Source organism: Gymnoscopelus microlampas, assembly GCF_963454915.1.
Source record: "Gymnoscopelus microlampas genome assembly, chromosome: 10".
NCBI classification, from domain to species: domain Eukaryota; kingdom Metazoa; phylum Chordata; class Actinopteri; order Myctophiformes; family Myctophidae; genus Gymnoscopelus; species Gymnoscopelus microlampas.
This window is the reverse complement of record NC_139947.1, coordinates 25273693-25344777: the sequence shown is the minus strand read 5'-3', so window position 1 is coordinate 25344777 and position 71085 is coordinate 25273693. Positions and strand designations below refer to the sequence as shown.

Genomic DNA, 71085 nt, shown 5'->3' with positions numbered 1-71085 from the left:
CATTTCCTGGCAGACACACTTTTACTGTCCCTTATTATAGGGGACAGTAAAATTATTATATTTGTACGCTGTTTCTTATCCTAATATTAGGAACGAAGATGAGTTAAAATGGAGACACTTGAATCCTAATATTGCTGTATCATGTCTAATCCCACATCAACAGCTTCATTTGTTATGCTCTGATTCTTCTTTTGAATAAGTTGTAAGGAGAAATTGTTATGCAGATCTCTTATGCATTCAATAACAGATCAACTCATTCTCAAGCAGTATACTTTTTTGTTTTACTTCATTCAGCACAGTACACCAGAGTCATGCTGTGTTTGTTGTCTATTGTGTTAGAAATGCAGCTTCCTTCCTTTCCATATTATGCATTGATGAAAAGAAAAACACAGCTTTTCTCTCTTCATAAACAATATGTAATAAATAAAAGCAATATGTTGTACAGTACAGTATTTTTCTCATTGATAGGCTGAACTTTTTCAAAGCTAAGTTGTTGTTGGTATATCCGTTCCTTTGTATACTGCATATATACTAATGCAGCATGTACACTATTTGCTGTTGTTGGGATTTTTAAATATTGAATATTGGGCTATTCATATACTGCATAGGTGTTAAATATTTGCAATTGAACCAGATTTTCAGCTTTCTTTTCTGGGCGTTTGTGCCACTCGTGTGATATGCCTATGATCTATTTTGGGAAACAAAAGCATCATTCTACGGTAGAGAATGATGATGATAACTGGGTATTTTACACATACATTACATACACAATATTAATAGTAGACAAATGTATTAATACAAATACAATTGCATTAACGTTACAAGAAATAGTATCTTATATTGTAGACTTTACCCGTATTTTGTATCGTGAGAATATTTCAGCCAGAAGTCAACTACACTGTCCAGTTCTGCGCGAATCCGCTGTCGATACTCTTCCAGCTTGATCACAGCAGACATTTCTCCTTTTAAAGACATTTTGCAAATGTATAAATTAATTTACTTTTAATGTTTATAACGTTGCTCTTCTGCAATTGAAGTGGAGCACAGATCTTACCTGGCTTCAGTTCAAGTCAAATGATCTTACAACTACAGTCTTGAAAATCGTCATCCGACAACAACGCAGACTTGTCCTGAACAGAGTTATTATTGAACGACCACAGCAATATCAACGTGTTGTCTGAAAAACTTCTGTTGTGATCATATGACCAGTTATACAGGTTGATCATGTGCTAAGGGGTCGAGCCCATTGATCATGTGATCTTCCAAATGTAGCCTACTACAAAATAAAAGTCTTAGCTTTTTCCACCAGACAGCCATGCTTCACGCACGCACGCACGCACGCACACGCACACACACACGCACACACACACACGCACACACACACACACACACAGAGGACCCAAACTATGCAAAGAAAATGTCCCCCCACAGCATAACAGAGCCCATTTGCCCATATCACTTTTTCCCCATTTAATGATCAAATGTGCATTCATCTTTGTAGTGAGGGATTTGAGTACACAACTTGACATTTGTTCTGATTACATAACTATAACATCCCTTTCTATGTAACTGTTCAAGGATTGTTTTTGCTGATACCGTCTGATCACATCCTACATTGACATCCTCAGTCAACTGAAGAGAAGTTGCTCTTCTGTTTTTCCTAGTAAGTATTAATGCACGAGCATCAGTCATCAAAAGTGCACATTTGACCACAATGTTATCTAAACACTAGCCAGGTGAGCAGTCTTTGTGGCTGAAGCTCCTGCACTCTGTGTCCCAACAATGAACCCTCTTTCATAGTCACTTAGATTAGGTCAACTGCTCAGCATCTATATAAATGCCCCAGAGCATAATAGGATGATAATTGCTTAATCAGGCAGTACACCTGTGTGGAAGCATCGCATTCGTTATGTTTCTTCACTCATTTATTCAGGTTTTTCATTTGTAACCATGTATAATATTTAGAAGTACAGTAGGACTCATGCACACAGCACCTAAACAAAGGCACCCTTCTAATTTACTTTCTATAGTGACTCTTTTGTGGACATAGTTCACCATGGTCATTGGTCTCTTTAGAGTGCAGAGCAGGGATTTAGGCCTATGAGGAATGCAAGGAAGTGGTGTGTGTCTGTTGTTGTCAGTGAGTGAGTGAGTGGAGAGATTCATAAATGGACATGCTGATTTGCATGCCCAGGAGAGTAGTTGCAATCATTTCATTTTGTCATTACAGTACTATATTTACTGCCATTTCTTGTTATTGAATTGGTATGTATTGCTATTTCTTTGTTGGAATGTCAAAATCCAATAATTTTACTCTCTTATACAGTATACTTGTATAATGGGTTATAACAATAACACATCTTGATCTTGGTATATGAATGCATAAGGTTAGTTGTGTGCAGTTGTCATATTTTTTAATTAGCCTAGAGTGCTATTAAAAAAAAGATACGAAGTGGGGTAACATTAACATGAAAATAATTGAAAGATTTGGAATATAGAAAATATATGTTTGAATGACCACATACATGGCAGCAGATTAGAGCACAACTCAAACCACACAGAACAAATAAGTGTTGTTTTTTTGTTTTGTTTTTTGTTTGTTTTTTCCATAAACAGTCTTTAATATTTGAGAAATTGTCCCTTTTTGAAAACAAGTATCTATCTACTGCACTGCCACCAAAGTGTGGAATGCCCTGACACCATCCCTTTTAAAAAAATGGATCACTGGCTTCCTTCAAAAAAGGCCTGAGAATCCATCTTTCAGGAGACCAAAAGGGGAGGTAAACTCACATCTCTCCCATAGAACGGTGATGGCATTCACTGCTTACAGTTCTTTTTTTTCCTTTTTCCCTTTTTCTACTTTGTACATATAGTGTTTTATATTTGTTGATGATATTGTATTTTGGTGTTATTTTTATGCTATGTTGAGGAATTGAATACATAGGACCACAATGGAAACAAATCCCCAGGACTTTTTTGTATTATCCTTTTAGCTCAAATGTCTGACTGTACCTCGTGCTGCTTACATTACATCTAATAAAGTATTCAAACAATCAATCAATCAATCACTGCTTTAACCACTTTAACCCTAGCATCCCAATTTTGGGCATGTCTTATAGGCAAAAATATAAAATAAAATAAAAAAGATTGAAAAAGTTTCTAGCCGATCTACAAGCAAACATGTCGCAATGTGACACGTTGTGAGCTTGTAGATCGTCTATTTTCAAAATAATTTAGAAATGTTTTATGATTAACCACTTAGACCCCATATGGGTAACCGGAGTCCCTCAGGGCTCAATACTATAGTGTCTTTTCTGTTTTCTGTTATCGTGGGGAAAGCTTTCGCTGAAAATAGCCGATTAACAAGCTCAAAACTCGACGCGACGTGTTCGGCTATTTTCGGCAAAAGCTTTCCCCACAATACCAATGCTGGGTTGAGGTTAAAGTACCTCTGTGAATATAATCCTTATTCATGCTTTACTCTGGACACAACTATGTGTCCAGAAACACAAATTAAGTGTGGTGGGAGTTGAAAGAACACATTTCACTGAAGTTGGACGTAAGGCCATCTTTTCATCATTGTCATTCCTCAGCACACACTTTGAGTCAGTTTTGACGAGTGCGTCCATCAGTACATGCTCAGGAGTTAGAGGCCTTGCTTTGGAGTGCCGTGTGGATCTTTCTCAGGTTCTGTCGGACTCTGACAAGCTCCGACAAGTGGGCATCATCCCGTGTTTTATCTTCTTCCTGCTTCTCTTTCTGGCAAGACAGTAAACGAAAAAATTAATGATGTACTTAATCAAATAGAGCAGTGGTTATCTAACTTTTTCATGTCAAGGACTCTCATAACTCTGAGAGCGTACCATTACAGATCCATTTGGTTCCATTTGCACTCTTTCAGAGTTACAGACCTGTAAGGGTCCATTTAAAACCCATTAAGGAACCCTGAGGGTCCCTGGACCCCACTTTGAGAACTGAATTAGAGAGATACTGTGTAGATAGACCTTTATTAATCCAGAGGGAAATTCAGTTGTCATAGCAGCATGGATTAAACAATGATACAGGTAAGGGTAGAGAACTAGTACAGAATAAGTAGTAACACTAGTAACAAAAAAGGGAAACAATATAATACAAAAGACAGTGTAAAGATGACTTAAAATCCGACCTGAACTTCTGGTTCTGACAGGTGTGCATAGTGTATACAGTAGGCCACCAGTAGGTGGAAACAGAGGCATGGGTAACATGTGCATCCTATCACCAATAATAACGGCCTATGAATAGACTTCCTGGGGTCATTTTAACGTCTACTCTGGCTTTTGTGTGTTTTGTGTGAGTTTTTAAGTTGCTTGGTTCAATATTTAGATACTTGATATTCATTTTATCAGACTTCCTAATTCTATATAAATACATACACATACACATACACATACACATACACATACACATACACATACACATACACATACACATACACATACACATACACATACACATACACATACACACACGTGTATACATGTCAGACAGTTACCAGAACTTGGGATGTGTGTTTTCAATGAGTCTAATATGGTTAAAATGGAGTTTGAAGTTTGTGGTCGTGGACCCATCTTTAACATTTCCTATAAAACTTGTTTTTATAATTTTTTCAAAAGAATTTCCGAAACAAAGACATTGTGAAAATAGCAGGGGTTGGGTAACGAATGATCACTGGAAAGTTCTTCATCATTCAACCCTTAGTGGTCAGTGAGAGCAGGATGGAGGAAGACTACTGTTGTGGGCCTGGTCTTCATCAAGGCCCTGCCACCCAAGCTGCTCCAGCAGCAACCGCAAGTGACTGTGCACTCTGACATCTCAGGGTGATCACTGGACATTGCCTTACATGTGATACTGGATTCAGTTAAGCTCATGTCTCACCTCAAGCTGCTGCTGCTGGCGTCTGAGCAGCACCTGCCCCAGAACACCCCGGGTCTGCTGCTCCTCTTCCCTGTGGTTCTTCTCCCTCTTCTTCTTCTCCAGAACCTGGTGCAGCTCTGACCTGCTGCTCAGGCCCAGGCCCCTAGGCCTAAAGGAGGACAGACACAGAGAGATGGCATTAGACAGATACAGATAAGTAGCATTAGACAGATATAGATAGGTGGCATTAGACAGATGCAGATAGGTGCCATTAGGGCTCCTTTATCTGACACGTTGGTCGTGCAACAAATGGCTATTTATATTTTAGCCCAGAACCTTCCATAATCTGAAACTTTCCAGAACCTGTGAAGTTCTGTAATGTTATTTTTTTAATGTTTCCGTTATAACCACCCCTGATGGGAGAAAGACGTCATAAACAAAATGTCAATATACAAGCAATGCGAATGAATATCAAAAGAGAAGATTTTGTGATTTACATTGTTTGAATACGTAATATATGTATCATGTAACTAGTAACTATTTTATGGCAAGTACTATTATGTACTTGACTGACCATTAGTTTCCATTGTATGTTTTGTAATGGGATCATGTTGTCACAGAAGGCTGCATGACAGTATCAGTGGGGATAACTGATACTGTAGCATGATTAGGGGAGGCCAGATCCCAGATAACAGCTGAAAGAACCCAGGAAGCCATTTTAGATCCTAACAGGAAATGAGTGAGAGTCCCCTGAGGTTACCATGGAGAGTTAACTCACTAGTAGGCTACTACGCTAAAATCCTCAGTGTTAATTTAACACTGAGGGTGTTAATACAATTCACAAACCTAGATAAAAGAGTCTTTGACTGGTGCATAGGCAAAATGTACAGTGAACACCAACAATAACAAATATAATACAAGAAGTCTTCAAGAGGCCTAGCATTATGACTAGACTAGGCACTTGGCTAGTCCAGCCACAGTGTCTAACTTGTTGTACAACCGTGCATGGCACTAATAGAAAATATCCAGACAGGACTCAGTTAAGGAAAGTTGGGTGAAATAGGCTCTGTGCAAAACTGTAGTCCCAGTTTTCAGAAGGTAAGGTTTCAGATAGCTTTGTTTGATTGGCTCAGCAGATATGAACTGGAAACATAGTGAGAGTATTTCACAGGGAGTTCCCTTTTTATTGTTTTAATCCGAATAAAAACAAATAATTAATATTGTTAAAACATGTGAAGGTGTCATGTATTAATTCAAGTTCAAACCTGCTGCTGAGCCAATCAAAAGAAGCTATGGGGGAAGTAACTGGAACAGGAAACAGGTATGCTACCTTCTGAAAACTGGGAATACATTTAGTTAACACAGAGCCGATAGGAAGAGTAGGCAGTTTTACATTGAAACCAAACACACCACCAGTCGATTTCATTAATTAGGAAGTGATCAGTGAAATCAGGTGTTTGGTTGCAATGTAAACCTGCAAACCCTTGGCCCCTACAAAGCACATGACTGGACGCCATCCAGCTGTAGGGGTTTGAACCAAGCGATAAAGTAATTCTATTACTTCCGACTTCCAGCTCCAAATTAATTAGGTGGCAAGGGGTCATCTGCAGACACATGATACGTGGAGGGTGTGATTTAAAGGCACCACAAACATACCACCTCTATCTGTTAAAAGTTGCAAATGAGGTAGTAGCCTCGCATGGTTTGCCAGGCTGCTACGGTGACTGAGAGAGCCATGTTTCATTTTGCGTATTCACAGAATCCAGTGCTCTCACAGACAGTTATAGATCAGATCAGAATTTTTGTAAACAAACATGTAGAGCGGTATTTCTGGGTAGAATGTCTATGGCTATCTACACAATATAAAATAAAATGTTCAGAACAAGCTATGTCTTCTAGTTTGTCAACCTGTGGATATTTAGAACAACATTTTTTATTTCTAATAGTCAACAGCAATATCACAATTGTCCTGTTCTTCCAGAAATAAGGTTAAAGAATAATACTGATCCAATGCGATGCTACCGGCGTTATCTAACTAGAAATACATTTTTGGTTGTGGTGATGTCATGATGATTCTGTCTATAGAACTGTGTTAACTTGATGACATCATTGTGTAAAGTGATGATGGCATATGCAAAACAGGCCCTGTCACCTGTACAACGACAGCACAACCACATCTCCAATACTGTTAGAACTGGTAGATTTCTTTAATGTTTTGAATAGGGTTTAAGTGGTTAAATAAAACAAATTCCAGTTTATGTGTGTATTACAATTGACTTGTTTGCTTGTCCATCAAATATTGGTGGTCTAGGACTCTCTAAAATCGGGATTGAAATCGGACCCAAACATATGGCATCAGTCAGGCTCTAAATAACAATGTAAAGAGGCAGGAATGGACAAGCTCCTCTTTCCAACCTAATAATCCTCATCCACCCCAGGCTGGACACCTCAACTGCCTGGAAACTGGCACCTTACTGAACAGAATGGAGTGTTACTCTAGATGTCGAGGGTTGTTTAAAATCTGGATGCTGATAGTCTAAGAACACATTCTACAGTGACAATATAATACTCAGGGCTAAATCATATTTTACCTTATTTTCATATTGCCAGCGTTTGTTCAACTCATACATTGTGTAACTGATCCCATCCAACTCGCTGCTAGTATCGGTTGCTAGCTTACTTGGGTCAAATTCAGGTCATCGATGCATTAGGTGAGCAATATGGGATAGTATACAACTTAAGCTTTAGCCTGAGATCCCTGATCATCTAGATCAGTGATTCTCAACCTTTTAAATTTTAAGGGCCCCTAGTTTGATATGCATTAGTCTGCGGACCCCCATTTGAAACAATTGTTTGTTTTTTTAATCTCTGGGGCCCTACACTGTAAAATCCTCAGTGCTAATTCAGCTGTAAATAGAACCAAATGGACCCATAAGGGTCCATTTGGTTCCATTTGATAACGATGGAACGATAACCCACTGCTTTACACCTGTAAGACTATGATGTGACAAATAAAACCGATTCTCATTCTTGTACACTCTCAGAGTTACAGACCCGTAAGGGTCCATCTGACCCCCTGGTGGTTCCCAGGCCCAACATTTAGAACCAGTGGTCTTCGGCGACGTGTTGTGAGCTTGTAGCTATTTTCACTATAATCTTTGATTTTTTGGGGGGAAATGTTCAAAGTTTCAATACAGCAATGCACTGACATTAAAAATTGTAATTTGTACTTTTGAATACTAAAGTATTTACTTGAGTACTGTATATATACTTTGTCCACCACTGCCTGGGACATGCTACCATACAGTGATTTTAAGCTTTTGTTATGCTATCCGGACCAGCAAGTGGTGGGCTCAGGTCAGTTATTGTTGTTGCAAATATCACTTTACGCGCTGCACGCTCCTGGTGCCCTACAACTCTGGAGCACTACGGAGAGAGGGTGTACAATTGCACTCTATGAGAGCGCACATGCAGGAGAAAGAGAGAGACGCCATGTATTTTTGATGAAGCAAGCATTAGTGAAGAGAGAGGCTTGGGAGAAAGAAAAAGGCACAACATTGTTTTCCATTGATGGACAGAAAAGTTAGCACAAGTACTTTTTTTGTGAAATTTTGGGCCCTTCCAAATGTATTTCCATTTAAGACAGCTATTTAACTATTTGTTTGTTGTTGTCTCTGTAGTTTTCTGTAGTTTGTTTTTGTTGTATTTTCTTACAAAGTTCTTGATAGTTATTCAAAGGTAAAAATGGTAGGCACAATAAGCTAAGGCTTCAGCCTACACCTTTTTGGTCTATGTTTCTATGACAACTAATGAAGGCTTTGTATTGATATGCTTTTAATTGACCAAAATAAACTACTACTACTACTACTACTATTGCAAGATAGATTTGTTTGACATACATTCACTTTGGCCATACTTATTGGAAGGGCAGATTTACCATTTAAGCCCTGGTTTTATACGTTCTTATATGACAATTTGTGAAAATAGCCGATCTACAATTCCATGTGTCGCGGTGCGATGTGTTGTGAGCTTGTAGATCTGCTATTTTCACATTTTTTTGGAAAGAATTGAAACCTATAGACCAAAATAGGTATGCCAGGTTTAAAGTGGTTAATATGCATGTACTGTAATGTGATCATATCTAAAGCTATGTTATTCTTAACCACTTAAACCCTCTGTACTATTAGTAAACTAATACTTAGTTGACTGGGTCTGCTCTGTACTTGGTCTGCTCTTTTTCCCCCTCTACACCAAATCTCTTAAAAATTGCTGATCTACAAGCTTGTGACGTGTTAAACTTGTAAATCGGCTATTTTCAGCCCCAGAATATGGATGCTATAGGGTTCAAGTGATTAAAAATGAATGTTACTCTCGAAACATTGCTCCAGTCTAAGATGATTACTTCTTGTGGGCCAGTAGTAGTTCCTTGTGGAGCTCCTGATGGGTCCTGGACGCTTTCGGGTTGGCTTCAGCTGCCAAGTTTTCTGCTGATGCACTGCGCTTGATTTCAGCCTTGATCCCATTATCTATCAGAGAGAAATCGATAATGTTAAATGGTGCATTATTTTAGACCAAGTCAAATACCATATTACAATCGAATGGCTGCCTGGGGTGTCATATTATTGACACCCCAATGTCAATTGGGGTGTCAATGTCCTAATTGGGTGGAACCAATTAGGACATTTTTGTAATGTGGAGACTTTAGGGCATTCCTTCATAAGGGATTGATTTGGTTCTCAAAGCAGTGGTTAGTTAGTTCTGCTGTTTTTTTCCGGTATCCAAGTACATTCATTGAATATAGACGTATCAGTAGATCGTCTGGCTATATGAATCTACTGTAGTAAATACCCCAATCACTTAAGGGGACACAATAATAATAATAATTATTATTATTATTATTACTACTACTACTACTACTACTACTACTACTACAACTATTAATAAATATCACAGTTGAATTATCAATAGAATGTGAGGAATGAGCCCTCTCATATTGACCTGTGTTGTCCCTGACAGAACTGACCTCTGTGGTGATGATGGCTCGCTGAATGATGGGAGTTATATGTCCGGCTGAGGTTGGGGGTCCTGGCGGGGGGCATGGAGTATGCAGACGTGTGGTTACTGTTGCTCAGAGACATGGTGAGTTGGGGGCTGTATTCAGTGACCCTGACCAGGGAGCGAGAGGCGCTGGGGCGAGACAGTGGCTGGGACGGGACAGCAGAGGAGGAGGCAGCGCTCAGGACACACACAGGCTTGACGGAGGAGGACAACACCCGAGATATGGCCCGCAGCCACAGCTCCTGCTGCATGCTGGGTATCTCCTGTAAAGGTTGCGGGGGGTGTGGGGGGTGATGACAGGGCAGGTGTGGAGAGGAGAGACAGATTGAAATGAAAGAAGGGCCCTGGAGAGAGGGACACAGAGAGGTGGAAAGAGAGAGCAGATAGGGTATCCCTAAAGTGGAGATGTATAATTTATCCCTCTAGGTGTATTGGCGACTCAGATGCATCACGGTTAGGGAGAAGGAAAACAGTAGCATGCTGCTGATTGTGATTCACCAACAATACTGATGTCTCACTGAAATGGAGACGGACAGCGGGACAAATGGGAGACATTTAAGTAGAAATCTCAAACATTCTGTCACATAAATGAAACTACGGTAGGACAGACAGTGGTTCTCAAACTTTTTCCCGCCAAGGACTCCCAAGTTAATATGTATCCCCCATCTGACAAGATTTTGTGGCAGGGATCCCCTTCAAGATCTGTTATTAAAATGTTGAAAAAATATTCATTTTTTTTTTCTTTTTTCAAAACAATTTAGAAATAGCTATATTAACTAATTTTGCTGGGGACCCCCTGGACCCCCTGGGGGGGCCTAGACCCCACTTTGAGAACCACTGCTGTAGGAGATGAAAACATTCTTTATAATGTAGACACAGAACACGTCATGCTTCAAATAACACAATGTCTTTCCTGGTTGCACTCTTCTATACCAAATGAGCATCAATTTAATCACATAATTAGGTGCTATGGACAAATGTGTTGGCCTATATGAATGGAGATCCCTGATGTATTAACACAAGCAAGGTAGTAAACAAGATAAAATGTAGCAAAATACAAGCTAAAAAGCTGAGGTTATCAACATTCAAAAGGCCACACAAAATCGCACATGATAACACTGCTGCTTCTAATCCTCTGCACAAAAGAATCCAAACAATTACTCCAGAGAGAAGAAATTGGTCATAGATACACCACACTCATTTGTAACATTCACATCCTTCTTAAAGTAATGCTAAAGCCTGTAGAGAATTAAGCAAATGTTTCCGCTGTACCTGTGCTGTGCCAGTCCTTCATGTGTAAGCCCTGGTCTGAGAACATTAACCATCACCCGGGCTCTGACAGACAGTGATACTATTGAGTGGACTGTAGTGTCACCTGAGAGCCTTCACTTCAGTTCAGCTTGATACTTTCATTTACGCACAAGCTCCACACTGCACTTCCGTTTCGAATCCAGAGAGGGGTGCTGTTTGTTAAATATCTAGCCATCAGGGCCAACTCGTGACAGTAAAAAAAAAGTCCATCTGAGGAAGAAATGTGATGACTAGATACATACTAGCAGTGGTGTAAAGTAACTAAGTACATTTTTACTCAAGTACTGCACTTAAGTACAATTTTTAGGTGTTTTCACTTTGAGTGTTTCCAATTTTCAGTACTTTTACTTCTACTCCACTACATATAATAATATAGTACTTTTACTCCACTAGAATTATTTGACAACTTTAGTTACTAGTTACTTTGTAGATTTAGATTTTTATTACAAAACATACATTAACGACTAAAGCCTTATATTATATACATTTTTGCCATTTGAAAATAGCCGATCTACAAGCTCACAACTTTTGTGAGCTTGTAGATCCACTATTTTCAAAAGATATTTATACATTTTAAAACTTGTGAAATGGGGACATTAGGCATAATAAGTACTTTCTACTTTTGGTACTTTAAGTACATTTTCATACCAATACTTTGTACTTTGTACATTTTGAATTCCAGACTTTTACTTAAAGCACACAATGTCAACTGATTATTAACCATTACTTAATTCAATAATTACTCAATGCACAGACTATATTTCAGACAATTACTAGAGCTGATTGGTCAAGAACAGTGGTTCTCAGACTCAAACCAGTTAGTTGGAACCTAAATGTTTTCTGCACCTTGTCAGCAGGCTGCACAGGGTTCATGATACAAATTGAAACAAGCCATCCAAATCTCAAATTAAAACAGTTTATTTGTCACAAGAATAATCATACATTTTAGTAAGAAAAACAAAAATAAGGTGTATTGTAGAGTAACCACAATTGTTTTAATCAGCCAACAAGACATTACAGTGAAACACATTAAAACAGACTTGGATAGTTAGCTCACAGCAGGAGTATATGAAGGAGAAACAAAGGATCAGTCAGAACATAAGAGAATAAAAAAAATACACAGTGGAAACTCAACCAAAACTTCAAACTAGTACAGATTTTGTTCTGTCACTCATTTTTAAAGATCCATTCTCATACTGGATCCCGTCTTTCCATGTAGCAGTGAATTGAGAAATAACAAAAATAATCCATGTTCCCGATGGAGTCTGAAGCATTTAGGTCAATAAAGATGCCCATAGGAATGTGTTGCAGAAATGCAATAACCTATACTGTACCCTGAGCTTGACTGTAGAATCAGAACTGAACATCTATATTGTATTCCATGGCAAACGCTAGCATTTATTTTCACTGTTAGCATTATTTGTTACTTTACAAGGGAATGCCAGAGTGAACAATAACATGGGTACAGCAAAAACATTTGGCACAATTTCCTCATGGAATGAGAGACACTGACAGAATAAATCAGTGGGATAACAAGAGAAACTGAGGAATGATAAGGAGGTAGGGACAACACTGCATATGTCTGCAGGTATAATTTTCTTTTTTTCTTTTTTTAAGTCTGAAGCAATCACGGTTTTGTTCCCTCTTCCCCTTTTGTTTTAGCTTGATACAATGTTAACACAGACAAGCTCAGTAAAATGCAAGTTTCCACACAAGACAACATGGAAAGACGTTACAATGTTCCGACACATTTGATAAAAATCAGAGCACATTCGAACATAGAATTACTCCCCACACCGCAAAAGGAAAACAATAGCTACTGTATTATGAACAACTGACAACCAGTGAGTGTATTGTTTTCTTTCTAAATTGTGAACAACAGCCATAACAATGCAGAATATTTCACAGAATCCCTGACCATACAAAACTAAAAGCATTTTTAAAATTTATAATTATGAAAAAATATTATATTCTTTATTCACAACTTTTCAGTTGCACTGTGCTGTGATGTGCTGCCAAGTACCAGTTGACAATATGTTAATAACACTATACTGGAAGCTCACAAACTATTTCATAGATTAGTATCTAGGTTTCCCTCATGATACACCCCCACCTTGCTTGCTTAAAAGCCACCACACTAAGTAGGTTGTTAAAAAAAAGAAACTTCCACCAAGAAAGGAAATGATATGTTAATATAATCACAATCTGCCCTTGCCTGTAATTCAGCCTTTTTTAGTTAGCAGGTTTATCAGGTTTAGATTCTTATGTTTCAAACAGTGGAAGCTAATTAAAGTTAAATTGGAGCATTTGCATTAAGATTAAAACTATCTCTTGATTAAGACATACAAATGACCAAATGAGTGCAAATAGCGTATACTTTATCTCTAAGTTTCTAAGCAAAAATGTAGCCGAATACTGACAGTAAGCACCATATACATTACATCTTGCGACGATGAGCTATAGGCAAGACCATAATATATCTGCACCTCAAAGAACTGGTTTGTGCTCATGTTGAGAATCTAATTTTGTATCATGCTTAATAAAATTATTTGTATTCCAAGTGATGGCGCTTTTGTGTTGCACATAATAAGCCTAGCAAATGCGTATACTGACAGGACACACAAGGCTCGAGCCGCTAAAACCGAGAGTCAGTGCGAAATCCCAAAACCCTGTTGCACATAATATTTGAGTGCTCTGGTGTATTGGTTTGGGACTACTGTCCGTCATCATTCTCATTCAAAAACAAACAAGTTGATTCCCCAAATCATGCAGCTGCCAACAATTATATACATAATTTTGGAACACTACCTTCTCAAATCTTTCCATACATATATCTTACGGTTACATGATACCACGATAGAAAGCACTAAACAAAACTCCATTGGCTCAGCAGCCGATTGGCCCAGACATCACGACATTGTGGATCCAGATTGCCATTTTGGGGGAAATTCACATTGATTATTGGTAATAATCTTAACATATAGCAGCAATATAAAATCAGAGTAGCACAGTTTTGTTAGACAGCAGAATGTTCTCGCCATCAGCGGTGGACATTTGGAGACATCTAGTGACCTAGTTGTATGTAGCATCACAGCTGTTTCAGCTCTGGTGTTGCTTGTCAGTAGTTGAACGAGTAGGCCTGGGTGGACTCTCAGGCTAGGGGACCATTTGAAGGATATTTAAAGATTGTCTGAACTTTACAGTGCCCATGCAAAACACATTCTGAATAATGACCACCACCACGCATGCAGAACCATCACCAACGGAAACCCTGCTTAACTCCTATCCCTCCCCACCCGAAACTAAAAAACATAGTCTAAAATTAAACCCTGTCTTAGAATATGATCTTATATGGAAAGCATGCACTCATTTATTTTTGTATTCATTTTTTATCCGACAGGGACGAGTGAAAGGTAAAACAGCCCTGACAAGCTAGTTACACTGCAGCCAGGGAGGGCACAGTGAATCTTTCAGATTTGAGGAAGTGTTTATCTACAGTATACATTCTACAGAACATGACATCATGTAGAGTGCAATTTTGCCAATAATCAAAGCCAAACACAATGAGCTGGACACAGGACCGCTTTGGAACAAACAGTTACAACGTAATCTCACAATTCATGGAAAATGACAGAGTATAATGGTTAGCACACTGAAACTGTGTCACGATTACAACATGCCACAGTAGACACGAGCAGTCAACCTGTCATTGGCATAGGAGTAGTGGTCAGAATGTGTACAGCTCATTGCATCATCGACTAGAGACATGTATGTAACCCTTTAGGTCAGTAAAGAACTGCCTCACCTAAACTGATTTTCAAAACGGAGAACCCAGACACACACACACACGCACACACACACACACATTGATAAAATGACACACAGTCAGACAGACAAAGAACCCAGGCAGGGCAGAGAGGACCCAGGGAGAAGCGGGGATGCATAAAGGCTTCATGGGACACAGCCCTGGTCGTTACTTGAAGGCCGACTGTAGCTCCTTGAAAGCTGCTTGCCTCTGCTTCCTATCCTCTGCCTGCTTCTTCTTGGCCTCTTGCTCCTCGCGGATCTCCGACTCAAATTTGTTCGACTCATTGATGGCCTGAACCTGCGAGATAGCAGAGGAGAGAACACTTAACAACTTTTCATTGACATTTTGTGATGACACTATAGACTACCTGGTACAAACCCCATTAAACTGAGGAAAGCGCATCCGCACACTTAGATCTGTGCGTTTAATGCAAAGATAAGCCTTTAGTGATCCCAGAAGAGGATGTAAGGTATGTAAGGATTGTACATAGAACAACATATACAATCTATTACACTTAATTCATAACAAAACACTCCAATTCGGTATTTAATGTTCCTAAAGAATGAAGTAGTCTCCCACATGACCTCCTCTATGAAGAGAAATCTGCTCTACACCCAGGAAACTAATGGAAGAAATGGTGTTTGAGTGATCCATAGGCTTAATTTATACTCCATCGTTCCACAGTGATTCTTGTCGGCAAGAGTCATTGTTGTACTACGAAGTATAAATTAAACCGTTTTTACACTTAAATATGCACCGACACCCTGAGGTTATCATTCTAGACAATAACTGGTGGGGCTGTACGCAATGCAAAGAACGTGATATTGCCAGCTCCCTAGGACAAAATCATTGTCCAATGTGTGAATGGGCCAGGTCATTGTCTGGTGAATTTTAAGCATTGTGGGTTCTTTTTCCTTTTGGAGCAAAGGATAGCTGTGCCAACAGCAATGATCTGATACTTTAATTACCACACCATTGCAATTGTATGTTTAACCCATAGAATACTGAAACTTGCTTGGGTAGGCTAGGTAATGCAACACTGTGAACTTTATTTTGTTACGTTATAGTTGTGTTTTAATGCATTTGAAAGCACGGATTGATTTGAAATAGTCCCTGTAGAAAAGACTTTTAAAAATTAATTGTCTATGACATTTTCAAGGCAAGAGAAATATCAGTCAGGGGAGAGTTTTAAGGCGAGTTTATCACAAGGAAATTTGAATTAAACAAGATTAAACTATGCTATGCTTTGGAAAATTGTCAGCAGTATTGCAAAGCATAATGGAACCGGTATCCATTGGGCTTAACATGAATTGCAATTATGGTTATGGTCCTTTAAATTACAGTAAGATGCACTTACTTTGGCTTCAAAGAATGTTTTGGCTCCCTTCACGCCCTCGGTGGAGACATCGATCTCAGAGAGCCGGGCCAAGGCACAGAGGCCACTGTCCTCCGCCAGCTCTCCTGCCGCGGCCTTCTTGAAGATCAGCAGGAACTAGACGAAAAGATAACAGATGGTGGAAAAATGTAAAAAGGGAACAGGACTCAGGAGTACACAGAAAAAAGGGTCGGCTGGCTTTATTTGCTTAAAGTCAAAGATTTAAAATGGAACACTGAGATCCACTGAATGATTCATGGATGCATTAATGGTAAAAGCCACAATTAAATGTTTTTCAGTGTATTTGAGGTCACTGTGCATTTAGTCTGTCTCGTATAGCCCATCAGAGGTCTCTACCTACCGAAACCTCTGGGGACATCTAAATTAAATGTAGGGGCTAGAACAGCGCCAGCGGTGATACAAAGGCCCCTAACAAACCTACGCCTACTGCTTTGGAAACCATTCCTGATACTGTCCCAATATGAAGGACCACCCTAATGACTCTACTTTTTTTTTCAATCTCCAAATAGTTTCCACCCAGTTTAACCCCTACATTGAATTTAGATTCAAGATGTATTGGTAGGTGGAGATCCAGTTGTCTGGCTACACAATTTCAACTCAAACTTTATGGAGTACATACAAATCATCAACATCACACAACAAACATATTAGCCTGGGCATAAAGTTTGCGGCACTGCCTATAGATATCTCTATCAACATGGAGATTATCAAGACAAGACTACTATGTATTAGTTATTTTATATTTACTGTTTGAAGTGAGTGTCTATGTACTGTATGTTTACTAATACTGTACCAAACACTACTCTATAGTTTTAATTATATATTATTTATTTTTTATAATTTTACATTCCACTTTCCGCCTTTTACCCATCTACCATTGCACTGTGTTGTTGAATTTTAAGTGCCGTCTGCTCAACTCTCCGTTTTTGTTCACATTTGAGTCTGTACACAGTACAATCCTCAGTGTACATTTAACTCACAGAGTTTACAAATGGATGGACACTAGGTTGTCAACTTTGTTTCTCACCTCTCTGAAGCTCAGCTTATTGTCCAGGTCTTCATCCACCTCTTTGATCATGTTTTTCAGGGCCATGTGGGTCTGAGGAGCTCCCAGCTTCTCCATCATCAGCTTCAGTTCCATCAGATCGATGAAGCCATCCTTTCCGGCATCATATCTGCAAACAGGGGGGGAGAAATGTAGCTTGTCTTGAGACTGGTGTACTTATTCTGTTGGTCAATCTTTCTTCTTTGATAGCTCCATTTCCTACAACTCGCTGCTAAAGTGACCAAATTCCCCCATAGCTATCAATACTAGAAAATGGAGTTTGTTGATCAAGTGATATCACTTCACAATTTCAGCGGACCTTAAATTATTACACATTAATTGAGTGTAGTACTGCTTGGGACCACATGATGGTGCTAAGAACATTGATGTCTATGCAATGTCTATCTTTTCCAGTCAACTTCAAGTAACAGTTCTGACTGCTCCACTGACATGGGCAAAAATGACCATAAAGTAATCACAAGTAAGGGTGCAGCAGTTAATCGAACGAATTGATTTAATCAATTATAAACAATAATTGATAATGTAAAGAAATAATGAATTAATAATCGATTCCTATTTTGGGCGTGTCATTTTAGGCTAAACATGAAACGTTAAAAAAAAATTGTGAAAATCACCAAACTATAATCATCGCCATGCATTGTGAGCTGCCTAAAAAGTATTTTCTTTTTATACACGACACCGTTGTGCGACAAAGTATAAAATAATGCTTAAGTGGTTAATTCGTTGATATATGAAAATCCATTTTTCCATCCATTATTTAAAAAAAAGAATAGAAATATTTGCAGTCTTAAATCGCAAGCAATGTTACAGAAAATGTTCCAGATTTGTTCAGGGATAGACTTGGCTGAATATCCTCAGTCCATGAAAATATGATTATCTAATGGCCTGGGTGGGCAGAGCTTAACTCAACACGGTTATTGTGGAGTGGGTGTGGAGCTGATGTTTTAAACAAACTGCTGCTCAGCGCATTCATGCCAACTTAAACCAACGGCTTCAAAAGGTCCCGCCAGTTCAAGTTTATCTGTTACACTGGAGTTTGTCCCTGGCACCGAGAGATATGGAGAGGAGGATAAAAACACGATGTATACTCCACAGTATGAAGGTGTTGCTTGCTTGATCTACAAGCTTAAGAGTTATCTTGTAAATCTCTTTGTTTTGGCAAGCAACACTCTGGTGCAATTATACATTTAATATAAAGACTGAAAGAGATAAGAGGAAGTCTGCAGTCTGACTCACCATGCTAGAAGAAACAGAGCAGCACAAAATAACGCACACAAGACATCTGAGTCAGACCTTTACAGGAATTTATGTGATCGCCGTTTGACCAGGGACCTAATTCTGCTATAAATCTAGCCCCCAAATACCTTACTTAGGAAGATGAAACACCTGTGGGTTCACAGACCGTAAAAAACATTTATGAGACCAGTTTTTCAAGATGATGCTGCAATATACACTATTCAAATAGAAAATGCTTTCAATATTGGTGATATACAAATGAATGGTCAAATTGCTCAAATTGGGGTCCAGGGAGCCTCAAGGTTCCGTTAAAAATGGACCCTTACAGGTCTGTTTTCTGTACAAATGGCTTTGTACGCTCTCAGAGCTATGGGGGTTGTTGAAATTAAAACGTTCAAGAACCAGTGAACTACAGTAAAGAAAAACAAAACATGGACAAAGGTGAATGGATAAGGACTTGAGCTAAAAGACGTGGCTTCCTGTCCACCCACCTCACCCCTCGGATATTATGTTTGAAACCACTTCCTCCATACTTTCTCAGCTTCCTCTACTTAAGCACGTTTGCCATGGCAACAGCCAGCGTTGACTGAAGACCTTGGCGGTTTGGGGTGAGGCTAGCACAAACAGTTACACTTGCAGCGCTTTTCTTTTCTCAGCCTCTTCAAAACGCATGCACGCACACGCACGCGCGCACACACACACACACACACACACACACACACACACACACACACACACACACACACACACACACACACACACACACACACACACACACACACACACACACACACACACACACACACACACACACACACACACACACACACACACACACACACACACACACACACACACACACACACACACACGTTGCTGTGCCACACCACGAGCAACAACAGAGCATTCATTTAAAACTGCTGCACGTCCTCTTCTTGGCAGCACAAGGAACCTCTTTTCTCCCATTGTCAGTCTGTTGTTAAGCCTGTTCCTTTTTATGCCAACAGCACAGAAACATGGGGGGGATTCTCCCAACAAACCACCTTCCTCCAGCTCTTAACTTCCTCATTATGTCTATGGATAAACAAACCGATGTTTTCGGTAAGTTACACAGTTGTAGAACGAAGTATAGAAGTTTAGTCTCTTTTTCTTGCTCTTTAATAGAGCCCAACTGATGCCTGATTTTGGATGAGATACCAATGGCGATTGTAGTGTCCTAGACCGTCAATTGACGATGTTTTGATCAATATATATATATTATTCTTTTTAAGGAAAGAAAAGTGCTAAATAATGAAATCTATTTGAAAGACTTCAATTTAATATAATTAAAACATATTAATATATATGTTAATAATATATATATATATTATTAACATTTAAAACAAAAAACAAACAAATAAATAGAAAAAAAAACTTTTTTACTAAGTACTACAGGCATGTATGTACAAGGCATTCCACAAATTCTGCTGCTCTCTTTAGGTTGGGAGGTCAACTCCTAACATGACTGCAATAAAAATGCTTTTGCCTAAGACTTTGAACTTTAGCTTTAAAGTGAGAGGAAAGTTCTTTACTAACTACTACAATATATAGATTGATGCTACGGTTCTGTTAGGGCAGGTCCAGATTTTCTATGGCTCCTCTGGGGAGTCATGCCAAGATTCCTAAGGTTCCTGTCGTGTCCATGCCTGTTTTGTTAAGACTTTCTGTTCCTGCACAAGTAGCCTAGAGTTCTGTGAAGTTTTTTTAAGGGAGGGGTATAAGGGATTTTGTGTTAAGTGTTGAATAGCTCTTTATTCCGATAGTAATCATTGTTATAGTATGTTTGTTCAGTAACGGGGGTCTCCCCCTCTCTCCAGCTCTTTAGTAAGCGAAAAATAAATGAGGACAGAGAACTCATACAGGATACAGCATAAACAACAGCATAAACAAATGAATGTGATGAGGGGGAAAAAATGAAAATTTCTGCCAATGAAATTAGGACTGGAACACACATTGAAGCAGATAAATGTTCTCTCCTGATTCGATCAAATTAGCAACCCACCCTGAAAATGTTATTTTCTGTTTACTAAAGGGGATGGAGAGATGGGGAAATCCCTGTTACTGAACAAAACACTCTAAGCATTAGGCAATGATAACTATCAGAATATAGAGCTTTAACTTTTAACTTTCATTTATGTATTTATTTATTTTACATATCACGTACACCCCTTTTAATGAGCCCAGACCCAGTGTGCCGTCTTAGAAAGATCTGATTAGGGCAGTGGTTCTCAAATTGGGGTCTGGGGAACCCCAGGTGTCCTTGAGGGGGTTTCGGCAAGTCCCCAGCTGAATTAGTTAATATAGCATCAAAATCAGTTTAACCACTTTAACCCTATACACATTGGCTATATGCGAAGTGTTGTGAGCTTGTAGATCTGCTCTATTCACATATCTTGAAAAATGTGGTACATATTATTTTAACATTTCATCAACACAAATATTGTACAGGGGTCCCTGGCACAAAATACTTTTAGATGGGGGTCTGCGGCCAAATACATATTAATTTGGGGGTCCTTGATATGAAAAGATTTGAGAACCACTAGATTAGGGAATCTGTGTTAAAGAATGCAAGTGTGCTTTAGGTAGTATTCTTTGGCAGAAGTGAAAACAACAAGATAAAAAAAAAGGGGGAAAAAATAATCTTTCTTCTGATGGGAAGTGGGGCCCCTCACATCGGGTCCACTTCCTTTTATCAGCAGGAGGTCTCCTCTAAACTAATATAGTTTTCACATTTCACTCCCTGAAAACAAATGTCTTTAAATAGATCACTGGCAGACCCTATGTGACCTGAAAAATGTAACTATCCCCCCTTGATTTTTAAGTCTTCTATTGTGAGGCGGAAATGAAAACCTCACATAACACATCCAAATGCATCGTGTTTTTCATTGTGTCCTTCTCAAAGCACTGGCAGAACGCATAAATTAGCCTACACAAATTCAGGTTAAAAATAGTCACACTGTAACAACACATAATCAGGATTCAAGATTTCATTATAAAACCCATTAAAACCAGGAGAGCCTCTGTGTCATTTTAGATTTTTGCGTTGGCTATTCAAAAATAGCAGATGTACAAGCTCACAGCGCGTCACTTTGTGCCGTGCCGCGAGCTTGTACATCTGCCATTTATTTATTTTTTTGAAAAATCTTGAAAGTGTGAGAACTAGTTATTTAGAAGGCATTTGTAGAATCGGCCTCAGGTCTTATGGGTTAAGGCACAAAAGTAAGCTACTTTGAACATTATGCAATAATGCTGAGCTGAGATACACTCATCATCTGCTAATGAGTTGTGTCTGTGAGTATTCAGGAAGGAACCAGCTACTTACTCAGTAGCTTGGCCAAAGAGGAAGCGCAAATTGACCCAACTTCCTCAATTGCAGAAATGTTTCTGTGCTAACGCAGAGACGACGACTATGAATATCCCTATTTGGGCATAACCAGGTCCACTTCACAGCTGTTGCAAACGTCAGCCGTTCACCTACCCACGCCTACCATCTCTACACTAGAGATAAAGATCCTGTTGGAAGACAAGTACAATAAGGATTTTATTGAATACAATTCTATGGGTTGGCCTGAAAGAATACCATCCGCTCCCTTGATTTATTAACCAGATTTTAGTTTTTTAATAGCCGATGTACAAGGTCACAACGCGTTGCATCGTGGTACGTTGTGAGCTAGATCTGCTATTTTTGGAATTATTTCATAAATAGTATTTTCAATTTGTGCCTATAATGACCCAAAATTGGGAGGCCAGGGTTACAGTGCTTACATTTCCTTTTTTATTAAAGGGACTACACCATGAATTTTTACTTTTTCTTCTTTTTTGTGTGTTTTTGGTCTCCCCTAGCCTGGTAAACCCTCCCTCCGGAAATCTCATTTCCATTCGATATCAGGAAGGAGTCTGGCATGAACGCCCATTCTGCAATATTGGGGAGTTTCCAGCGAAATCAGGACCTAACCGTGCCTATCAGCGTCGTCGCTCATCGTTCTGTGATTGACAGCTTACGTTGGCCAATCAGGTGGCGAGTTCGAGTGAGCCCGAATGAAGCCGAGTGCAGCCTGAGAGCCGCCGACAAAGGACGAACGGCAGCCATTGTTTTTTGTCCGAGTGCCGTCACTTCTTTTTTTTTTTTTTCGTTCTTAAAACGGTCTCAAACTTCTTTTTTGAGGCACGGAATTTACTATTAACATATCGTTTGGATAGACTTTAGTTGTTTAACTTCATATATGTGGTCAGTTAATCATGACAGAGCCTATTTAAAAATATAAATTTAGAGAACCGGCAGGGGCGGGGAGTGACACGCATGTATCCCAATAAGGCAACCTATTTTCGGCATGGCCGTCCCAAAAGTCCCGTTGCGTCTCACAGTCTGGAGCTCGTCAAAATGAACTGCTGATTGGCTTAAGGGGCTAAAACGATCATTGGTTGAAGGGGTTGTCAGTCAACGGTATTACTCCCGCCCAACTCCAGCCCACAGCCAATATTGCAGAATGAGCAATCATGCCAGACTCCTTCCTGATATCGAATGGAAATGAGATTTCCGGAGGGAGGGTTTACCAGGCTAGGTCTCCCCTACCTCTCTTCTATCCCAAAAAATACCCCAGTTTGAACACTCAGGCTTTCACAGCATATCTGGGGTTTTCTGTAAATTGGTCTCAAAACAGGTCAAACTGATTTGCAGCCGAACGTGACGTCACGTTCGGGTACAATCCCTCCTTTTTTTACTAACTAAAAAAAAAAAACTAAAAAAGAAAATCTTTATTTTTTTTATATTTTTTTATTTTATTTTATTTATTTTTTACTTTTTCCACACAGAACCAGGACATAACATGCATACAAACTGGCTCAATAGCGCCCCGTGCCAAACAGGACAATGTGGTATTGCAGGGGAAAGTGCTTTATAAGCTAGAGAGAAGTTAGTTGGAATGAGTATATCTGAGGCTTGATTTAGGCTCAAACCTTTTGAAAAATGTTAGAGGGACATAAACAATATGATATTAAATATTATTTTATTTTTTTTAATTCAGGGTGTAGATCCTTTAAAGAGTGAGAATTATATTTACATTATATATAACATTAATACACGTCTCTCCCTCCCACACAGTCAGGCAGTAATCTTCAGCTGCGACACAGGCCTTCAGAGTTAGTCTGAAGTCACTATACTTTTCAGGCACTACACATAAAGTGCCATGTGTGTGGTTTGGCACATACTTTGATCTCCCATCAAAACATAATAAGCCCTGAAAACCACCTAAACGGTGGAGGACAGGGGTTATTATGTTTGTTTCAGAGAGACAAAAAAGCCTTCTTATACTGGAAAGCAGTCAACCGTTACTGTCAAGTTGTTATTTCAGGCAAATGAAGTATGTAAAATGTATGATTTATGCTTTGTATTGTAACCTACATTTTTAGAAACCCTGCCAGGGAAATGGCACCAAGACTCAATTGAAATTCTCACCAGAGCCACTGGCCAGCCGTCGTTGCAATTGAAGACAGTCTAGTTTGTAGTTTGTAGAATGAGGGTGGTGTACCATGTGACTGCTAGTAAAGTAGATTACAGTATGCATTGATATATAATTGATTGCACCTGTGTTTTTATGTATTCTGGCACGCTATAGAAGGGTGCCTTGCCCGCAGTGTTCATGAGATTTTAAAATATTATCATTGGGAGTGCCGTACTTGACTTTGTTTACTGTGCTTTCTTTTTTTTAAGGTTCAGCACCCAGTATACTAGTTGTTATATGGAGCACTTCATTTCACATATTCTAGAACACAACAAGGTGTTGTAAGCAAGTTGTGTGCATGAGCGTATATAGTATGTGTGAGTGCGATAAGATGACAGAGAGAAAGTGTGAGAGATTAATTGAGAAGTGATGATGGAATCAATCTGACCAGCACAAAATAGATGAATCCCTACATCTTGGGTTTGAATCCAGGTCCACACTGTTAAGTCCCTGAGTGTTCATTTAACTCTTGAGAGTGAACACATGTAACCAAACGGACCCTCTCAGAGTTACTAATGGCGACACCATATTTCACTGTGCAGAGCTGTAATCACGTCATCCCATCTCTGTACCTTCTCGTTCCTACCTATATCTCCACTACTGTCAAAACAAAGCAGTAATGCTTTGTTTCTGCAAAGAATTGAATGTACTGTAACATTTAGCTTTACATTTCAAACATGTGAGTTTTGTTTCTTTTCTTTTGATAAATACAGGCAAAAGATACACAAAGAGTGATAAGAAGAGCACACAGCCTATATGACTAAGCCTAGCATGTGCAGAAGACATTTTTCAGTGACCATAAGAGCTAATTGGCCTGAGGCTGTTTGAAAAGGAAAGGCTTTAGCATGAGCCTGACACAATCTGTGTCACCCCCACACCGCTGTGTTGTTGTGACAAACGGCAGTTTGGTAATCTGTCAATGAAATCCGGGGAAAAGCCAGACCCTGCTGCATACAATGTGTCATTTCCCCTTTTACAGGAATATACATGATGCCATGGTAAATCCAGACTATACTAATACCAATATGCTACAGCCTACAAGTAGAGAAATCTGGGAACCCATCGGAAAAACAAAGAAGAAAAACAAAAACATTTCTTTGAATTTCTGCTGGCTGCTGAGTCTGTTTTGAGAGATTACTGGCTGTAATATGTTCCTCAAATTAGGTGTGGGCATTTAAAGTTATCTTATATTAATCATTGTTAACCTGCAAACACCTCTCTGTTTGAAGAGCATTCAGAGGAATTCTGTGTGTGAGTCACAGAGTTCCTTTCTTTTTCTTTTTTTTTTTTACAGAGAATGAAGGCAAAGCTTTCAGAATAGCCTGTGCTGGGTTTTCTTTACACCATTGGACCCAATATCGAAGAATTATTTATCGCTTTCTTGAACCTAATATTAATAGAATATTAACCCTATACTTATTTGACTGGAGTACCCCAGCGGTCTACACTAGGCCCGCTCCTGTTTTCCCTCTACTATATCTTAGGCGGAAATAGCAGATCTATGCAATGTGCTGTGAGCTTGTACATCTGCTATTTCTGCCCCTGAATAGGGACTCTACGGTTCATGTGGTTAACAATCACAACACGGGGGAGCAATCACTTACTCTGTAATAGACTTGGGTAATGACTACGCATTGTTTGTGAAACACAGCTTATATAAATACATAGATTTCTTCTGAAACCATTGTTATGAAGGTCGGTGTGTGAATGAGTGATGACTGAGGCAGGCAAGTGTAAGTGTGTGTGTGTGTGTGTGTGTGTGTGTGTGTGTGTGTGTGTGTGTGTGTGTGTGTGTGTGTAGACTGAGGCAGGCAGGTGTGTGTGTGTGTGTGTGTGTGTGTGTGTGTGTGTGTGTGTGTGTGTGTGTGTGTGTGTGTGTGTGTGTGTGTGTGTGTGTGTGTGTGTGTGTGTGTGTGTGTGTGTGTGTGTGTGTGTGTGAGTGAGTGAGAGAGAGTCTAATGAGCCTCTGAGTGAGTCATAACTGTATAGAGAGTGTTTTATGTAGTAGGGGTCTGTAAACCCTTCAGAGGACAGATGGGGCAGAGACAGCTTATGGTTCAATCGTGACGTGATTTTGCTGTATTCATCAATCCACAGACCACAGCTAGGGTAAAGCAACCGACAATAATAATTCTCACAGTGCATGCTGTGCAAACAATTAACCACATCAACCCTGGCAACCATATTTTGGACTTAGGTAGTTAACCTGCAATACAATGACCCATGCTGTGTAATGTGTGTATTCAACTATAACCTGAAAGATAATTCACCCTCAGTCTTCTCATGACCCAATATTCCTGAACAGTTAGACACACACACACACACACACACACACACACACACTTCCTGGCCATGCCCTCCCTGTCTGCTGCCCGCCAATCTCCTCCAGTCCTGAGGCCTTAATCCCTGTTGCCAGGCAACAGCTAGGCCAACTAGAGCAGGAACAGGGAAAACCCTCTCTCTTCCATGCTGTAGCACTCACTAGCTTACTTAAAGGCAGCCTGCACACAACTACATGCTTGGCTGCCTAGACGTGTATTTTTGTGTCTATAGCGTCTGCCACAGGCTATAATGGTGAATTGTGTGGACAAGCTTAAGCCGCACAATGATATGTTGCTCTGCTGAGCAGTGTGTAAGCGTGTCAGACATGAAGACTGAATTTATTCCCTTGTTAAGATAGAAGACGGATGTGACAAAGGCACTTACTGTGTATATTCTTTCGTGCACAGTAGCATCCTTTCTTTTCACTGATAACAAGAAACATTGCTCTACCACGCCACCATGTTCCTCAAGAAATGCCTGCATTCTTGGCTTCGAGCCCTCACGAGGGCCACAAGTTCACATTGCCAACAGAGCCCCTTTTAGCCCTCAAAGTGACATCATCCTACATGATGACATCATGAGTTGCTATCAGTCAAGAAATACAACAACAGATAAACAATGAGCCCACCGACTGACATAAAGGAATTCAGGCTTTAACAATTACACACCCACATATTTGCAGTAGTCTCTGCTATCCATCCCAAACAATGCCTTTTAAACAGCTGAACGGTTTACATGGTTAATGTAAGGAAGGGAAGGAAAGACAGAGAGAAGTCTTCGCATAATATGGAAGCCAGTGACAGAGGGCCCACTACCCAGATGTCAGCCTCTGGCGGGTCGCGTTCGGCTGGGTTGGGGTCATGGGAAACTGGGGAGCTCCAGGAGGATGTTTGGACGTCATCTCTGCGGCTGCACTCTGCTGGGAGTTGAGCTAAGCCATCCGCAGGTCTGATGGACGTTTGTATGCTTACTTAGGAGTGAAGCAAGGAAACGTGAACCACTTAAACCCTATATCATTTGCTGGCCGGGGTCTCCCAGCAGTATCTGCCCCTTCCGTTTTTCCCTCGACACAAAAATGTCTTTACCGAAAATAGCCGACAATCTATGTAAGAGGTTAATTAGTCAATAGAAAATACAATGACCTTCCTCAAAGCTAATAGTACTCAAAATTAGCAATCTCCCCTGCACTTTTCTGACATTAGTCCATGTGTCCTATATTCAACTCTAAATGGTCAAGTGTAAAATAATTGAAACAGAGAACAGTTTATTCTCACCAGAATTATTATTATTATGAGTCGGTGATGATGACCAATCGAAAGTCAATGGAAATCGGATAAAGGAGAAACCGCTGATGGTTTGGGTGCTGGGATGTATTTACATTTACAGTAGATGCTGCACTCAGTTTCTTGCTACTGTCTTTTCTTATCTGTGATGTAGCAGATTGAGGAGCAAGTGGATAATCAGTAATTCATCTGTGTGGATAGTTTGGATATTATTAGTGTGGATATATATTGACCACTAGGAGGGTTATTTTTGCCAGGTTGGTCTAATACAGCCATAGCTATGAGAGACAGTGGCTCTCAGGGCAAAGAAATGTACAAGTAGTAATAACAAGAGATATGAGCATTGTTTATCAAGGGTAGAGCAACGATAGGGCTTTGTTATAAAAAACTTCATGAAAACATTGGCTTTGTGTTTCAGTGTTCTGATGTGAGTCAGTGTTGTAAGTGTTTATAAAAAAAACATGTCAGAGAGCAAGTGGGCTTTGTGGTGGTGAGGATGTAAGAAAGGAGAAACTAAAAATTATGAGCAGGAAGTGAAAAGAGAATTGCCAAGATAGTGTGGAATGTTTAGGCAGAGAGTTCCTGAAAGAGGCAAGGTGCTGTTAGAGATATCAGCTTCTTGTCTTTGAGTCAGCTTATCAGTGTTTAACCTGATTAAGACCTGATTCTACAAATGCCTTCTAAATCAGTAGTTCTCACACTTTCAATATTTTTACTTGCCCATTAGTGTGCCTAGTGCACAAAACTTTTGAAAACCACTGGACTACACAATGCATATACTGTAAATATATTAACGCATATGATATCATTATGTAAGACTTGTACTCCTGAGATCAAAGAAAATACACAATGGAATGACAAGAGATGCTAACATTTCACATTCATTAGCTGATACTAACACATGACTACAGCCAACTAAAGCAGCCAAACTAGTGACTTCAAGAGATGGCTAATCTGACTAGATAGGTAAACAGACCCCATTAATCTAATCTCTTCAAGGAACCTGCAATTCATTAAAAGAGGTAAGATTGGGAGGGGAGGGGTCTTTGTGAGTGCCATATGTTGGCACAGTTGGGGCCACAAGCCAAGAACATATTAGACTGACTAGAGGGTAGAGTGCAGCCCATTATGACAAGAGTCTCTTAACACACCACTGAGATCTGTTTCTGCTACAGGTCATTAAGCATACGCTTCTGGGGTGCTGACAATCTCTCTGTGAAGCTATACGGTGTCACTGGTGTCATGTGTCAATGTGAGGCACGGCATGACTTCAGAGATGGTCTCCTGATCTCCACCTGAGATTTGTCAGCAAAGCAACTTTACCTTTACATTACCTTCAGAAAAAAACGAATGGCACAACTTCATAGGCAACGTGCCTTAGAAACCTATCAGTCAGACCATTACTAAATTAAACCATTCATTCTTCTTTCCTGTCTGACTTTTATGTAATCCTTGATGTCATTTTACAGACCAACTGCTTCTCAAATGCATGAGTCAAAGCCCTAGCAATACTGTTAGCCCTCACATACAGGAACATTTTGTCCACACTTCACTACATGTGCCATCATGTTTCTCCTTCAGTATATCCTCAGTTTCCTTATGCTCTGCCAGACAGATGACTCCTTACACTGTATGGTTCAGTTCAGGACAGGTCATCAAGGGGTGATGTTGGCCCAGTTGTGTGCAGTGCTGCACTTTGACCTTTCAACAGAAGATCTGTTTGTTTGCTGTAGAAGTGTTGACATGAAACTGCTGCTGGAACAAACCAACTTTGTAATGCACCCGTCAAAAGAAATATGCCCATTTCAAATGAGAGAACACTCAACTGGCGAGACAAAGCACCTCAAATGTTTGTTATCAATAAGAATTACTTTAAGCTTTACGCTTGAACTTGTTTAGTGTCTGTTTTACAATAGTAATAATGATTGTCGAGATGAGACATTAAAGGGAACCTGTCATAAATCACCTGCCATAAAAAGCTGGAAGCAGTGTGGGAACCAGGAAGTGAACTGAATCTACTGGTAATTTTCCCTAAGGTGTAATGTTTGACAATTACGGGTCTACCATTGTCTTATTACAAATAATTCACTACGCCCTAATTGACTTTCTTCCAATGTGAATATAAATGCAGACGTCCCATACAAAGTTATGTTGATGGTGACACACATTCTCTGCATTCCCATGTGAGACTCACCAATGTTAAACACCGCTTCTTTCTCCGATTTGACAAAGCAGCTCTGTGTTGTTTTGTCGATGTGTAAAAGTAGAGCAGCATGCCTGAGGGATGCTCCATATTCTACCCCATTCAACAACTAAACATGACAACAAGCTGTCAGTGTTAGCACTGGAAACTACACAGTAAACTCATTCATTCATCATGAACTCTCAGTGTAACATTTTTATAAACTCAAGAGTTAAATCTGAGTTTATAAGTGGGTCATGGGAGGACTGAGGGTGAATTATCTTTCAGGTTATAGTTGAATACAAAGCATGGGTCATTGTATTGCAATAAAATCCATTAACTAGACACTGCATTGTGGCAGCCTAATTATAACTCATGTGAGATAGCCAATAGCAAAAATAATTCTGTATGTTTTAATGAGCACTGATTTCTAGCAAAGCTTGTTCATGGCATACCAGTCTGATCAAGCTATCCAAGCTATCTGAAAGGCAAGTCTTTTGTTCACGTGATATTATTATGACTCAAAATGTGCCTTGGCTAAAGAAAACATTACATATTGCTTAAACAGGTTGAGAAGATGCTTATAGTGCTCAGTGGCCAACAAACTGTGGTTGTAGTGGGCAGGTCCCAGGTGTGTGTGTGTGTGTGTGTGTGTGTGTGTGTGTGTGTGTGTGTGTGTGTGTGTGTGTGTGTGTGTGTGTGTGTGTGTGTGTGTGTAGGAAGCAGGGCCCACTTATAAATGAGGTGGAAATCTCAATGTGATTTAGCCTGGTTGAATAAAGGATTTCTAAAATCTTACAGAATAAGCTTCCTTTATAGATAACTAAATTATTAGTCATTTTAAGGTGTGGCACACATGGCCCGTCTGTTCTTTCAGAGAGTCACTGCTTTCAGTGTAGCTCCATAAAGAACCTCTCACTCCGCTATACAGCTCCGAGATGAGCTGTATAGCGGAGTGAGAGGTTCTTTATGGAGCTACTTTCAGTGCTGTCATCCATGGTCCATGTGGGTTTCTGGAGCAGACCAGTATGCTGCTGCTTACACATTATTTTAAATCACATTTTTCTACCTTATGTCACATATTTTACATTTCTAATTATTCCAAAATCAACATCAAAAGTATGAATAGTAAGAATTTCCTGTAGTAGGCCTACATACAATGCATAACTGTGTTTTTCAGCCACACCTGACTAATTCTGGTTGAACATTCATTTACAAAGACACCATTCAATTAGAATTTATATGATGGTTACTGATAAGGGAAAATTGTTCACTGACAGCTGGACAAAGTAGGCCTATGGCCTTACAGCAGCCAACTGACAAGCAATTATTATGACAGGTTAAATCACTCTAAATCAGTAGTTCTCAAAGTGGATTCCAGGCACTCTCTGGGTTCCTATAGGGGGGGGGGTTAAAAATGTACCCTTGTATTGAACTGTACTTCCCTGTGCTAGTCTTTGCAAACTGTTAATTAAGTATTCAATCGATCCTTACAAGCTGACAGTATACAAATGGAACCAAATCCACTTGTTTCCATTTGTATACTGTCAGAGTTAAGGGGAGACCTTGACATGTAAAAGTTTGAGAACCATTACTCTAAATGGCCCATCTATGGTCCAGAATGTAAAATCAAAAAACCCATGTGGTCAAACTGGTCATGTGGGCTAGATGATTCAGCCGTGATCGTGACCTACGGTGTCGTGACCACTACTGTGTGCGATGATCCACTCACTGTTTGAACATTCTCTCCATGTCTTTGATCTGCTTCCTGGAGAACTCCTTGAACTCCGTGTAGACGTTGAAGACCTTCATGCTGGGCTGCTGGTGGTCGCCCACCCCGTCGTTCATCTCCCCCCGCCGCTGCAGCTTAGCCCCCAACTCAGAGTCCGCGTTGGCCGTGCTGGACTTCTCCTCCTCGGTCCCGCCGTTCTCATGGTGTCCGATCACCGCCTCGTCCACGGCCACCGGTCCCTCGGTGCCGTCCTCGATCTGCAGCCTGCGGCTCAGCTTCGACGACAGCTCGTCTGTGGCCATTTTTATAGGAATGTGTTCTTTCACACAAGACTCTCAAGACAGGCGACCCGTGTCTATGTCTGTCTATGTTACAATACAGAGGAGAAGGCGTGAGTGAGTGCAGTATATCTGTGGTCCGCAGCCCGCAGGCATCCGTTAGTTCAGCGGTGGTTCACTTCACTTCACTGCTGCTTTGGTTCCAAGGAATTCCCCGATGCAAATGATCCAGGAAATAATAAAAGCTCCTCATAAAAATCAGTGCCAGCGGGTCGGGACTCAGGGCGCCAGTACTGAGTCAGGGAGGAGTATTCAAGCACGAATATCTACACTGAATGGAACGTTACTGCGTAGTTTGTTCATTAAGCGACGTAGCGAGTCACCACCACGCCTTTTAAAAGGGACGCAAAGCGAGGACAGCGCTTTGTCCAACAACGTCACACTACTACTACTACTACTACTACTACCACTACTGTACTTCAGTGGTGGAAAGTAGCTAAGTACATTTACTCAAGTACTGTACTTGAGTACAATTTTGTGGTGTTTTTTATTTTAGTGGAGTATTTTTCCACATTTCAATACTTTTTGTTCTACTTCATTACATCTCAGAGGCAAATGTTGTACCTTTACTCTACTACAATTATTTGCAAACTTTAGTTACTAGTTACTTTGCAGATATGCATTATTATATTATTAAACATAACCACTTCAGCCCTATTTTTATCCATAGGCTATTTGAAAATTGATCTACAAGCTCACAACTCATCATCATGACAGTTGTGAGCTTGTAGATCTGCTATTTTCAAATATTTAAGTACTTTTACTTTTGGTACTATATAAGTATATTTTGATGCCAACACTGTTGCACTTTTACACAAGTAACATTTTTAACAGAGGCATTTTACTTGTAACAGAGCTACACTGTGGTATTGCTACTCTTACTTAAGTAAAATATCAGAGTACTTCTTCCACCACTGACTGTATCTGTATTTAATGCTGCCAGTTATTTCCACACAATGAGACACACGATGCACTGCACATGTCTGTGAGAGGGTTGCGTTGCACATCATCATCATCATCATCATCATCAATGCACCTGCAACGGAGGTTCTTTCCTCATCAACAATACCAAAGCCAAAGCTGCTGCCTGCTGTCACTTTGAATTAAACACGTCATTTACAGTAGTGCTCCGGGCTGTAGCTTTACTAGCTTCACAGGAGCTGTGCAATGCAAAGCATGCCTTGCTGGCATGTAACTATAATAGTTCTACTTGCATTAGCTGCAGGCTCTGTCTCTCTCACTCACACACACACACACACACACACACACACACACACACACACACACACACACACACACACACACACACACACACACACACACACACACACACACACACACACACACACACACACACACACACACACACACACACACACACACACACACACACACACACACACACACACACACACACTGCTGCCAGAAATTATAGGCTATTAGATCTAGGCTATAGTACAGAGTAATAACAATATTGTATAACAGTGGTTCTCAAAGTGGAGTCCGGTGACCCCCATGGGTCCTTGAGGGTTCCAGGGGATCCCCAGCAAAATAATATAGCATATTTGAAAAAAGGTATGGGGGTCCCTGGCACAGACTATTTTCAGACAATTTTGTATTGTAGTCAAATATATAATGCATAAATAACTGTCGAGTTTCATTGCATAGCAATCAAACAGGCAGATAGAATAGAGATTATGTGTTCTGCATTGCAGTTTTGCTCAAACAAAGAGGATAATCAAGAAACGGGTCGAGACAAGAGTTAATGTGTAGTGGTGATCTGGAGACTGTTATGTGGACAGTATTCTGCAGTCCTGATTTGCATGTTTTGTGTGTGTGTGTGTGTGTGTGTGTGTGTGTGTGTGTGTGTGTGTGTGTGTGTGTGTGTGTGGGGGGGGGGGGGGGGGGTGGGGGGGGGGGGGTACAGTGAGCTCAGCTGTGGAGCTGCTGTTCTCTTTCTTCTCCGTGGTCTACATCTGTGAGGGAGGGGCAACTCCTCACAGGGACACCCCTCTACCTGAGCATTGCCATATATGGAGAGAGACTGTCAGAGAGAGAGAGAGAGAGAGAGAGAGAGAGAGAGAGAGGGGTGGGGGCTCACCACGTATGAGGGAAGGGGAGGAATGTCAGTTCAAAATGCTTTGTGCAAAGACATGGAATCATTCAGGATTTACTGAAATAAATAATAATTTACAGTGGGAGATACCTTATGCATATAACATTTAATTTGTAATTCATTTTTTGTTGATTTACAATGACATCGATCTTGATGTTGCATTATGGACAACAAAAAATCTATGCCTCTCCAGCAGACATGCTAACTGGATCAATAAATCATCATAATTCATTTGTTCACAAAACTGATTTGTTTTGTTGATATTTCATAAATCAAAGTGTGAATTTATACTGGCATACAGTAGTACTGAATTCCTCACATGCTGTGTAGAGTATAAATTATTTCCTTATGTCCAAAATCCAAATGTCCATCAGTCCCATGCCTTAACGCTTGCATCTGGGGTAACTTAAACACCAGTATTCAGATAAAATCAGCACAGTAATTTGATGGATTTAAGTGTACCTGAAAAGCGTGTTGGACTGAAATAAGTGTGGGGCTTTCAGCAGTAAAAAATGTAGGATTAAACTAAAGGTAATAAGGAAAAGGAAACGATCTTGATGAACATTCTGCAGTAAATGTCCTTTCAAAACCTAATGTATAAACTTCCTGAATGTAATGAGAGCATGGTGAAGAAAATGTCTTGACACATACGGCATACAGAACAATCACTGGGACGAACCAGTTTGCCAACTGTTTGCCAATGTGCCAGTGGGCACTCCACTGTTGACATTAACATGACTGGAACATCTTCTGAGTGTCAATTAGACCACCCACACACACTGAAAATCACTTAAGAGCTGCAATTACGCCTCAAAACCTAGTTATGGGCTGGTGTTTATTGCCATCACTCAGCACTGTGCTGAGGTGGACCCATGACAAACATCAGTGGGACACACTAGTCCATTTTTTCACTCAGAGGATTTTGCAGGGCTCCGTCTGACAGTATAGCAATAATAACAGAGTTATTATAGAGACAATTCCACTTCAGTTTTGAATATATTTGTGTTGAAACTTCTTGCTCCTTGATGTTTATGAGCTACACAGTTAGAACAAATGGACCTTTGACAACACCAATGCAAGAGACAGCCTGAAGGAGCCCAGCAAGGATAATTAATTACAGCATGGCTTGTTTTGTTGCAGGTCAAGGACAATGTGTAGTGTGCCCTTAACACACTCTCAAATCTATGCTCACTTGAAGCTGCTATGGCTGTGCAATGTGTCATCAAAAGAGTACACAGTAAAATCTATAACTGTAACTAACATTAATAAAACACTGGAGTGTAATGTAAATCAACATGCATCCAGCATATACATAGACAATTCAGTCACTTAGTGATGATGAGACCAAAAGAAGTGAAACCAAAAGATAACACCTATGAGAATGTCATAGATGATAAGTAAAAAAAATAAATAAATCATTGCACTGATGAATGAATTCAATTTGAAAGATTCAGCACACAGCTACATCAATATAGCTAGGCTACATCAAGCTGCAGCAGACTGAAATGTGTGATACATTGCACATCATCTATTTTATTGAGTTTCTCTGTCTCCTAATTGGGGCAAAAGCTCAACAGGGTCAATATGTTGGTTACAAAACAAAGATGTTCACAAAGACCATTTTGACCCATTTTACTTTCCATAGGTAGCCTACTTACAAAGTTTTTAGATAACGGCAACCTGTTCTCAATACACCAATGAGACCACTATAATACCATGCATGAAAGTATTTCTAAGAATTATGGTAGTTGATTGATTTTGGCTGAATTAGATTGCATGTTTATGTACATAAACAACAGCTTCTCTTTTGAGTTGACCAATATCACAACACATTTGTACTGCTGGCTCCACCTGCTGGCTGAAACACAAAAATTGCAACAGAACATCAGCTAATCAAGTTTTAGCTGATGTCCTTCCTTATCGAGCTCTAACTCAAATTCCAAAAGAAAATAAGTGCATGGTAAAAGTATTTTATATTTTTATTTAAAAAAAATAAATGTTAGTTGTAAAATAAGAGAAGAGCATGCTCACCCTTACATTGCATATCAATTTATATGAATGTCCAGCAGTATACTTTATGTATGACATTATGTACTGTATGTCGTGATGCATTTTGAGCATGTAGATCGTATATCTTTGCTCTTCGTCGTACAACAAAGTAAAGAGGGCTTAAGTGGTTAAATCTATGAATAGTCTTTGAGAGACATTGACCTTTGGCCTGATTTACTCAGAGCTGATGTCCGTTCCAGTGTCTTGATTCTGAGCCTGGTCTCAGCCAAAGCTTCCTTCTGGTTCTGGATATACTCTTGATGGCGGTGGCCCCTGCACTTTGAGCCTTTGGCTAACTGCCCTGAAGTACTGACAAGTGATACCTGGTGAGCAAGGAGGTAAGGCATTAATCCAAAAAGATCAAATTCAATGTTTTATACAGTATAATTGCAATCACAATTAAAATAACTCTGTGTTTGTATGTGTATGTGTGTTAGTGGGTGTGGGCATGTCCATGTGCAGTGCACATATTTTCAATAATAATACAGAAGCATATTAGTATTTATAATAAAATTGGCTTATGGGTGGGCGGTATGTAATAAACATAACATACAAATTTGATTGACCAAGCTTCACGTGACGCAGTGCTCTGATTAGCGCTACTAGGTTTTCAGGCTGCAAGGTCTATTTCTTGCCAAATATGTTATCAGAAACAGTTTTTATTGAACTGTACAGATGAAATAAATTGTTTCCAGATAAGTTACCATTGTTCTTTCGCGCTCTCCTACGCAGAATATTGGACGTTGCAATGACAACCAGCTACAATGAAGAGGGAAAATGAAGTACCTGGTACCCAAAGTGAGTAGAGTTGCATCGAGTTGAGCTGGTACCATGCAATACCAAGCTGGTATGTATGTTAGGTATATACCTTGTTGCATTGTGGCGGTGATACAGCAGATGTCTGCTCTGTCTGGGTCTGTTCATGGTTCTGGTCATTCTTCTCCTTGTCAGTACTGTTCCTACTCTCTGACTCCTCCCGGCTCTGCCTAAGAGAGCGCCAGCGCCATACAATAGATTTAAGGTCAGATGTCACACAGTACTCACACCCCCCTCACCTTTAAAGCTCCACTATGTGATAAGCACCCTCTACCAATAAACAAAGTGAATTACAATAATAAGCTGCCGTCTTGGCCGTAAAAGAGATTTTTATTCTAAATGGGACTATACTCCTGGTAAAATAAAGGTGAGGAAAAACCACCAAACAAAACATAAAAGCCCCCCGGACTGGACTGGAGCCTGAGTCTGGACAGCTTTTGAATGCAGGACGGGGAAAACATCAACATGAACAGACATGGAATAAACCTTCAGACAACCACTATTATTTTCAAGCCTTAATAGTGACTATCATAAGTACTACTTACTTCTGAAATAAGCTATATCATATATGTATAAACACACACACACACACACACACACACACACACACACACACACACACACACACACGCGCGCGCGCGTATAGTGCAGCAGATCGGTTTGGCACTCAAGTCCATCTTACTGTAGCTCTCCCTGTGCCTTCATGGTCTCCTGCTCTCTCTGCTGCACCAGCTGTGACATCAGAGTCAAGCGCTGCGTCAGTGCGCTCAGCTGCGTCTTCTGGTCGACCACCACAGTCCTGTGACGCTCCAACTCCAGCTTCTGCTGCTCGCTCAACTCTCCTGCGGACAGCGCAGGCCAACGCTTGCAATCATCAGTGGTGGACAAAGTGTTCAACCCCAATACTTGAGTCAAAGTATAGATAGTCCTGGTCAAATATTGCTCTACTACAAGTGAGAGTTGCTCTGTCAATGTAGAATTCAAAGATTTTCCAGAAATTTTCAAAAATATGAATAACAGTGAAAATAGCAGATCTATAAGCTCACAACGCATCACATTTCATTATATTTGAAATAGGTCTTAAGCGGTTAATAATACATGATGCACTTTTTCCCTTCCTAGAAATGTAAGTGGAGTCAAAAGTACAATATTTGTCTTTGAAATGTAGAGCATTGGTTCTCAAAGTGCGGTCCGGGGACCCCCAGGGGTACTTGAGGGGGTTCCAGGGGGTCCCCAGCTAAATGATGGACAGGAACCAAATGGACCCTAACGGGTCTGCAACTCTGTGAGAGTGTACAAATGGAACCAAATGGACCCTAACGGGTCCATTTGGTTCCATTTGTACACTCTCAGAGTTAAATTAACATTGGTTTTACAATGTGAATTGGGGTCCCAGAGGTATAAATGCCATTAAATGGGGGTCCATAGCCCTAATGCATGTCAAACTGGGGGTCCTTGAAATTAAAATGGTTGAGAATCACTGCTAGAGAGCCATAAAAACCTTCTCTTATTGGGGTCCCTGGCTTATCTTTTCAAATGGGGGTCCGCGGGGTAATAAGTGTCAATTAGGGGGTCCTTGACATGAAAAAGTTTGAGCACCACTGATGTAGAGGAGTGAAAGTCATTTATAAGCATCCAAAAATACAAATACTCAAGTAAAGCACAGATACTATATATTTTTTTGTTAACTTGTGTACAGTACTCAAGTAATGTATGATACCTGTCATGTCTGTGATCCTGGCGGTGGCTGTAGCCAGTTCACCACTCAGTGTAGTGATGATGTGACCTTGGTCATGGGCCTCCTGCTGAACCTCGGCCAAACTTGACCTGCATGGGGAGACAGCAGGACGGGGGGATAGGGGAGAAGAAGAGAATGGTGGGGGGTGCATGGGGGAGTACAGTACAGGAGAGGGGGGGGGGGGGTTGGTGGGGGGAGCAGAGGAGAAGCGAGAAAGAAAAGAAAGAATAATTTGTCTTTTCACACTGTTGCCATACATGCACATTTGTGTGTATGTGTGTGTGTGTGTGTGTGTGTGTGTGTGTGTGTGTGTGTGTGTGTGTGTGTGTGTGTGTGTGTGTGTGTGTGTGTGTGTGTGTGTCTGTGTCTGTGTGTGTGTTTGTGTGTGTGTGTGCGCATGTACAGTATATGGAGTGATTGGGCTTGTTTTCTAAACAAATCTGGTCTGAAAACATGATAAGATACTGTAAGCAGCCTTGCCAAGCCAAGTGGGCCATAGTTCAGGAGCCTATCTCCTGTGTCTGTAGCATGAGGTGGCTTCATGTACAAGTACATGCCCTGGCCATGATGTACAAGCCAAGTACACCCCCCCATGGACATGACACTTGTGCATACATGTCCATAGTCCAAATAGTCCAAATCTACCCTCGGGCCAATCGTGGCACGAGGGTAGATTTTATATAGCCCACGGCTTCCTTACTAAAATATATTATTCATGGCCCACCAGTATACCGTAGTCATGTGAAATGTGTACATTGATGTTTTGAAATTACATGTGCAGAAAGGTTATTTCTCAGTAGAATTTGTAAGGATTCTTAACTGCTAGTTCCTATAGTGTTGTGTCTTTCTCAACATGTGAAGCAAAGGCTATTTATATGTTATTTTATTTTTGTAGAGACCTTTTCACAACTGGTTACATTTGGCTACACTGCCATATGAACAAAAGACAATTCACTGGACTGTAAATATAATAACAATGCAGTTATATAACCCTTTGGGTTCCCAAGGCTACTTAATTACTTACTTACATACTTATATTACGATAATGTTTATAAGATATCTGCCTATCTCGTTATTTGGCATCAATCCTACTGTATGACATGTGTGCACGCTTGCACGTGCATGATTAACTTGTGTTTATGTAAGCAGTGTTCTAATTGTGGCGAGTCAGAACATGTATTGGGTGATAAAAAAAAATACAATAAAGAAAAGGATTCAAAAGTATTCACAGTAAAAAATGGCACAGTTAAACACATTTAGGAAAGGTTATTTCTCAGTAGAATTTGTAACGATTCTTAACTGCTAGTTCCTAGTGTTGTGTCTTTCTCAACATGTGAAGCAAAGGCTATTTATATGTTATTTTATTTTTGTAGAGACCTTTTCACAACTGGTTACATTTGGCTACACTGCCATATGAACAAAAGACAATTCACTGGACTGTAAATATAATAACAATGCAGTGCATGCAGCTCTGAATAAAAGACTGAATTGTTTTGATTTTATTCACAGCACAAATGAGTGGATTTACATTACAACAAAAGAACTATTGCTCTGTACGCCTGTTGTTAAATCAAATTGTTGTAATGTGATTCATGTGTATGTGACTTTGCTTTCGTCCAAAAGGTACAGTATGACAGTATGCAGTTGGCCCTCTGGTATTTTCATATTTCAAATATTTGAATTTTGAATATTTTGGACACCCCAGCATAGTATGTCGCTGGGATTTATCACCAACCCAACCCAACTGAATCACAGTACTTGAGTAAAAGTACTTAGTTACTTCCCACCACTGCTTCTTACCTCAGTGATGAAACAGTGAGCTCCAGGTCTGCCGCCTCCTCAGGTCTTGATGATGGACTCTCACTATGCACAGGCTGATGCTTTTCTGCAGCTACGGGGACACCGTTAAATGAAGCACGGTTATAACCACTTAGCCACTTGAACCCCAACGCCTCCGTTCTGGGGGGGAACATTCGCTAAAAATACAAGCTCACAAAATGTTGCGATGCGGTGTGTTGTGAGCTCGTACAGTAGGTCGGCTATTTTGTGCTGTTTTTCCAAATTGTGTGAATGCATAAATCGAATCTCTTTCAGATTTATTTTCTCTCAGACAGACAAAATAACTTGTAACTGAATGTGACTACGTTCTACTGTATGTAGTGGCTTTGCCATCCCCCACCCACACACACGCACGCGAGTTTGCAGTGTTCTATAATCAACATGCCGTTCTTGATATAGTGTAGTATTACAGTAGTAATAGATCAAATGAAGCATATCATCTTCAGTGTACTGTATGTTACTGTACATAACAGATATGTTATGTTACTGTACAGTACAGATTAAATTGATTAAAGTTTATATACAGTAAGAAGAGTAAACTTAATTATTTCTATAAGATGATGTACTTGTACATGAAGCCACCTCACGTTACCAAACAGGAGATAGTCTCCTGCCCTTTGGGTTCCCAAGGCTACTTAATGACTTACTTACATACTTATATTACGATAATGTTTATAAGATATCTGCCTATCTCGTTATTTGGCATCAATCCTACTGTATGACATGTGTGCACGCTTGCACGTGCATGATTAACTTGTGTTTATGTAAGCGTTGTTCTAATTGTGGCGAGTCAGAACATGTATTGGGTGATAAAAAAAATACAATAAAAAAAAGGATTCAAAAGTATTCACAGTAAAAAATGGCACAGTTAAACAAATGTAAGATATATTTCATACTAGGCTAATGTAGGCTTATGTATGGAATAAATTGACAAAGACTAAAACTAAGGACATTTTTCTCTTCTTTAGTTAGTTTTGTACTAATTTCACTGCACGACACGATGCACATCAAAGCTTAAATCAGGCACTAGGCCTGGGCGATATGACTTCAGATCAATATCATGATTATTCTAAACTTTTTCCTGGATTACGATTAACTTCTGGGGGTCTCTGGCACAAAATATTTTCAGATGGGAGTCCGCGGCCAAACACAAATGAATTTGGCGGTCTTTGGCACGAAAAAGTTTGAGAGCTACTGATCTAGAAGACATATTTGTAGAATCGGCTTCAGGTCTTAATGGGTTAATTGCCGGCCCGATCAGGCTCTTCCCCCTCACCTGTGACCTGTGCCCTCAGTGCGTCTCTCTCCCTCTCCAGGCGCTGTGCTCTCTGCTGGGCCAGCCCCCAGCTCTGCTCCAGGGCTACGATGGTGTGAGCGTGCTGCCTCACCTGCTCCCTGTACTCGTCCTCCTGCATCTTGTACCTCTGCTCCTCCTCCCTCCTCCTCTCCTCCTCCTGACACTCCTCAGCAACTCTGTCTGCCTCGGAGCAAAGCTCATCCTGCCGTAGACGCACCTCCTGCTGCAGAAGGTTCTGGGAAAAGGAGGAAATAATAAGCATTCGGATGTGTTGAAGGCGGTTGCTTCAATTTTCATACATAATAGAATTTTGTCATAATGGAGTAAATGGACGTCATCCACGGGTCATTATAATTTCTAAGATTAAATCAGTCAGGCCCAACCCGACATTAGAGACGCTCTTTATCCACCACTGCATGTTAGCTGCTGCCAGTAAATGTATTTAGTACATTTTGTAAAAGGTAAAACATTTTCAAAGAGCAAAGAGGCCAGTCTCACCTGATTATCGTTATGTTTAAGAGCGTCCACTTGTCCTCTCAGCTCCTCCAACTCCCGCTGCCTACTCTCCTCTTCCTGCTGGACTCTATTCATCTAGATTAGAAAGTACAACTTTAACGTGGTTTATACTTTGTCATAGGGCGGTAGCTGATCACCGGCGCACAACGGAACATTGTTTAGGCATACATTACATTTCATTGTATTTCTGTGATAAAGAGAGACATTTAAGTGAGTGAGTGAGTGTGAGTGTGAGTGTGAGTGTGAGTGTGTGTGTGTGTGTGTGTGTGTGTGTGTGCGCGCGCGCGTGCGTGTGCGCGTGTGTGTGATCTAACCTGCTGTTTCTGCATCTCTAGCTCTTCTCTGGTAGAGTTGAGCTCCTCCCTCAGTTCTCTGATCAGCACTTCACTTCCTTTGAGCTCTTCTAGCTCTGACTGCAAAGACACAAAGTAGAACCCTTTCAACAAAGTGAAACCTCTTAAGAATGACTGCATATTCCTTATTCCTTTTTTATTATGTGAAAATATGTAAATATGTGCCAAACACATTACACACACATGCACATAAATAACTCGAAAAAGTGCTCCTCGGAGCACAGGTCTCCGCCAGGTCAGATAAGTTATTGTCGCCTCCTGGTGGCACTATAATAGGCCAATGTGAAAAGGGTGCCATTCCTTCCTCAGCCTAGTGGGAATGTCCGTGCAAAGTTTCACGGCAATCGCACGGTGCGTTCATGACTTGAGGCATTTTGTTCAAAACGAGCCACTCGTGCAAACTTTAGATGGCAATCTTAGCCAATCAGGATGGAATATGAAGAATCTGACAGATCCGTCTTGATCACATGACTATAGAGATACCGTGTACCGATTCGCGTGATGTTTGGACAAAATCTGAAGGAGTAAAATCTACCTCTAAAAATCTACCTCCTGGTGGCGCTATAACAGGCCGATCTGAAAAAATTGGGGCAGAGGTTCTGCTCTGGCATCCAGGGAGTGTGCGTGCACAATTTCGCTGCGATCGGGCCAATGGTGGCAGAAATGAGCTGCTCGCAGATGGACAGACACACACACACACACACACGCACACGCACACGCACACGCACGCACACGCGCACGCGCACGCACACGCACACGCACACAGACACACAGACACACAGACGGACAGGGTGCAAAACATAGTCTCGGCCACGCCTTTGGCCTGGCAGAGACAAAAATTTACCTTCAAATGTTGAAGCTCCTGTTTATTTCCGTGTTGTTCTTGACCCAAGGTTTTGATACCGTGAAAGATTCCTGTAGCACAGACGAACAACAACGACATGATGACATTGAGCTCCATTCCCTGTAAACAACAACTTCAATCATAGCGCCCCTTGTAACCTTCTTGTCTGGCCGGATGTTACTATAATTGTTTTATTTAACCAGGCAAGACAAATTATGAACAGATTCGTATTTACAATTGTGGCCTGGCAAAAGGCAAGGCCTTTTGAGGTTAGAGGGGAAATAGGGGCTGTTGTTTTGCTGATATAGTATATACATTAGATACAAGGTATCTTGCACATTTGTTATGTTGACATGACTACTTCTGTGACAACTGCTGATTTAGAATAAAATACAAGGTACTGTTACCATTGCTGCTATTATAATACACAAGGTGTTTTCTGCAGAAAATGGCTTTGCCTTATTGCACATTTAAATGCCTTATTATACATAATTATTTTCGCTTGCCATTAGTATGTTATGCTGATGGAGATACTTGTTGAAGGCTTCTTCTTATTGATTTTTATTGTATTGTATTATCTTATTTTATTACTGTTATTGTATGTTGTTGTGGCACAGTACTTTTGTTTTGTGGACCTCACATATTTGCATATTGTACATGTAGTGACAAATAAACCTTCTTGACTCTTCTTGATTCTAAAATAAATACGTAGTACTGTGGAATATAAAATATAATGGCTGCAATACAAAACAACAAAAGGACACACTGGCAGCAGATCACGGTCACCTTCAGGGCTGTCTGAGACCATTATGCCAGCTGCTTCCAGGGCCTGTCTGGCTGTCTGCAGCAGGGACAGATGAGCTGTCAGGATGCACACAATTGGGGCCTGAGTCCACGATAGAGCTGGAGAGAAACACTCTTCTCGCAGAGAACCGATCAACCCCTCTAGGACACTGAGCGAACACGAGTCCTCCTGGATTTGGCTCTGAAAAGAGAATGGAGATATTGAAGGATTGAATTGCTTGACTTTACTTTAACACTATGATGGAGATGTTAAATGAATTCATTCCTTTTTCAAACTTCAATGCTTTTTAAATCAGTGGTGTTTTCCATAATGATCCATGTTGTGCGTGTGAACTGCAGAAGTGATTTTTATATAGTATAAGATGCACAGTACATGGTAACATCCAGTGTTAATTTCACATAAATGTAAAAATGGACCAGCATGGATAACTCTCATAGTTAAATTTAAAAACTCAAAACTTTGCTGTGGTAGGAGACAATACCCCACAGGCATCCAGACTCTGTTTTAGTTTCTCCATCTCCTTGTCCAGACAGTCCTTCTCAGCTGAAGTCTTTTTCAGCCTTTCTTCCAACTCCTCAATCTTGGACTTGTGCTTCTCCTTCTCATGCAGTTGCTGGGCGACCTGCTCCAAAACCTGTAAAGAACAATGACTCATGATGTGAACATGTTTCCTAAAGCCTTGTAGGGCTGCAACTATCGATTATTTTCTTAGCAATGATTCTATCTATTACTTTTTCGATTAATTGAGAAGCGTTTTCTTTATCCTTTACATATTTTTATATGTCATATGTCAATGAATATTAACCACTCCCATCATTTTATACTTAATCACACGATGGTGGCATGCAAAAATAGTGAAAATAGAGTCTCTCAAAATAGAAGAGCTACAAGCATCATGATGACTTGCCAAAAATAGGGATTGATTATGAATCAATTATTTTATTGAATTATTGATTCTTTTTTATTATCGATTACGTCGATTAGTTTGATTAACTATTGCACTCTAAAGCCTTGTGGAATACATGCAAAATACACACTGACCTGCTGGTCTGACAAGGCATTGGGGGAGGTGGTGTTTGCTGTGTCACAGTGGCTGACCAACTGGCTGCGGAAATATTCAATCTGTGAACAGAGAGAGAGAGATTGAAGCATGTCTTCTTTCTTAGATAACATGAAAATAAGATACAGATGAGGGTCCTCCTGAACCCATTTAAATCCCACGTCATTGTAATATGGGCCTGTGACTGATGACCAGTGGTTCCCATTCCCAACCTGAGGTCCGGGCCACTGTTTGGAGGTAGCCTTCCTTACACGCTGAGGAAGGTTCACACCGAAACATGTTTGTTTGTTGCCAGAAAATAAAAGTTAAGGACTTGAAGTGAGTGCTGGTGATCTTTTGATTTAGTTCAATTGTCTTTGAACCGAGCACCCAGTGCAAGACTGTGGTTGTTTGTGAGTGCTTGCATTTCTTTTGGAGTTTGTTTGGAGGTAGTCCAACATTTTAAACATGTTGCACAAAATCATAACTAACTCCCACATGTAATATTGTGGAGCTTACTAACATTGTTAAGAAAATATGTTTCACAAATGTTGAAAAATAGCAGATCTACAAGCTCCCAACACGTCAGGATGTGATATGTTGTGAGCTTGCAGATCGGCAGTTTTTTTTACATTCTTCATACATAGGGCTTAAGTGGTTAAAATGTCTGAAAAACACAAGAGTGTGTGTGCACACACGTAGCAGGTCTCAGCTTTATAGCTAGAGCTATAATATAGCTAGAATAATATAGCTAGAATATTATAGCTAGAGCTATAATATAGCTCTAGCTTGAATCAGGAAGGTTTTTGTCATTACTCAATACTCATACAGGTAAAAGGTCCACAAAGCGCTGTGCTAACAATGAATGACAATAATGTAATAATGAAAAGAAATAACGAAAAGAAAAACCAACATAAGAAAAAAAAGAAGAAGCCTTCAACAGCATCCACATCAGCATAACATAATAAGGGCAGGGAGAATAAAAAGTATGTATAAATGTACAATCAGGCATATGTATGTGCAATAAGGCATTTAGCTGTAGAGAAAACATATACAGTGCAATAAACGTACAGCTCTAGCTTGACTACAGGATTTCTACCAAAAGTCCTTACCCTTGCCTCCAGTTGTTCCAGTTGAGCTCGGCTTCTCTGTTGTTCTGCTTCTCTCTCTGTCTTGGCTTCAGATAACAGAGCCTCTTGCTCCTACCACGTGAATGATAATGTTTCTAAAATTAGTCTGTGGTGAGATTATAACTGACAATAAAGTCATACTGTGTAACCTTTTCATAACATGTTTTATATAATGTTTCACTGGTATTTTTCACAATAACCATTTCACATACATGTGTTTTTGACAACTTATCTAAGCAAATTTTTTGTCGAAAATGACGCAGGCATTGGAATAGTAACGGAACATTATTTATTTATGTATTTTTACATACCGTTTCAGAGAATGTTCCATTTTTGCGTTCCAAAATAACCTTGGCACTAAAACCCTGCAGCATTCATTTTGGAGCTGTATGTCCATGTTTTTGTTGCAAACTAAATTCTGGGAAGTGCAGTTCTAAAAAAGAATGGAGCTACCGGAAGTGTTGCCAAAAAGACTACACAGTGACACTTTAATATATGTATGTTCTATTGAGATTTAATAATTGTATCATTTCAAATACATAATTTATGTCATCTTTAAATATCCTACTTACCTTGACCTTTTGCTCAAATTCACTTTTCAGAGAGTCCACCTCAGTCACTTGCTGGTGTAAACATCTCTCTTTCTGGCTCAGAGTGTCCTCCAATCGCTCAATGCTCTACATACAAGATTGTTTTTGTTTATTATAATTTTTTCAGCATTTCTGCTATATTTCTATATAGAAAGTGACAATGAGAGACAGGAAGTGCAGCAAAGAGCCTCGAGTCGGATTTGAACCCGGGCTTTTTAAGGAATATATTTCATCATGCGCTTCTGAGAGAACTCAGAAAGACAGCAAATATGGAAGTGAGAGAGAAAGCAACAGAGAGATGGGGAGAGACAGAGAGAGAGAGAGAGAGAGAGAGAGAGAGAGAGAGAGAGAGAGAGAGAGTGAGAGAGACACGCACACGCACACACACACACACACACACACACACACACACACACACACACACACACACACACACACACACACCACGTTTTCCAGTGGGTGATATATTGTGTGAATATTTTTTTATAGAAGGTTGAATCCCACCTTCTTTAGCATCACCACTGTATTTTCACAGCTGAGCAACTCCTCCTGATGCTTTCCCCTCATTTTAATGAACTAAAGAGAGAGGATTAAATATAAGGTACTTGAATCTTAATATCAACAAAAACATCAGATCTATGGTTGGTCATGGGACATTGTCAATGCGATATTGGAGAACTCAGATTCTCCAATAACTCAGATAAGCATTAGCAGAAGCCTTATATTTAACTGTGAGTCTACAAAGATCCTTTTGGTTCCATTCATAAATGAACACTGAGAATTTACTGTGTAATGTTGTATGTTAGTTCACCCCATCATGTGGGACACATTTGTTCTATTCTATTCATCATTCGTGTTCATTATTCTTAACTTAATTGAATTAATCTTAAAATAATAATAATAATGTAAAGACCTTTGTGGCATTAGCTCCAAGCTGAATGTCCTTGTGAGTGATGTCTTGGTGGAGTTTGTCCACCTGGGAAGCCAGGTCCACAGACTCTTTCTCTCTGGCAGATAAATCCCTTTGCAGGCTGGATACTAGGCCTACAAACCACAGTCCTATTGTTAGAACAATTTATAATGTTATACAGCATTTCACAACAGTGTCACAAAGTGCAGTACAAATGCCCAAACAATCAAATCAAATCAAACAAATGGGGTAAGCATAAGATGCCATTTGTCATTAGAAGATGTTTTTTCACAATTCTTTCAACGTTTTCAGAAATATCACACGTATTAGCTCACAGCGTATCGTATTCTTCCTTTTTTTTAAATAGGGCTTAAAGTGGTTAAAGGTAGGGTAAGTGATTTTCTTTGGTCAAAATAAGTGTTAAATAGCTCTATATTCTGATAGTACTCATTGCTATAAAGTGTTTGTTCAGTAAAAGGAGTCTCCTTGTCTCTCCAGCTCTTTATAAAACAGAAAATGCATTTTCGTTTCAGTTTCAGTTTAATTTCCAATTTTATCCAATCAGGATAGAGAACTCAATCAGGATATAGATTAAACAAGTGAAATTGGAAGTGATGACACTAAGAAATGAGCAGGCAAAATTGGAACTGGAACACTATAAAAATGAAGCTTAAAAATGGGCACTTTCTCCTGATTGGCTGAGATTTTGACACCTACCGGAAAATGTATTTTCTGTTTATTAAAGAGCTGGAGAGACGGGGAGACTCCTGTTACTGAACAAACATTCTATAGCAATGATTACTATCAGAATCTAGTGCTTTAACCTTTTAACAAAATACGTTTTGTTTTAACCAAAAAATATCACTTACCCTACCTTTAAATACAATTACTGTACTAATACTAATCAATTTTAGTTTGTTTGTTCATTTGATAAAGTAAATGTTCTTTTCATAGTTGATTAAAAAGAGATATCAGCCCGGACCGCTGGCCTAGCGGTCCGGGCACCTAGGCTGCCAAAAGTCCCGTTCACGACGACCTTTGCTGCGTGTCACTGTCAATCTACTGTATACTATCAATAAAGGCAGAAAAAAATGAAGATACGTTGTTTTTTTTTTTTTTTGACAAAATATCGGTGAAAGCATCGTAAAATGTGTACTTTCATATTATTTAGATAAGATTTAGAATCTCTATTATAGATCCTGTACGTCAGATGACTGCCACCCACCCACCCTCCCTCCCTGCCTGTCTGTCTGTCTGTCTGTCTGTCTGTCTGTCTGTCTGTCTGAATTTGCCATTTGATGCCCCCCGCTGTGCCGCCGGAAGAATGGACAAAGCAGGTAAAACCAGGTTGTATAACAAACTATTTGTAAAAGTAAAAGTGGACAAATAGAAACAACCTAACAATAAACTTAAGAGAAACGAGCGAGTAAGAGAGAGAGAGAGAGAGAGAGAGAGGGGCAGAGAGAGAACCTGAAATAGTGGTATTGCTCTTCTTTAGTTTCTCTATCTTCAAGTCCCTCTCCTTCACAGACTGCTGGGTCATCTCAACGGAGCTCCTCTTGAGATCCACCATCTACAAACACATCATGGTTTCTCTAACAGCGGCTCAGATATACAGCAAAAAATGTTTGCCAGATTTGGAAAATGATGATTTTGATCAAACAAACCGTTATCGATTTGTATTTTATATATTTACTCTATGTTGATAAGCCTATTCTTGCTGTATATATATCCTATTGTTGGCTGCCAACACAACTACTCATTCACCGTTACAAATATGTAGTGTCCATAAAGAAAGCTTTATCTCATCTCATCTCATCTCAACTCATCTCATCTCATCTCATCTCATCTCATCTCATCTTATCTCATCTCATGTTATATTATGTCATGTCATCTCTTACCTGGTCTTGGAGGATGAGGATCTGCTCCTTCTTGTCGCTGATGTCCCTCTCCAGGCAGCGTAGCCTGCGTCTGACCTCGGGCATGGCGGCGGTGGTGGTCTGGCTCTGACTCAGACGATGTGCCAGGGTGGCCAGCTCATCCTGGAGCCCCGCTATCACCCCGTCCTTCCTCAGACACTCGCTCTTAAACACAGCCAGACAATGCAGTTGGCCCTCCATCCGTAAGAGCCTCTCCTCCTATTTAAATCAACAGGGTCAGCTACTCGTCAACTGGAATTTCTAAAGTTTTGACGACACTTCAACAAATACAGTAAATATACAGGGATTTAATTCAACTATTTTGTGGAGAAGGAACTTTACAGTTGATTTAGTATCTCAAATATAGAGAATTCACTTGGGAAAATGTTGACGATTTCTTAGCCAGCCCAGCAAGCACAATGACGTCATGATGACGTTATGATGACGCCCGGTCATCACCCCGGTGACGTTCAGGACTAGGCCAGATCACAGCCCATATGGGGATGATCTTTACGTCATTTACAGGATGTCATCACCAGGACATCATATGGACATTTGGACAGCAATTTTGGGTGATGAGAATGTGTTTAGATGACGTCCTGGAAGTGACGTTTTTGTGGTCAGGATACATTTTGGTTGAAATCAGGTGATATTCTGGGCCAGATCTGACTTGTCTTGGTTTGACTTGATCTAGCCCCAATCGAGACGTCACTGATTGGTCCGGGTCCTGACTGTGCTTGCTGGGAGGATATACGTTACTTACTATCCTATAGAAAAGTAATACATTGGTGTTGTAGTTTTGCTGTCAATCATCAATATCTAATTTGGAAGCAGAACTCCACAGAATGGTTGATAGCTCACAAAAATGACAAAAGTCGTGACCTTCTTCTGAAAGACGTGTTCCATGTTTTGAAAACGTTCAGATGCAGCTGCAGCTCTTGTGTTTCCTGACCAACTTCCTAGAACGCAAGATTAGAATATAATTCAAAGTTTATAATCTATCTACATGTATTGTGGCTCTATTGTGGTATAATGTTAAAATGGTTGTGTATGGACTGGACATTAGATAAGAGACGCTTACGTCTAGGTATAGGTATGGTTCCATTTCCATTTCTCCTGGCTCCTGCGCTGGCAGGTCGTGCCCTACTGGGGGGTCTGGGTGTCACAGGGGAGCTGTCCTCTCCCCAGGCTTGTGGAGGTAGAGGGTGACTAGGTAGAAGACACAGCTGGGAGGAGAAGGAGGTAGAGGAGTCAAGGGGGAGGTCTTCAATGAACTCCAGGGAGATGTGATTGCCTTGTTTACTGGTCACGGGAGGACAGGGGAGCTGCTGCATAGACGGTGAGGAAAAACAGAGTAGAAATGTTGTACAGTCTATTCGCATTCAATATGCATGTGATGTAAATGTAGTGAAAGTGAAGATCTATACATTTACCGGTAAATGTGTACAACGGACCTTTCCTGCGTGTCACTCCCTGACTCTTTCCCTGTTTCCTGGCATGTCTACATTATACAAGGAGTGCCGATGGCTTAGTGGTTAAGGCATGTACCACATATAGGCTCTAAAGCAGCCTCACAACGGGCCGATGACCTTTTGCTGTGTGTCACCCAAGACCAAAAAAAAAAGAAGAAAGACATGCCCTACTTCCCGTATCTGCGTGAAGTAGGTTGCCACCTTTTTAGGAGTCTGGAAGCAGGTTGGAGTCTATTTTCCAATGGAAGAGTGAAGACCGGAAGCAGGTTGGAGTCTGTTTTCCAATGGAAGAGTGAATGTGAACACAGCTTCTGAACCATTCTTTAGCCCCATGGTCACTGAACTAAATATTGGACCCAATAGCCAGCCACACAATCTTCCCAAGATACCAAAATGGCTTTTTTCAGAGAGGCAAATCAGGAGAAAAACAACTTAATTTTCGACCTTTCTCTGTCCCAGCAACACACTCTCGCAGGATCTAGCACCAGTAAACATAGGAGACCATTAGGATTTGTGTACCATTTTGCCTCTAGTGGCTCCAATTGGGATGGTCTATCTTTCTTTACCAATACGTTGGTGTCACTCCCTGTCTCTCTCCCTGTGTTTGTGTCACTCTACACTGTACTATAAATAAAGACATATTTTCCATGGACCCCCATACAAGATTTGTTTAGTTAAACTCCTTCAAAAATATTCAACTTTGTTCATGATCTTTTGGAAATAGCATATCTACAAGCCCTGACATCCCTATTTTGGATATGTCATTTATAAAAAATAAAAAAAACATTTTCATAAAATGTTGATAATCAAATGTACCTTTTTTTAATTATTAATTATGGCATGCATACATACATACCAATGATGACCTATCTACATCTAGCTGATAGGTGGAACCTCCATATCCAAAGTGCAGTTTGTCCCCAGGGGAGAGATGCACCGCTGCATTGTGGATACGACAGTCGTTCACGTAGGTGCCGTGAGCTGAGTTCAAGTCGCTCAGAATGAAACGATGCTCTGATGCGCTCCATGTGACGAGGGCGTGACACTCCTCCACCCCTCCGTTCTGTCAGCAAACACAGCAGTGGCATGCAATCATTGGACAATGATTTATTGCCCAGATTGTTTTGAAATCCTCATAGTAACAGAGATAACTGTATACAAACAAACCAGTGGTTCTCAAACTTTTCATGTCAAGGACCCCCAAATGAATATGTATTTGGCCACGGACCCACATCTGAAAATATTTTGTGCCAGGGGCCCCAATACATGATTTGTGTTGTTCAAATGTTTCAAAAGTATTCCACATATTTCACATTTTTTCAAATAGCTGATGTATATATAGGGTTAAAGTGGCTACTACCACTGGTAGTAAAGTTTACAATTCATTGCAGAATTGATGACATGTAGAGTCTAGTTTATTTCTGTTTCAACAATGGCAATGGCAGAAATAAATAGTCCTTCAGAAACAGGAAAATACTGGCAAACATCACTGGCACTCACTTGAAGACATAAATCGCAATCTCTGTGTCTTCCAATAGTTGTCTTATTGGGGTTGAGTTTGAAGAGCCAGCCTGCCGTCTTCAGAAAGCCCTTCATGACTGCCTGCAGTGGTGGACAAAGTATAGCCTACTCAACCACAGTAGCCTACTTGAGTAAAGTATACTCTTGGTCAAATATTACCCATCTATAAGTGAAAGTTCCTCTGTCAAATTTGTACTTGAGTTAAAGTACTGGAGTAGACCTACTTGCTTTAAAAAAAATCAAAAGTACAAAAGTACAAATTACAAACAACATTTTCTTTTCAATATCAACGCATTGCTGTATTAAAATGTAGACATTTTCAAAAATGAAAATTGTAAGACAACAACATCAATAATAGTGAAAATAGATAGTGAGCTTATACATTTTCACTAGGCCTATTTGAAATAGGGCTTAAGTGGCTAACTCGTAATATACTTTTTATCCTTCCTAGAAATGTGGTGGAGTCAAAATAATGGAGTGAAAGTATACTTTACGTATCTAATAATACTAAGAAATACTCAAGTTAAAGGGTATACTAAAAAAGTACTTTAAGTAAACTACTTCTGTTCATCACTGACCGCCTAGCGTGATGGATGGTGTTGAAAGTGCGAATCCCTTCTCCTGTATTTAACACCACACAATGCATAGCCGAATTATATCAGTGCTTCCATGATCATTTGCGTGAAAGTGATATAATAGACGCTAAATTACTTACTTGTACAATTTAGAATGAAGAATGTCACGATGAAAGACAAGTGCATACTGACAGACATGGCCTTTAAGGAGGAGCAAACCAATAGATTGTATACAAGCACCATAGCAACGCCTGCTCCGCCTTCACCAATAACTCATAGGGTGACGCCTTTTATTTATTTTGAAAAGTGCGTTGACCGGAAGACGAGAGCACGAGCGCTCACCAGTGTTGCCATGTCCGCTTATTATAAGCCAGTTTGGGCTTGTTTTTCTGTAAAGGTGCTTGTTAATATTCGTAGTTGCGGGTTGCGGTTTTTGGGGGCTTGTTTCTAAGTGTAGTGTTGTTGATTATTTGGGCTTGTTTCCTTATGTTGTTTAAACCAGTGATTCTCAAACATTTCCATGGCAAGGATCCCCAGATTAATATGTATTTGTCTGCGGACCCCCGTCTGAAAATATTTTCTGCCAGGGATTTGTGTGACCTCTTTTTTTCTGCAAGAGAAAATAATCTTTATTACTCATTTCTCTCGCAGAATGTGGCAACACTGGTTCGCGTTGCACTATGGGGGATTTAGGATGAGGAATGAAACAAACAAACATTTATGTTCGATAGAACCATGAGGTAAACATAAGTTATATTATATAACGGATAGAGCTTAAAAAAGTTGCGACTGTGTTCCTTATTTTTTTCATAATAACATCTTTATTCTGTCAAGCACGTCGTGGTTTCTTCCTTTGGTAAGTGCTAAGTTAGCTACTCCAGTTAGCATTAAGCTCATTAGTTTAACTGGAAACAGCAGATCTATCTACAAGCTCAGTCCCATTGCATTGTGACCATGTAGATCTGTAATTTGTATATAGGGTTAAAATGGTTAAACTGATTTTGATGTTATGTTAACAAGTGTTGCTTGGGATCCCTGGGCTCCCTAGCAGTGGTGGAAAGTAAGTAAGTAGTACCTGTACTCAAGTACTGTACAATTTTGAGGTACTTTTACTTTACTGGAGTACTTCTACTCCATTACTTATCTGAGAGACAAGTGTTGTACTTTTACTCCGCTACAATTATTTGAAATCTTTAGTTACTAGTTACTTTATAGATTTTTATTATTATTATTAGAAAACATACACAGTAATCACTCCAGCCCTATTTAAACGTTGGCTATTTGAAAATAGCCGATCTAAGTTCACCTCGTGACGAGTCTTGAGGCTTTGTGAGCTTGTAGATCTGCTATTTTCAAAAGATTTTTTTACGTTTGAAACCTGTGTGAAATGGTACATTCTGCATAATGAGTACTTTCTACTTTCGGCAATTTAGAATTCTGGACATTAACTTGTAACAGAGTATTTCTACATTGCAGTATTGATACTTGTACTTAAGTAAGAAATGTGAGTACTTTTTCCTCACTCTCCATTGTTCGCTCCGAGATGAGGTGCCTCTGCGTTGGGTTCAGGTGGAGGTCGGACCGGGAGAAACGCCCCGATTATTGCAATGGGAGAACATGGCACACTCCCAGGCTGACTAAATACGCGATAAAAAAAAATAAAAAAATTAACACTTTGTTTTTCTAAATACGCGATTTAAACGGTTGTGTCAACCCTTCGCCTAAATTTCACTTTCCGACAATATTGCTAATTTTGTTTGCGAAATCGTAATAAATTAGAAGTCGTATTTCTGACCTGAATATAAAAAAACATATACTGTAAATGTACCTGAATAAATTTACAGCCATTGAATTCAACGATAACCACAACACAAACCAGACTAGGCAATATCACGCTTATGATCAATAACCTTGCCATCATGACGATTTAATACAATTTCACACCCACTGTGTCACGTGTTACAGAACATATATGACGTTAGTACTTGTGTTTCATATCTCGTATCTGTATCTGTGCACACAGAGAAAAATGGATTCATGTGATGACTTCAAGATCTTCATTCCCAAAGAGGCAGAAGTAAAAACTGTCCCTCTCAAGACTTTACCAAAAGCTACTTTGAGGCAAATGGGACTTACCCAGCCTGTCGGCATCAGAGGCCTGTTGGCATTCAGAGACCGCACCAGCTCTCCAGAAGCAACATACATTTCTCCGATAGAGATACGGAAGAAAGATGGCCCAATGATCAGCCAAGATTATAAAGACAAACTACATATGGCCTCCAAAAGGCAGTTGAGAGCCCAGAAACCTTTTAACATGCATTTTGTGACCCACAACCTTACTGCCTTAAAGTTGCTTGAAGACTTATGCAACCACACTGATACCTCACCAGTACCCCCCTGTGGTTCCATACCTCTCATCAACCAAGATGCAGCTATTATCTACGGCGGGCAGATCTATCTGTCAGTGAAGAAGCGCAAGCCAATGGGAAGTCAAAGGCAGATCCCCCGTAACCCCAACACCGATGTACCTTCCCCAGCCATCGAGATAACTTCTGACTCTGACCATGACACCAACACAGATGTACCTGCCGCAGCCATCGAGATAACCTCAGCTTCTGACTATGACAGCCAGGAGGAGACGGTAAGATATGGGACCTTATCATCTGGTGTTATTTAGGATGCACAGTAGGGTTCATAAAGCAGACTCCACCCCCTCTTTTTTACCGGATTCTTCCTTCCTATCTTGTCCTAAAATCGAGAAGTGATCAGCTGCTGTTTTTGACTGATTAGGCACGGTAGAATCAGTCCATGTCTCCATGAAAACAGAATGTTGGATCATCTCAGATTGCATTTGAATGTAATCCTCGCTCTCAGTTTATCCATCTTATTTCCCAAAGATTGTAATGTACAGATTCACAATATATCCCATTATTCCTTCCTCTCTGGAGTCTCTCGACCAAGGTGGAGGTAGGTAACCTCACTGTCTCACTGTCAAAATGTAGTGTTCTCAAATCTCATCCCCTTCCACATGCATACTTTGACCCCTTTTTCACGTGTTGTGAGTTTGTAGATCTGCTATTTTTGCCGAGCAACACTGTCATCTGGTTATGCAACATTGCACCTGCAATTAAGCTTAGATTTCATTCACAAACACATAATCTTTAATGTCCACTTTGAACACTGATCGCCACAACAGACGGGCCGGGGCGACGGGCCTTCCTTGCTTGAAATGACGAGCTCAGCAGTTCAGAAACTGAACATACTAACCCCACCGCATGCTAACGCCTAATTTATCCTTCATATATTAATCCCATTTTCTCCCCGAAACCCCCTGTGCAGCAGCCTCAGTTCCGTGAAACCTCTCCTGAACTCCCCAAGGATGAGTTACGGAAGAAGGAAGTTAAGGAACAATTGCCCAAGAGGCGTTGTCAGGTGAAGTTGATCAGAATCCCTCGAGAGACCGTTAATAGATTATTGGCCAAAACACAAATGGACTCCGTCTCCCAGAAAGAGTGCTATGGCACACATGAAGTGAGTATGGCTTAGTTTAATTATCATGTAATGAAATCTCATCCTTAATTTAATTACCATACATTAAGATAACTCCCTCTTTCGGACATGTCCTGATAGGGATCCGTTTCCATCTATTCTTGTCCTCTGAAACTTCCTCGGTCATTCCAGCCACTTGCATGTCCTCTCTCAGTCTCATCGAGTCATCACATCCATAAAACGCCTCTTTGCCCGCCGTGTGTATCAGAGAGTTTTGGGGTTCAGCTTTTACCTAAACCAGCTTGTCTCACTATCATCCGATACCTTTCCTTTCATTCTAGCTGGTACCCTTCTGGCTTCTGTCACATTTTTCTCCACCCATTGCATCCTGGCTGCACTCTCTTTCACACTCCCCATTACTTTGGACAGTTGAACCAAGTGTTTAACCCTAACCAGTTAGGTGTGTGTGTGTGTGTGTGTGTGTGTGTGTATATATATATATATATATATATATATATATATATATATATATATATATATATATATATATATATATATATATATATATATATATATATATATATATATATATATATATATAAAAAGTATTTAAATTCATCCACCTTCACCACCTATCTCTACTCCTTTCACCCTCACCGGTCCACTGTGGACGCGAGCTACCACTGACACAGAGCGTGTTTACGAGGCGTTACATATCCAAACATTTCACCCCAGTGGCTGCTGTTTTCATTGTCAAGGTGTGATCTGATCCAGTGTGCGTAAAATGAACCTGTTAACATTAAATTATAAATTAATGTGCTCGGAGAGTCGCGGATACCGGATGTCTCACAACTATCGACAAATGTAATTGGTTAAGGTGTGTACCACATAGGGTCTAATGCCTGACAGTGATTCCTTTATTTGATTCCTGGGCCCGGCCAGTTAAGATTTGAATTGGCCAATGGCCTGCATATAATGGCATACGCAAGCTTTGATTGGAAAACTATATTTACAGTATTGGCTACTACTAGCACAAATGAGGAATGCTCTCATATCCTTTGAATGAACTCCTCATTCAGATGTTTTGTGTACTAAGCAGTAAGCAGTGTTTCCCCTGGTTGTGAATATTTATATCTCGTCCAAAAATGTATATTTATATCATACATGTGTGTCGCTCGGTCACAGTGGCCCTTTGGACCGCCTCCAGGCAAAACACCTCGGTATTTCTCACGGGCAATACCGAGGCGTCTAGCTTTGCTTGCAAGATCATTATTAAGATTGATCTTCCTAATGTTTATTTCACAGATGTCTCCTTGCACATTCCAATCAAATGATTGTTTGATGCAACGTGGTAAGCTTAATTTATACTCCATCGCGGGCGTGGCACAGCGTTCACAGTGTTGCTTGCTTGACAAGAAGAACAAATCTTCAAGGTACCAACACGTTGCAATGCAACGCAATGATAGCTTGTAGATCTGTTCATTTTGGGAGCCGATGTGGGCTATGGAATGATAAGTTGCAGGACTCTTTCCTTCTGAAAACTGATAATCCTGATCAGCGTTGGTTTGCTTCAGTGTCGACATTTACCCGGTTGCTTCTTATAGCTTGTTATAAGTTATAACAATAAGTGCAAAGTTAATTGACCTGAATATAGGGTTGGGGGATCCTTTTGTAGGATTTTAACGATTCCGGTTCCTTAACGATTCCATCTTAACGATCCGATCCCTCAGAGTTATGGTGATTCTTGAAATTAAACAGTTTGAGAACCACCGGTATTTGTAATTGTATTGCAGATGTGAAGTCCACGTACCAGATCTGACAGTGTGATAAAAAACGGTTCCAGAAACTGTTCCAAATGTGACGAAAAAGTCCTTCCGGATCCCAACCCTACCTGAATATGAAGCTGTACACAAATGCTGTTCCGCAAATGGACGACGCCCCAGAGCTTTTGAGAGAGCACTCCAATAGTCTTCTGTTGTAAATGGAGAATATTAATATAACATATTCAAACATTTATTGGCAAAACCAAATTGCAATTGATAACAAGAAAAATGCTGAAGCAACATTGATCACGGTGAGATCAAAGAGATATGGAGCCACCTGCTCTGCTCTGTTGTCCGCTCTCTCTCCCCTTTGTGTGTAGCTGGATGTGAAGCATCCGTAACGTATAGCTTTATTTCATAAATGCATCAGACTGGGCCATCTTCCGGTTAAAATAATACAAATTAAAATAAAACAATACAAATTTACATAAAGATTCAGGAGCGACACAAATGCATATAGGGGAAACACTGCTACGGATATTTGTGTCATGATGTACCCTTCAGTCTAGACAGCACTTTCTAAAAAAGTCTGCCCAGACTGCTCAGCCATGTGTTTACATGTGGGATTGCAGGCTGTGTAATCAAGGATTTATTTTCTTACAGGAATCACTAGAGAACCACAACAGAAAGAAGAGCCTCGCTCAGTGTGAAGACAATGGACTTGCAACTGACTCACAGTGCGGCAGTGACATGGAGCAGGTGGACACAGTGGTCAGCGAGAGCGATGGAGCGAATCCTGGGGAGGTACGACAAAGCAAGCACAAGAAATTCCGAGAGTTCCCGATCGCAAGTAGTGGCAGTGAAGGTGAGATGGAAGACGCATGCCAGCAATCAACAGAGAACATGAGTGAAAATAATGCATCCGACAGTGAAGGCTATGCAATGGACGGTAACAACAATGCAGTGGACAGTGAAAACGATGCAGGGGACTGTGAAGACATTGCCATGGACAGTGAAAATAACGTAGTGGACAGGGATGCACAAGTAGATGACGGTGAGACCAACGTGGCAGAGATTAGTGCAGAGCTTCCACTGGGACGTGTGTTCACAGCCACCACAGGACAGCATCAGAACTTTGACTATAATCAACTGGCCAAAGAGGAAGAAATTGGCAGAGTGAGAGACAAACTGAAAAAACTCTCTCAGTTCAATGCACTTTGGCAGTGACAGGGTCCATTTGAAACCACCTCAAGGACCCCTGAGGGTGCCTGGACCTTGGACCCCACTTTGAGTACCACTGTATAGCAGTATTTTGTTCGTTTGAATCTTTTCAAGTTTGATTTAAATTTGTGTTTACATAACGCAGTGTTGAGAGACATGACGTGAAGGCAGACAGGTGTGAAGTGATCACACACGGTACTCATTCAGCACAAGACCAGGCTTTTTTTTAACTAAAATGTCACTGTAATATTATTAACCCTCTATACTTAAAAAGTACTACTTAGTTAACCATGGTCAGCTCGGTCCTTTTTTATTCTGCATGGAGTTGGCTGCCTGTTTGAATATGCTCCTGTCACTTACACTCTGGTTTGCAAAGGACTTATGTTTCTCAAATGTTTTCAATAAAACAAAAAGCTTTTCAGTTTCATGCATTATGTACTGTATGCATCCATCCACCCTACTGCGCTTGACCATACAATAATAATGTCTCCAGCCCTGATAGTGTAGCATCGATAGTATACAGTAGGTTATCTTTTAAGCATTCTATAAAGCCTTATCGTGTCAAGTGTAGCCTAAACTATGAGAAGCACAGTAGTCACAGAGCAGAACAAGTTCATCGTAATGACAGCATGTTACATCTCTCGATATGAGCAGCACCAAAACTAGATTGCCTTGTCTCATTAATAAAGACAAAATGAGCGTGGCAGTACATTTACTCAAGTACTGTACTTGAGTACAATTTTGAGGGTACTTTAACTTTACTTGAGTATTTTATACTCTGTACTTCTACTTCACTATCTTGGAGGCAAGTATTATACTTTCTTTACTCCAATTGGCAATTATGTCCAATTATTTGACAGCTTTAGTAAGTTACTTTGAAGATTTAGATTATTAAAACAAAACATGCATTATCCCCTTAAGCGCTATTTTATACTAGATCTACAAGCTCACAACGTTGTGAGCTTCTAGAAAAAAAGGATGAATTTCTTTTGAAAATATGAGTCATTTTACTTTGGTACTATTGGTATATTTTGATGCCAATACTTTTGTACTTTTACTTAAGCAAAATTGTGAATAATAGGATACTAGTACTGTATGGCAATACATTTACCTCTTAACAGAATATTTCTACATTGTGGTATTGCCACTTGGACATGAGTAAAAAAAATAAAAAATAAGTCTTGAGTACTTCTTCCACCACTGGTGGGAGCTACTCAAGATCCTCCCCCTCTCGGTCGTGTTTCTGGCTGGGTATAAGAGCAGGTCCAAGGCCTCAGACAGTCGAGTACAACTGTGGAGAGACGGAACAACACTACATCATGAACTCCTCACACCCCTCCCGACGCTGTCGCTCTGTGAGAGGGCTGACACTTAAGGTAAGAACGAACCGTTGGCCAAACAGGACTACATCTTTTGAAGTTTAAGCCCTGGAGGATTTAGACAAGGTGGCAGGTGCACACTGGTCTGCCGGCCCGCTCATCTCAGTTTGGTCTGTGACAGCGCTGCAGTTCCTATGAGAATTACATGGGGATATTATTTCTGCTGTTGGACTGTTATTTCAGGGACGAGGAATAGGGGATGCACCTCTGTGGATGCAGTAACGCATGTTTTGGATTAGAAGAAATGAGGGAACGGCATTTGAACATTTCAAGAGCTGTAAAAGGAAACCTCAAAGGGATTTATTACCATTGATTTGTGTACTTTCTTACTTATGCCCTTTTCATGGAACTATAGGCCGTTGACTATAATCCGCCAGGGTCCGTTATCCTGGGCTTTCTTTTCCATCTTATTTCCATGGCCCACGTTGCTTGATGTCAGTCTCAATGTTCCTGCGCCAAGTGTTCTTGGGCCTTCCTCTCTTGATTTGTATAGGTGGAAGATTATTGAAATGCATTGAGGATAGTGATTGAGAGCATGTGAGGTGGGCATTCAAATTGTTGGCTAACACATTTTCATAATTGGAGGAATTGCATCAAGATCATTTGTAAACATGCATAGAAGTTGAGATCTGCATCAAATAAATAGCAGTTAAATTAAAATTAAGCATTAAACAGCAGATAATGAATGAATGGTGTCATTCATAGGCCAGACAGAAAGCTATCCTTATCAGCTTGACTGGCAAAAATGAATCCCCCCATTGTGTGATGCACTGACAGCATAGATTGACAATGTAGATGGGGAACAGGCAGAAGACAACAAATCTATATATTGGAGTATCTGACTTCAGCTACATGGCTAGAGATGAACCCAACATTTATTTTGTAATTGTACTGAGCAATGCCAAGATTGCTTGGCATTCTATATTCCTCCTGCCACTGGCTTGATGAGTTTTGGACTAACAGATTGTGCCGGACCAAGATGGAATGTTTTATTATAGATGACTTTCATCTGTACATATTTATGGTTTACGTTACCATTGCACTGAATTATAAGTGAGTTATTTTGATCAGATCATTCTGCTTTTATAAGGAATTATGTGATATAATATCCCCGCTCTTGGCCAAGTTTTGTAAAGTACACTTTCAATGTCAGTGTAAATATTTGGTGTTCTGTGAATAGCTGTTACTTGGCATTACATTTCTATTGTGTGTACCGGTACTCACAGTTTGTCCTTTCTCTTCAGGTGTTGAATTTCTGGAGTGTCTGTGTGCTGTACTCCACAATGAGCCTGACATCTGTGTCCGTCCCTGCAGAAGCATCCCGGCTGCGCTGTGGCACAGATCTACTTGCTGACCTAATATTTGTGTGTGGCGACCGCGGAATCTATTTAGGTAAATATACCCCCCATGTGTTTTGCTTTACATGGCCACTAATTAAAATGCTAAACACGGTTCTTCGTTGAATTATTGTTATTTATAGTTTTATTGTTTGTTTTATACAGCTCGATATGTAGGGACCATAAAATAATATAACAAAATAGAGTTAGTTACATTCCCTAAACCCTGGAACAAATTAGGAGAGCAATAAACATATACTGCTTTGGTGTCTGTGTAAGAGACTGATCTGCATGCTGTTGCTTGCTACAAGGGTTCTATTTGTAAAAAGAAAAACATAGATTTTCTTAACCACTTAAACCCTATATACTTTGTCACAGGACAAATGTGCCAGCAAATCTAACAATGCTTATTAACATGGAAAACATAATGATACCATATCAGAAGACAAAACATCTTCACTGGCCATTCTCATGAATTCAAACTGTCTGGCATCATTATACTATATTATATTCCATTCAGGGTGCACTTTAAAATCTCGAAAGGCCCACCCATATGACCACTCAACACGGCAGCCGAATGGCTAGTGTGTTAAGTGGCAGTGTGCATTTTCAGTATGTATATGTATACATATATATATATATAGTTTTAAACGTTACTCTTTTGAAATTAACGTTACATTATCATTAAATAATCAATTCATGTTTTGCCAATTATTTGGGGGCGCAATTGCAATATCCTCACGGCCCACCAGTGGTCCCCAGCCCACAGGTTGGGAATCGCTGACATAGATCGTACACAAATTACCCACCATCCTATTCACCTAATCACCTTCCCCTTAACCTCACTCCGTGTCCATGAGCAAGGCCACTGTGACCATCTGGTATCTGTGTGTTTTCCTCGGTGGAGATGGCAGCGTGCTTGCTTATGTACACAGCAGCTGTATTTTATCGCTGTGCCCCGATGTAGCTTTATTGATGATGACCTTTGTTGTTGGTTATTTTACATGGCCCTAGTAGGTTAGCGTAATTGTAGTAGGCTAGCATCATTTTGGTTTGAAGTTGAATCCCAGTAAAATGTGTTGATCAAAAGAGAGGATTTTCCGAATCTGAAATTGTTGAATTTCATATCGTTGCTGCCGGGCAGAAATATAGTTACTATAATATTTCAACTTTCAACAGTTTTTCCGCTTATATTAATGCACTACTTCGTCATACTGCAGTGTCATACAAAAGCAGCCGATCTACAAGCTCACAGCGTGTTTTGATGGGACACGTTGTGAGTTTGTAGATCTGCTTTTTTTGCTTAAAACTTTTTTGGGTGAAAGTGGTTACGCGTGTCCATGGGATTTATAAATATTGAATCAATGAAAAGTATTAACAAGAGCTTGTGACTAAATAATAACTACATTTGATCCATTGGAGGAAAAAAATCCATTTCCTGAAAAGCAACAGTTTTGAAAACAAAGGTTTCCACACGACACGACAGCAACGTTATTTTTCTTCTCCTCCTGCAGGAAAACATAATTGGTCTGGATATGGACCTCGGCCCAGAGGCAAGGGCATTGTGGACCACTGCTGTAAACCGGGAGGCTGTGATCTCCAGCATCTGGAGATGTACTGTGCGCCGGCTAACCCCAAAGACAGACGACATACGACAGCAGACCCCAGAACTCTGCCACCTACCACCACACCACAACTAGCCGTGGTGAGAGAAGCTTTCTGATTCAATTCAGCTCAGTTCAGTTCAGCTCATTTCAATCTGGTCTGCATCATTTTGATGCGGTTTGATTCTTTGAATTGATCTTTATTTTTTTCTCAGTTAGATCCAATTCAGTTCAGTTTTGTTCAGCTCAACTTCACTGGCAGTCAATCATTGTCCACAGTGAATCAAAAGAACATTTGACTTGGGGCCAAACATTTGACTTGGGGTCAAACATTTTAGTTCTGTACAAACGCAAAGGTAATCTACCGTAAAGCAGTGCAGATAATACAGAGAATGCAACAAAACAACATAGTATAATGATAGGTAGATAACTGGCAGGAATTGAAGTGATCAGGAAAATGGAATTCAAGCATTGCAATAGAGCAGCTGTAAAATGGACAAAATGAGGTGTGGTGTGATGCATTGTTGGCACATTGCTATCTTAGGTACTGTAGATAAGTTGCAGGAATTGAAGTAATCAGGAAAATGGAATTCAAGCATTGATAGAGCAGCAGTAAAAGAGAGAAGTTACAGGAGCACTACTGGTATCCCTCAAACCACTCTTGCTCACGGAAGGGAATAATAAAGGGAGAGATGAAAAATGATGACCAAAGAGCATAAAAAAATCCAGGTCCAGGCACTCGGGGTGTGTTTGATAAGTAAAAGACTGCAGCAGTAAAATTGACTGGTGCTTAATAATTCAAGCATTATAGTATAAAATTAAAGGTATTGATGTTTAAATCTAATCTAAAGATACCAATGATAATATTGGTATCAGTGGGATATTGCAACCCCTAATCAAAGACATTGAATAGTCTCTTAACGTTTTTTTATTTCATTTTTCTGTTTGTAGACGCAGCAACAATTTGAGGCTGTATTTCAGAAGAGACTGTTACAGCACCTGGGAACACCCGATAGTCCCGAGAGGCAGATCTACAGAAAGAAAACACAGAATCCACTGAGAAGAGCGAAGTTGAACAGAGGTTCGCGCAAAAGGATACATGCACAAGAGCCGAGCCACAGTCCTCTTTTCACCTCGCAGAGTCCTCTGCCGGGAACACCACAACCATCATGAACTTTGTCCTTAGGAGTGGGGGGAGCGAGTTGAATGTTACTTAATTGGATCCTTCGTGTTTGGAAGACTCCGACTGACTGATGATTGTCATAAATTGCACTTTAACAAGGTTCCCTGCCAAGGTGAATCCTCGAATCAAGATTTATCATCTCTTCACACGATTTAAGGGAGATAGTCTGTGACAGTAAAGCTGTAGCGCGTGTAATCATACACAGATGAATTGCCTGTTTCTCTCCTGTTTTATGTAGCATCATGTATTGGGCAAAGACATTCTAGTTGCAGTGCAAGAAACTTGCCAAATCATAATTTTATCAGTTTCTGAATGTTTCTAGAAGTTTGCAATCCAATGATATCTATGAAGTGTTTTTGTACTATACACAGCTTGTGATTATTCTATACTATGTTTTTGTTTATACTTAAAGGAGCACTTCACCCATTTCTAACCTTATCTTCATATAATTGGTCCTCACTAATGCTCATTGTAAGATGACACAGTTTCCGTCTACTCACTCATTGGTGGGCTATAGACAGTTCAGAAACCTGCCTACCAATGACATCATCGATGGGTATACCAACCTGATTTTACAGCCTTTCTCACCCTGGACCGGTGGTAAAGGAAAAAACTGAAAGAAACCTTGAAATAACCAACCCTGCCTCCCTATGATGTCACTGGTAGGCAGGTTTCTGAACCGTCCACACTTCAAAGCCCTCCTCTGAGGCATAGAGTGAGTAGACAAACGGTCCCATCTTATGACCTTTAGTGAGGACAAATTATATGAAGGTAGGTTGAAAATGGCTTGAAGTGCTCCTTTAAGCATGCTATTGTTTAGCTTTTGTGTGTACAGTATGAGTCGTGAAGGTTTGTGTACAAAACAAGTTTATTGATTATTTATTGTTATATCTTTTGACAGCATTAGATCAATTGAATGAAGAGATGTGAAACAAAAAGAAAGCTATTTATTTGACCCCCTTTTGTGTCTGTTATAAACATGCTGTTTTTGTGAACTGGCTTTTCATAGTGTGCCTATAGTGCCAAGACAAATGTTTTATCTGTTTCATGCTTCATCTCAGAATAATATATACTTTTTCACAACTGAACCTCTTGTTTTGTCTTTAATTCTCACCTTACTTTGAACTTGAATTTCTCTCTTTCCAAGTGACACCAACAAAGACCTTTGAAGGTCACTCACTGTGTTACGCAGTGGTTTTCAGACTTTCTGTGCCCAAGGCACACCAAAGGGCAAGTCAATATCTCAAGGCACACCTGCATTCATATATATCCCTGCAAAATTGCCTCATGTTATCACACTTATCTTTCTGTCAAAGCTAATGCCAAATAAAGGTATTTCACTTCAAAACACTTCTGGGGTAATTTTCCACTCTGACTTTTGTCCGCGTCCCAGACAGTTCTTGGTCCAATATTTTACATTGATTTGATCAGACACGCCCTCCTTGCTCCTCCTATATGTTATGAGACACATCATGCCTCTCATGCACCCGAACGGCACCACACTACATGTCATCATAACACACTCATACTAAAGGGCCGCAATGGAAACAAGCTGTAAGATTTTTTTTATCCTGTTGATTATGGTGGGTCAGATGTTCGTTACAGATGTATGTATGTGACAGACATATGATTTTATTTCATGATCAATAAAGACATCAATCAATCAATCAAAAGTCTAACCATGTTATACTCATTGAAAACACACATCTGACAGCCCTGGGAAGACAACCCAGCCTTGCGTAGATCTGTGCTCCGTGGTGCGCACCTGCTCCAGCTCCAACCACTGCAGATGTGCTAAAGATATCCTATTATAAAGGCACAAAATCTTGTTCCGTGTGACTATAATTCACATATAGAGAGGTCAACCGACTTCAAACTCGCCGCAAGCGTCGCAGACGTCGAGTTGGTTGGATAGGTGGTTGTCCAGAACCACCGATCCAACCGACATGCCCATATATAGGCATATATGGAGATCCGGTTGTCCAGAACCGCAGATCCGACTGCTACAGTATGCCCATATATGGTTATGGCCATATATGGGACTGACCGACTTCAAACTCGGCACGTGCATTGGCGAGGACTCGACAGCGTCAAGTTGTTCGGATTGGTGGTTGTCCGAGAGCAAAGATCCGACTGATATTCCCATAGGCATATATGGAGATGCAGTTGTCCAGAACCGCCGATTTGACCGACATGATCATATATGGGAATGCCTGTATACATGGGCATAAAAGGGACACAGACAGACAGACTGACAGATTTAGAGATCTAACCCCCCCCCCTCCCATACACACACACAGACAGAGGCGTCCCTGCAATGGGTGAATGTCAACATAAACAGTGGAACAAAACCAAAATACAGTCAGAGACGAGTGATGTGTCTTCCTGCAGGGAAACACACCAGCACATAGTATAGTGGCTGATAGAGGGAAATGATGGCTTAAATTGTTTTATATATCTATAAATAAAATAGGCTAAAAGTTACACAGTCTACCTTTAATTTATCAGTTTGTAACTGAGAGTGTGGGAATATATTTATACACTCTTTTTTTTTATTTTTTTATATATATATATATATATTTATACACTCAGAGTCATGCGTGCATGCAGTCTTAATTTGTATGTGGTGCTGTATACTGTTGTTGCTATTCAGTCAAAATGTTATTCACGTACCAAGGGTTTACCCTCCATTGTAATCAGTGACGTTGACCTACATCTTGTACATCTTGACAACTGCCCTGGGGAACATTTTCACACACAAGGCCACTATTGCACAAACTTGCAGTCTGCAGTTGAAGGCCAAGGATGGAGTCAAATGAACCGACTTGTCATAAATATCTGTGAGAGGACAGCTCACTCTTACAAAAGGCACTGCAAAAACCTTCTCCATGCATTTAAAAAAACACTTAAGCCCTATATACATTAAATGTACCCTATATATCATCGATCTACAAGTTCACAACGTGTCACAATGTGTCACATCACAACATGTTGCAAGATCTGCTATTTTGGGGGGAGTTTGCCCCAAATAGGGACGCCAGGGTTAATGTGGTTAAGGCCTTCCAAGAGCTGTACTTGGTGCAGACCGTGGATTTGGGGGCAGGATATTGACAGGATTTTATGAGATGTTGCATGGGAGCCTGAGGGCAATACTGGAATAGTTGGCCATTCTGGCTGTACCTTAAAAGGCTCGATGTGATTAATGGCATCAAGGGTTCCAAAAACACCTAATTCATCGCAAAACCTCTCAACTAACCTTGAAATTTGTAACCGATTGTGCTCCTTAACTCTTAAACTTTCCACCAATAACGCAGCTATCCCTAATCTGGCAAGTTACTTTCAGGCTTAGGCTAGTGTTGCATTGTGGGTATATTTATGTGAAACATATTATCCAGATTCACCCAGTACTCTCAGACAAAGCAGCAGGTGTGATCCGGTCCAGGCCCGATACTGACACACCTCTTTGAAAATGTTCTTTACTTTCAGGCCAGAGAGATGGAGTTGTAATTTTGATTGTAGGAACACAGCAACAGCTGCCGAGGGAGAATAGATAAGGAGCTAAGGGGAGGCCCTGTATCCTTGTGGTCATTCACGTCACGACTGAAGATAGTACAGTTCACTCCCTGGGCATTACTAGGCGCTGATAATGTTCTGATAATGCCCTCTATTGTATTTGAACCCCAATGGCTGGGACTGTTTTGATGAGCTCAGCATATCTGTTATTTTGGGAACACAGTAGATACACAGATTACTGACCAAATAAAGGAGATCCCTCGACAAATAAAGGCAGGTATGGTGTGGCTCTGTTTGGAGGTCATGTCCTAATTGATTGACCGACATCTTTGACACAATGCATATGCATAAACAAGGATTAAACACGATAAAGATCTAGGTCTTGTTTCCATTGTATTCCTTTGAGTGTAAGTGTGTGTGTAAAGTGAATGTCAACTCAACTAAATTATGGTCATGGACTCATGGTCAACCTTCAGGATGCATTGTTGATGGGATTTTGTTTTATTTATTTTTTTGCAGTAGAATGAACCAGTTTCATTTGTGACATATAGCTCTAAGATGATCTGACATTTTAAGAAGGAAAAAAAAAGTTTAATTGCTCAATTCAGGTTCATCAACCTCATGTAAACAGTGCTCTACTGTAATAGTGAAAGCATGGCCCCCTCCTACAGTAGCCTCTCTCTCTCTCTCTCTCTCTCTCTCTCTCTCTCTCTCTCTCTCTCTCTCTCTCTCTCCCTCCCTCAAGGTTACTGTAGTTGGAAGATCTGTCTCTTTCCTGCACTGTCATAGGTTCCTAATGCTGCTCCTCATGAAACCACTGGCAGAACCACAGCAGAGCAGAGTTAGATTTAAGCCCTATGACCTACATGAAGATTACATAACACAGATTGGTCTGGCAAATGTGTGAACATTAACCACTTTAACCCTGGGATCCCTATTTTGGGCATGTCATAGTGGTTCTCAACCTGTGGGTCAGGACCCCCAGGGGGGTCCCTACATGATTTTGGGGGAGTCCCCAGATGATGAGTCAAACTAAATGTAATACCTCAATACTGTAAACAACTAAGTGCTTGTCAGGGTGGGGGGTCCCCAGTTCAAATATGATTATTTGGGGGGGGGGCACGGCCAAATGTTGAGAACCACTGTCATAGGCTACTGAGGATGACATTTTTGAGTATCTGCAAGCCCACAACAATGTGTCGCATAACTTGAGAAGAGGTGCTGGCCAAAACGAAATATACATAACAAATACCTAAAAACATGCATGTTATTTAAAAAAAGTTAAGATGTTTCAGTCCCACGCGTGTGAACATTACATGCGTCATGGGCCTTGTTTCACACCGTGTTCCTTGCTGGAGGACAGCTATCTGCCATGTCCCTGTCTGTCGTGTCTGTGTGTGGTTGTTACATGAAGAGTTCTCATCAACACACAGGCGGAGAGCTTGACCTTCGCCTGTGGGAATAATTGGGAAGAATTGACCTTCAGACACCTGTTTAGACCGATTGTTTTACAAAAAAAGCTTGTGTTGCAGACAGTGCCCTTTTGGTTCAGTGTCAGTGTGCTGCTAATCACATAGCCACAATGACCCTTGCTGGACTATTGGTTTACCTGTGCAGAGAGAAAAATGAAGTCATTGGTTTGGTGCCTATCCAAACACATTCGCCCCCAAAAATGTCATAAGTAACATTTGTTTGAAGAATTTAGTTTCAGACTTCATTTTCTGCTTTATGTTGAATGGAAGTAAATCATAAAATTGTTAGGGATATATGTCAGGGGGAAAAAGCTGTTTGGCCTTTCTGAGATAGTTTTGCACATAATTTTGCATATTTTCCAACAGTCAAATTTATTTAATCTGACACATCCAATAAAACTGCAGGCTCTGAGCAACCCAAAGACACACA

At 40.3% G+C, this 71085-nt stretch overlaps 5 protein-coding genes and 1 long non-coding RNA gene across 10 annotated transcripts in view; 2 read left to right on the top strand and 4 right to left on the bottom strand.

Annotated features, from left to right (window-relative positions):
- The window catches only part of renbp (renin binding protein), a 6293-nt gene extending 5107 nt beyond the window's left edge, over positions 1-1186 (bottom strand). For both annotated transcript variants that reach the window (XM_084068307.1, XM_084068308.1), the window contains exons 1-2: positions 1055-1186; positions 854-962 (exon numbers count right to left, since the gene is read on the bottom strand). In XM_084068307.1, the coding sequence (XP_083924433.1) occupies positions 854-957 (104 nt within the window). In that variant the 5' untranslated portion in view covers positions 958-962; positions 1055-1186. The remainder of the gene's footprint in view (positions 1-853; positions 963-1054) is intronic.
- A 10978-nt stretch (positions 1187-12164) lies between these two features.
- On the bottom strand, positions 12165-32453 carry efhd2 (EF-hand domain family, member D2). Its single transcript, XM_084069338.1, has 4 exons — positions 31828-32453; positions 17494-17641; positions 16428-16562; positions 12165-15367 (listed from the first exon to the last, which is right to left on the bottom strand). Exons 1-4 carry the CDS (start codon positions 32127-32129, stop codon positions 15236-15238), a joined length of 717 nt encoding a protein of 238 aa, XP_083925464.1. The 5' UTR covers positions 32130-32453; the 3' UTR covers positions 12165-15235.
- Positions 32454-36464: 4011 nt separating this feature from the next.
- On the bottom strand, positions 36465-53194 carry fhad1 (forkhead-associated (FHA) phosphopeptide binding domain 1; the record flags this gene model as incomplete). The annotated part of the gene is made up of 18 exons (XM_084070040.1): positions 36465-36653; positions 37199-37316; positions 37829-37988; positions 38867-38973; positions 40685-40775; positions 42000-42255; positions 42519-42611; positions 42851-42949; positions 43734-43804; positions 44520-44718; positions 47802-47873; positions 48211-48341; positions 49678-49780; positions 50109-50345; positions 51009-51085; positions 51208-51454; positions 52455-52661; positions 53099-53194. 18 exons carry the CDS (start codon positions 53192-53194, stop codon positions 36465-36467), a joined length of 2553 nt encoding a protein of 850 aa, XP_083926166.1.
- LOC311054505 lies at positions 45070-47342 on the bottom strand. Its single transcript, XR_014601730.1, has 4 exons — positions 47280-47342; positions 46690-46779; positions 45580-45660; positions 45070-45172 (listed from the first exon to the last, which is right to left on the bottom strand). It is a non-coding gene; the product is annotated as an uncharacterized lncRNA (long non-coding RNA).
- A 1172-nt stretch (positions 53195-54366) lies between the features above and the next one.
- LOC311052953 (uncharacterized protein) lies at positions 54367-60585 on the top strand. 4 transcript variants are annotated; one of them, XM_084068273.1, is made up of 4 exons: positions 54367-54434; positions 55718-56335; positions 57034-57225; positions 59610-60585. In XM_084068273.1, exons 2-4 carry the CDS (start codon positions 55724-55726, stop codon positions 60171-60173), a joined length of 1368 nt encoding a protein of 455 aa, XP_083924399.1. In that variant the 5' UTR covers positions 54367-54434; positions 55718-55723; the 3' UTR covers positions 60174-60585. The 4 variants fall into 4 exon arrangements, with proteins under 4 accessions (XP_083924399.1, XP_083924400.1, XP_083924398.1 ...); XM_084068274.1 differs by having other exon boundaries at positions 54379-54550; positions 57037-57225; XM_084068272.1 differs by having other exon boundaries at positions 54379-54550.
- A 901-nt stretch (positions 60586-61486) lies between these two features.
- Positions 61487-66005, top strand: igf3 (insulin-like growth factor 3; the record flags this gene model as incomplete). The annotated part of the gene is made up of 4 exons (XM_084070038.1): positions 61487-61543; positions 62791-62938; positions 64398-64588; positions 65439-66005. The coding sequence occupies 4 exons, from the start codon at positions 61487-61489 to the stop codon at positions 65658-65660; spliced, it is 618 nt and encodes a 205-aa protein (XP_083926164.1). The 3' UTR covers positions 65661-66005.
- Positions 66006-71085: the final 5080 nt, after the last annotated feature.

Coding starts and splice junctions, on each gene's coding strand:
- efhd2 (XM_084069338.1), bottom strand. CDS start 32,129: ATGGCCACAGACGAGCTGTCGTCGAAGCTGAGCCGCAGGCTGCAGATC. Junction 16,563..17,493: donor ATAAGCTGAGCTTCAGAGAG/GTGAGAAACAAA, acceptor CTTTTCGTCTAG/TTCCTGCTGATCTTCAAGAA. Junction 15,368..16,427: donor AAACATTCTTTGAAGCCAAA/GTAAGTGCATCT, acceptor GCTATCTCGCAG/GTTCAGGCCATCAATGAGTC.
- LOC311052953 (XM_084068273.1), top strand. CDS start 55,724: ATGGATTCATGTGATGACTTCAAGATCTTCATTCCCAAAGAGGCAGAA. Junction 56,336..57,033: donor ATGACAGCCAGGAGGAGACG/GTAAGATATGGG, acceptor CCCCCTGTGCAG/CAGCCTCAGTTCCGTGAAAC. Junction 57,226..59,609: donor AGTGCTATGGCACACATGAA/GTGAGTATGGCT, acceptor ATTTTCTTACAG/GAATCACTAGAGAACCACAA.